Below are 72,089 nucleotides of genomic sequence, written 5' to 3' on the forward strand. Positions count from 1 at the left end.
TGGTCTTCCAAATGCACCTACACCAACTTGAATTCTCCTTCAATGCTTGATTGCTTGTTTACTTGGAATTGAATTGATTTTATAATTAAGAGATCACTTGAATTGTAGGTAGACCCCTTCAAATGACAAGGTAGGCTTCCTTTTATACCTAATATATGTCTTGAAAGTATTTTATCCTGATGACATTAAATTAAAGTACTTTTTCTTGTATCTGGTATTGGTGGAGCAGAGGTTGCATTGTATCGACCTATGATACATATTTTCGTAGATACAACACAAGTTAAATGTATCGTAGGTCAATGCAAAGCAACCTTTGCTCTAGAGATCACTAGAAAATAGAGAAAGAACTTTAATTTAATGCCATTAGGATAAAAGGCTTTCAAGATAGATTAAATTTGAGTTTGATTGTCATCATTTACTTTGCCAAATTCTTCACACGTAACTCCCGAATCAATTTCCTACTCACAATAATTTTATTAAGTATCAAATATAAGGAAACAAAAGGCTTCAAATAGAAAACTTGTACATGTAACTAAATCAATTGACTATTCAGAAGAACAAAATTAAGAAACGGTTTGATCATCTGAGAGATGTTGTAGACTTGCAACTCACCAGCTACTTAGTTTTTACGGGTAAGAATTTTTTTTGTTTTGGTTATGGTTGTGGTGTTTGTAGGGAGACATTTACAAATTTATATCTATTTTCACTATTTAATGGTTTATGGGTTTGTAATGGTAATTTAATGTTCTTTCATATTTTTGTATATATTCTTTATAATAGCCTATTATATTGGTTTGTTTTATTATGGATAATGGTGTGGGTCAGACGGCTTTGCCATCGGTACATGAAAGCATTGAATGAGTTCTACTTTTAAAAATTACATGAAACATTTTTAATTTATTTGATTTAGTGTTATTTGCAAAAATATTTATCAATGATGTTTCCTTTCTCCAAGAATTGTCTAGGATCTTTTTGTCAGATAATATGTAACATCGAATTACTAAATCTTTTCTTTACACATGCTTATTTTATTTAATTATTATCTGAGCGTGAATTAAAATTTATATCTATATGGAAGCAGAACATACAAGCTGAAGAGTCATGTGCAAGCAAATTTTGTAAAAGAAAGCAAGCAAGCATTATCTTAAATGACATGGAAACAAGCTCATTAACTGCCTAGAAGAGAAAAATCGGAGAAAAGAAGAGGAAAGTGTTAAAGGGTGATAAATAGATAGAGAGTATGCAATACAAACAAACAATGTCTGGAGTGTGTGATGTGACATCTCTAATTTATGTCCAGAGGGACTAACTAGTTTTGGAGTTCTTGTGAAACCTATTGGACCATGCTTGGAGGAAATCAATGTGTTCATGCAAGGAGCACCTTTTTTCTATTATGAGAATGATGCTTTTGCACCGAAGGATATTTGGAAGGTAATATCCAAAAATTTCTATAGTGTGGAACTAGAGTTGGCAGACTCGAAGTAATTTTCAGCTTTTAGAAGACCAAGAGGTTATGTACACAATCTCCCAATAGAAGGGTGATTTCAACCATTACCTATCCCCCCCATGACTATTCAGGAAGCACTTCGTCAAACAAAGGACTATTGGCCTCCATGGGATCAAAGGAAAAAATTGAAGCATAGAATCTAGACGATGTGGTGGTGTCCTTCGTGAAGAACTCTGCACTATAATTGAAAATTCATGAGGGAAACTGCAAGATAGTGAAGATAAATACATTCTTGAAAAGTGGGAAGAATGGATCTTAGTTTGGGTGGGTCCAAGTCAGGTGGCTCCTCTAGAGGTTGATGAGATAGAAATCATATTAGGATTTGAAAAAGATCACACTCATGGAACTTCGTGTGTGACTAATCGATTGCGTTGTTTGGGTAATGCATTCCAAATAGATACAGTTGCATACCATTTATCTATCTTGATTAAAGACTTTTATCCTATTGGCATTAAATTAAACTTCTTTCTCTTCTATCTGGTTAGTCCCTCCGGATATAAATTAGAGACATCACATCACACATTCCAGACATTGTTTGTTTGTATTGCATACTCTCTATATATTTATCACCCTTTAACACTTTCCTCTGCTTTTCTCCAATTGTTCTCTTCTAGGTAGCTGATGAGCTTGTTTCCATGTCATTCAAGAAAATGACTGCTTGCTTTCTTTTACAAAATTTGCTTGTATATGACTCTTCAGCTTGTATGTTCTATTTCCATACAGATATAAATTTTAATTCATGCTTAGATAATAATTAAATAAAATTAGCATTTGTAAAGAAAATATTTAGTCATTCGATGTTACATATTATCTGACGGAAAGATCCTAGACAATTCTTGGAGAAAGGAAACATCATTGATAATATTTTTTTGCAAATAACACTTAATCAAATAAATAATAAATGTTTTATGCAATTTTTAAAAGTAGAACTCGTTCAACCCTTTCATACACTAATGGCAAAGTCGTTTGACCCACATCATCTCTCGCCATCGGAATTTTGACGACAACTAATGAAACATTCGACAAGGATGTTGTATATTCGACATCACTTCCATGTCGGATAGTTGTCGAGGAGCAAACATAGCATCCATCAAAATTTTGACGGAAATCCATCAAAATTTGTGGCTAGGGGAGAAAATATAGCCGCCGTCGAAGGAGTTCATAACATCATCAAATGACCAATGCAAATGGCACTGTTGGGAAGCTCGAGATGAGTTTTTGATGGTAAAGTTGGTCGGAAGTCTGACATTGTATCGTCACAAATCCGACAATTAGCTGTCAAAAATTAGGCCCAAATGTACTAGTTGTTAGGTCTCGGAGACAACTGAGAGTGGGGGGGGGGGGGTGAATTAGTTGTCTAATAAATTTAAACCAAAAAACAAGTTAACCAACTTAATGCTTAATATCGGTAAACCAGTTAAGTATGCCGGTAGATAGTTATAACAATTAATTGCTATACTGGTGTACTTAACTGGTTTACCGGTATTAAGCATTAAGTTGGTTAAATTGTTTTTGGTTTAAATTTATTAGACAACTGATTCACCCCCCCCCCTCTTAGTTGTCTCCAGGACCTAACAGTTGGTATCAGAGCTTTTCTTAACCTGCAAACCATATCATTGTCATCTGTCAAAGAAAATCCATCAAGTTGTTCAATGTATACTTCCTCTTCAAGATCTCCATTCAAAAATGCACATTTAATATCCATTTGATAAACTTTGTAGTTCGTGTGTGCTGCAAAAGCCAAGAATAATCTAACTACCTCAATTCTAGCTACCGGTGCAAAGGTTTCATTGTAATCAACTCCTTCTTTCTGAGAATATCCCTTACACACTAGTATTGCTTTATTTCTGACAACCTTATCATCTTCATTAATTTTGTTTCTAAATACCCATTTGGTTCCAATTACATTTTTATCTTTAGGCCAGGGAACTAATGTCCAAGTGTTGTTTTTCTCAATTTGTTCTAATTCTTCTTCCATAGCTTTAATCCAAAATTTATCTTCACATGCCTTATTAATAGATGATGGTTCAATTTGAGAAATAAGACATACCTCTTCATTTGCTAATCTTCCTCTTGTCATAACTCCTTTAAACTTGTTTCCAATTATCTGATCTTCAGAATGATTCAGTCTTACATACTGGGGTGTCTTAGTTTTCTATTGTTCTTCAATTACTGTGGAATCCTCAGATGGTATCGAGGTAACTGGGTCTTCATTCTGTACTGGTGGATTTAGAGTAGGTTCATTTGTCAAAATTTTTGTTGCCAATTCAGAGTCTATATACCTTGAAGTTCCTCTAAATTGTTCATTAATCTTTACATTTGTACTCTCAACAATTTTCTGCAATCTCTTGTTAAAACATCTATATGCTTTGCTCTTATATGAATAACCAAGAAATATTCCTTCATCACTTCTAGGATCAAATTTGCCAATATACTCATCTCTTCTGATATAACATTTACTTCCAAATATTCTAAAATACTTAAGAGTAGGAGTATTACCAAACCATAGTTCGTTAGGGGTCTTACCAGTTTCACCTTTGATGTGAACTTTGTTGAATGTATAGACTGCTGTACTAACTGCTTCTCTCCAATATACATGTGGTAAATTTGCTTATGATAAGATACTTCTTGTTGCATCCAAGATAGTTATGTTTTTCCTTTCAACAACTTTGTTCTGTTGCGGTGTCTGAGGTGTTGATAGTTGTCTTCTGATTCCATTCACTTCACAGAATGTATTAAATTCCTTAGATGTAAATTCACCTCCTTGATCTGCTCTTAAACATTTGATTTTCTTACCGGTTTTATTTTCTACCATTTCTTTGAATAGTTTGAACTTTCCAAGTGTTTCTGATTTTTCACTGAGAAAAGTAACCCAACACATTCTAGAATAGTCATCCATGATTAGTATAAAATATCTATCACCTTGCAAGCTTTTAGTTCTAGCTAGACCACATAAATCAGTGTGAATCAAATCAAGAGCATTATTTGATTTTTCTGGAATACTTTTGAAACTAGCTCTGTATAGACTAAAACAAGCTCCAAGAGCTTGGTATGCAAGATTGGATAAGTATCTTTTAAAGATTGGTTTTACTAAAGGAAATGCATACAACAATTTATATTATAAAGTAACTAATGATGACATCTTGATTATAGAAGTATTTGTTGATGATATAATCTTTGGAGGAGAAGATTGATTATGTAAGGAATTTTCTATTAAAATGCAGCAAGAATTTGAAATGTCTATGATTGGAGAAATAAAATTCTTTTTACGATTGCATATTTCACAGACGGATAAAGGTATATTCTTAAGTCAGTCCAAATACTTAAAAGAGTTACTAAAGAAATTTGGGATGGACAACTCTAAACCGGTAAGCACACCTATGACAACAAATGACAAATTATCACAAAGGGATGAATCTACACCTGTTAATCCAACTAGATACAAATATATGATAGGAGGTTTACTGTATTTGACACAAACCAAACCTAATATTATGATGTAGTATGTATTGTTTCAAGATTTCAAAGTAATCCTAGAGAAAATCATGAATAAACAGTAAAAAAGATTTTCTGGTACTTACAAGGCACTATAAATCTTGGATTATGGTATCCTAGAGATGAAAACTTTGAATTATGTGCATTCACAGATGCAAATTGGGCAGGAGATGTGGATGATAGAAAAAGCACCACCGATGGAGCATTCTTTCTTGGAAACAGATTAGTTTCTTGGTTGAGTAAGAAACAAAGTCGTACATCTTTATCAACAGGAGAATCAGAATATGTTGTAGTAGCAACTTACTATACACAGGTACTATGGCTTAAGCAAATGTTGAAAGACATAAAGGTAAAATGCAAGGAACCTATTACTATATATTGTGATAACATTGCAGCAATTGATATATCTAAGAATATAGTATTACATTCTAAAACCAAACATGTTTCTATCAAACTGAATTTTCTAAGGGAAAAAGTTGAAACAAAGGAGATAAAACTGGTTTATGTGAATACTAAAAAGCAGATTGTGGATATTTTCACTAAACTTTTGCCTAAGGAGACTTTTGAATATCTTAGAGATTAGCTTGGAGTCATACCACCATTGGTAGAGACTTAGATAGTTGATGATTGTAATCAACCGGCAGAATTAACAGAGAAATCTTTTATTCCAGTCTTTGATGAGGAAGCTACTTCTCAAGGGGAGTAGTCAGTATATTGAATTGATTGGTATTTTGTATATGAACTTGGTTTTATTGTAACTTTGGCATTTGATGTCAAAGGGGGAGAGATATCTATGGAAAAACACATTATCTTTTGGGGAGAGATTGGTATGGAAAACCTTTGGAAAACACATGTTGCTCCCAGGGGGAGAAATTGTTGTTTGGGAGAGATTATTACTTTCTGGTTATAATCTTTTTGGAGATTGTTGGTTTTTGGTACTTGGCATTTTTGTTTTGGCACTTTGATGGTTTTTCCATCTCGTGTTGCCATCAATGCCAAAGGGCGAGATTGTTGGTATTTTGGTATGGTTTTGTCATTGATGTCAACACCTACTAAAACACTAGCACTTTGGAGATCCAGCAGCATTCACCGGCAAATAAGTAACTATTGCACAGTTATTGGTATCTGATACACCAACAAGATATAATGATCACCGACACTTGGAATGGCATGGAAAACACTTGGTAATATTGAAGACATCGTCTAGACATCTTGTCCTAAGTTTTGTTCATTGGTATATTCATAGTTGCATATTTGTTGTTACCGGCAAATAGGTCTAGGGTTACATCGACAGGTTTATCTTTTCCAAATCAACATTGCATGCTATGGAGATGATTAATTATTATTGTAAATGCATTAAGCCGACATGTTCAATCAAATATTATATTGTTTGTAAAAAAATTTTATTGTAATATCTTGTAGAGCCAACCTACTAAAATTGATCTTAGGTTATGGTATAAATGTAAGATCTTATTTGTAAGATCAAATGTGGGATGCAAAAAAGGATTGTGTGAAGGTATATGCGAGATTAAGTAGAGCTATACACGAAGACATCATTTGAAGGTGAAGCTAGGTTTTTGTGAAAGCATATCAGCATTACGCCGGTACTGAATCCAGCATATGAAGATGGTATTTTGTGTAGTATATTCTTATTGGATTTAACCATCCAACTGTAGTCAGTGTGACTCCCATTTTGTGATTAAGCAGTGAGCTCTAGGCTATTGGCCTTTCTGCATGTGCAAACCTCATTTATGTACACTTACTATCTATAGTAGTATCATCTGATTGTGGGTAAGGTTTCCCACCATGGTTTTTCCCCTTACAGGGTTTCCACGTACAAATATTGGTGTTATGTGTTGTGGATGACTTTGTATTTATGTTTCATGCACTAATCGTTATCGGTATAGCAATTAACTATTATAACTATCTACCAGCATACTTAACTGGTTTACCAGTATTAAGAATTAAGTTGGTTAAATTGTTTTTGGTTTAAATTTACTAGACAACTGATTCACCCCCCCGCTCTTAGTTGTCTTCGAGACCTAACACTAGTGAACATTCAATTCCACACAAACATTTCTATCAACATTGCTATCACAACCTCCCTTGAGGTGATTTATATTTTAGTCTTTCATTTACATATACTTGCAAGTACTTTCTTTATTACTTGGTTAATTCCAAAACTGGGATTTGATCTGAAGACAAAATCTGAATCCCAACCCATTTTCCTCTCTTTTATGTGGGTAGGTTGATGGTGCACAACTATACTTTTGGATTCAGGTTCTATTTGCAGAGGCAGAAAAACCCTTTTCATTTCGCAGATTTTTCGGAGGACCATGCACATTCCCGCCATGGTTCAAACAACTTTTCCTCAAATTCGCAGGGCGGCTTCGTCTCAACATATTAGTGCTAGATCTAGGTGCACAGATTCATCCCATACTCTAATATCAAGTTATAATCAATTCTTTGTCACTTTTACACTATATAATTCAATCAATTCATTTTCATTTCAAACAGGAAGAGGGGATTAGCTTATCATTCCCATTTCACTTAGAATTCTATCTTCTTCTTTGGAGATTAAATCTAGTGAATTTTTCTCTCCTCTTCCAATGTAATAGGTGAAAAGTGTTTGAAGGAAAATTTGTAGTGAAATTCTCATCTCTCATTTGAGGGAAAGGGTAGTTTTCCTCTTGATCTCTCATTCACGCATTTTTCACCCACCATTAGATTTTGGTGACATTATAGTGAGATGTACATCATAATAAAAAAATGGATAGCCCCCAAATCAAGACAATATTTAATCATCATAAATATGATTTTTAATCTCAATGGAGATGATATCCTTATATACTGACCACTTAATACTTCTTTTCTTTACTCCAATATTGGCCAAGGTATCAGCCACTTTGTTTGCTTCTCGAAACACATGAGAAATGATGAAGTTATGAAATGTCTTAGAATAAGTATAGAGGTAGGGGGATATATATTAAACTATTTACACATATACCCATTCACATTTGATATTTCTATATATTTAATATTTATATATTCACTGTGTACTATTTTTATATATTTAATATTTACATGCATTTGATATAAAATATTAAAGTTCAGTAAATATTTTTTATTAAGGCAAAAATAGGTTCTGAAGGGACCCAAAACCCTTTACAACTAGATTTTAAATGGATCTAGAACCCTCAACCAGGATTGTTGTCCTAACAAAATGAATATGAAAGCACTAGACATCCATGGGTTAATGTGGCACCCATAAAAAAAAAATGGGTTTTAAAAATAGGCTCCCACAACCTAAAACAAAAGATGCAAAATAACAACCAAAAGCCAGCCTAAAACCAACCCCCAACCAAGAACCATCAAGATTTACATTTAGAGATACTCTTGTGGGAGTGAAGAGTCATATCAAAAGAAGGCTTAGAGGACTTAACTTTCTTACCCTTAATAGGAATCCAACCCTCTTCCACTTGTGTTTCCTTATCATGCCAAGATAGCAAAAGACCACCATTATCCTAAGAATGAATGCCTGTAGAAAGAGTCTCCATTATCTTAGATATATCATCCATTTTCCTCCCTACAAGCATGGGAATGTCAAAAAAGCCACCTAATTTGATAGTCGAGATGCTATCACCTAAAATTGTAGCCTAATGCCCATTCTCTCTCTCTTTAGGGGTTTCAACATGATAATCTTGCACAACTTCAGCAACCCCACCAATTGTAACCTCTAGAGAGGATGCCCCAAGACCCTATGAGTCCATCACAACCACCTGAGAAAAGCTCTTGTGTTACTCAGATTTCTTCTCAACCATATAATGATATTGAGAAGCACCTTTCCACCACATAGCCGACATCGCCTTCTTCTCAAATCCACATTGCACAGTCACATGACCTATTTTAAAACATATTCTACACTATAAGGGAATCCCTTCATATTCCAAATATTTAACCTAAGAACCCTTAGAATATCTGAGTAAAATCTCAACAGGCAACCCTTTTGAAACATCCATTTTAGCTAAAATGGTGGAAAAAGTAGAGTGAAAAATATCAGATGATTCATTATCCACCATTAAAAAATCTCCAAGGGATTCACCCACTTCCTCTAAAAAGGGATCAACCCTTAAATGAAAAGGGATATTAGGAAGCCGAACCCAAATCAGAATCTTATTAAATATTTAAAAAGAAGGGTTGAAATCGGAGCACCAAGCCTTAATCATAAAAAAAAAATGTCCTCCTAGGTAAATTAATGATCACATAAGATTTTATTTCTATCTTGAGCATTATCAAACTTTACAATAAAGAACCCCTTAGCCATGGGGAAATATTAAATTTACTAGTAATAAGAGGCTCCCAATGTTCAAAGATCTAGGCATGCAGTCGAGGGAGGCTGGGCCAAAAACCCCTTAACCAACATATCACACCTTATGTGGACAAAACATAAACATTGTGATCTACTTCCTCTTTTGTATCTGCTTTGAATTAATAGAAATGGCATTTGCAATAGGAATAAAACCACCACCAAACAAACGTATCTATTTCCATAACCTCAGAGCCTCACCATTTTACCTCTACTCATCAGACACAGCCATACTAGTGGCAACATTCAACAACTTTCTAGAAAGCTACAGTCACTACAAACCACCAACAACAGAGGCACAAGGGAAGGATGTAACATTATTCACAGTAGATATCTCCACATTGCCCACAATGGAGGAGGCAGCATTGTCACCAAGGTCCACAAAATGAACGATGGATGCCAAGGGTTTTTCTCATGAAGCACCGTTGATAGTTTTTGAAATCACCCCATGGGCGGGAGGAACCATCCCAAACATAATCGTTGGATGAAGAATTTATGTTCATAGCTTATATTTACTTTTCTTTTTCTTAATTTAATATTGAATTTATCTTATATACGTTAATTTATTAGATATTTATATTATTATAACTAATATTAATTATAGATTATTTATTTATTGTCTTTAATTATATCTACATGTTTATAGAATTTGATAACTCAATGATGAACCACTAGTACCAAACCGGTACTGAGAGGGGGGGGTGAATCAGTACAAACACAAATACAGTCCAAAACCAGTTTGACAACAAATACTCCAAATGACTGATAAACAGGGATACCAGTAAAACGGAGTGCAACTGGTAACATCCAGTATAGCTCAATTAGTCATGAATTGGTCACTCAATAAGCTTTTCTCTTAGCTCAATACCACATTATCATTATATTCTCATGCATAAACTAGTAAACTTAACCATCAAATCTTCACAACAGTGAGTTCAATATGTTTTATAGACAAGCATAAAACATAGAACCTTCATGTGCTTAACAGATAAAACAGAGCATCACAAGACAAAAGCATTACACATGACACACATATTTTTCACATGGAAACCCAACTGGGAAAAACCATGGTGGGGATGAATACCCACAAGCTGTTTTTTGAACTTTTTAGAAGTCCACTCTATTAGGAGCCTTGTCTGGTTAAAGACATTACAATAGGTTTTGGTAGGAACCGATCCTATTAAGGATCACCCAGTTAAGGGTTAAACCTGGTAGGGTCACCTTGTTAGAGGATTTTAAGAACTCAATAGCTAGAAGGATCTCCTAAGCTTCTCTAGCTTCTTAGAACTCATTAGCCTCAAATTACTGAGTTAAGGGATTTGAAACAAGCTGGTTAAGACCACCTGATTTAAGGGATTTTGATTCAAGCCAGTTAAGGCTACCTTGTTAGGGGATTTTACAACTGTTGAAGTGGTTAGGGATCAACAGGTATTACAGTGATTTGTTAACAACACTCAATGCTAATGCAGATCTGTTTAGGCTCCTCTTTACCTTCTGCACATTCACTTTGCAGGTATCTCTCCTCTCCTTTGGTCTGGCAAGAATCACGTATCACTTTCCTTGGATACACACTCACAACTTTTGCCAACAACCTCAGATAGAAACCCAACATCGACCTTATAGGAAACATACAGGTCGGTAGCAAAAACCCTAAACCCTAAACCTGTTAGGTTGAGCAATTCAAACAATTCGATCCTAACCGTTGAATCATACTACATTAAATGCACCAGTCTTGAATCGATCTCAAGACATTCTCCATCCTCCATTATCCACTATTTTCACAGTGGCTGATAACACATCATGCGTTATCACCATTTGACATACTTCACACATTCCTAAGGTAGATAGGAATAATCATCTTCATGCAAGATCCTTCATGCACATAGAGCTTATGTGGCAACACGATCTATCCTCCATTATACTACTAACTCATCATACAAAGATCACCGATTGAGTCACACAGACTTGAGGTACTCCAACAGGAAGCCTCGAAGTGGAAGTGCCTACCAACCGGTAGTCATACAATGCTTCCATGTGCTGGTTCCCATAACTACATGTCGGTTCACTTTGAACAAATATGCTGCTTCACTTTGGCATATAAACCAATTCACACATATGCTAGTTCCTCTCTCTTCACTTATCACATGTGTCGGTTCACACTATGTCTCATATTGACATCAATGACAATATACAATATCATTATGTCTTCATGTCCGTGCACATAAGGCTCATGTCGGTTCACATAATGCCAACAATCTCCTCCTTTGGCATTGATGGCAATATACAAAAGATATCTTCTCTGCTTCACATCTTGTCCCCATTTGCTACAGATATCTTTTCACTTCACTCCTTCTCCCCCTTTGACAACAATGCCAAAGTGGAGGTACAATCATCACTATTTCATCATGCTGCTCTCCTTGAGGAGTAGCATCCATAAACACACCAATCAACCAAAGATTTGTCTTTTTAGTACCTGACTGATGTGGAATAATCACTTTAAGTTCAACTTCGGAAGGGGAAATACCCCTAATTCACCTCTCAAATGCACAAATGTTGTCTTTGGGAGAGGCTTGGTGAATATGTTTGCTAACTGCTCCTTACTGGACACATGCTCCAGTGCAATCTCTTTATTCTAAACCTTTTCCCTCAAGAAATGATACTTAAGCTCAAAATGCTTGGTTCTAGAATGTAAAACCAGATTCTTTGATATATTGATAGAACTTGTGTTATCACAGAATATACTTACCAGTTCAGATACAGGGATCTTGAAGCCTTCCAGTACATGCTTCATCCAGATTGTCTGAGTGCAGTTCATGAAAGCTGCAACATACTCCGCTTCCACTATAGACTGAGAGATGCAACTCTACTTTTTACTCATCCATGAGACCAGTTTACCACTGAGAAAGAATGCACCACCGGTTGTGCTCTTCCAGTCATCCACATTATCGGCCCAATCAACATTTGTGAATACTTTTAGATTGAATTTATTGTTGTATGGGTACCACAATCCATAGTCAATTGTTCCCTTCAGATACCTAAGAATCCGCTTGACTGCACTCAAGTGAGATTCTCTTGGACTCTTCTAGAACCTTGCAGTAAGGCCAACTACATGTGCAATATCCGGTCTGCTATGCACTACATAATGCAACTTACCAATCAGTGATCGGTATTTCTTCTCATCAACTAGTGCGCAATCATCCACCTTTGTCAATTTGCAACTGGTCACCATTGGTGTACCAACCAGTTTGCTATCTTCCATGCCAAAAGTCTTCAACACTTCTTTGACATATTTGGACTGAGTGATGAAGATTCCATCTTTCATCTGCTAGATCTGCAGTCCAATGAAGAACTTAATCTTCCCTATGAGTGACATCTCAAACTCTTTCTTCATCTCATCAGCAAACTCATGACTCATCTGGTCATCTCCACCAAAGATGATGTCATCAAGAAAAACTTCACAGATCAGAATCTGATCTCCTTCAGACTTCAAGTAGATATTGCTATCTTCACTTGTTCTCTCAAATCCAATCTTCACAAGATGGGAATGTAGGTGCTCATACCATGCCCTAGGTGCTTGCTTTAGACCATATAATGCTTTATGTAGCCTACATACCATGTCACTGTCTTCAGATAGGGAAAACCCATCTGGTTGCTCAATATACACCTCCTCTTCAAGTACACCATTTAGGAATGCAGATTTTACATCCATTTGATATACCTTGAACCTCTTAAAAGCTGCATATACAAGAAGCATACAAACTCCTTCCAATCTAGCTATAGGAGCAAAGGTTTCCCCATAGTCTTCACCTTCTTCTTGAGCATATCCTTTGCATACCAGTCTAGCTTTATTCCTAATCACTGTGCCATCCTCATTCAACTTATTTCTGAACACCCATTTGGTGCCAATGACATTTTTATGCTCTGATCTAGGTACCAAGGACCATATACCATTTTTCTCTATCTGATCAAGTTCTTCTTCCATTGCCTTGATCCAGTCTTCATCTTTATGAGCCTCTCTGAATGACTTAGGCTCAAATTCAGAGATCATACATGAGTTTTCTCTGATCTTTCTTCTAGTAAGGATTCCTGCATCCTTATCACCTATGATCTGTTTTGGATCATGATTCAACTTGACATACCGAGGAATGGTCTTAACTGGTTCTTCTTTCTTTTCTTCTTCATCCTCATCTTCATCAGTATTAGCATTCATCGGTTTAGGAACACTGTTACTGGTACTAGGTTGACTAACAACCAGTTCCCAGAAGGTTGCAACCAGTTCATTTACAACTTGCTCATTGCCGGTTTCCTCAGTCTTCTTAGAGGATTCATTAACTCTTACATTGATGCTTTCCATAATTCTCTGAGTCCTATTGTTGTAGCACTTGAAAGCTTTACTCTTGGTGGAATATCCTAGAAATATTCCTTCATCACATTTAGCTTCAAATTTGCCCTGATGTTCACTCCTCTTGATGTAACATTTACTACCAAATACCTTCAAGTAGTTAACCACAGGTGTCTTACCAGTCCAATATTCATAAGGAGTTTTGTCCTTACCCTTTTTGATAAGTACCCGGTTCATAGTGTAGACTGCAGTGCTCACCGCTTCTCTCCAAAAGGTGTGAGCAACCTTTCCTTAGATCAACATGGTTCTAGCTACTTCAACCATAGTCCGATTATTCCTCTCTACTAAACCATTCTACTGTGGAGTTTGGGGGGTAGACAGCTATCTCTTGATGCCATATTCTTCATAATACTTGTTGAATTCACTAGAAGTGAATTCCCCTCCTTGATCAGTTCTGAGACATTTGATCCTTTTACCGCTTTCCTTCTCCACTAATGCTCTGAAAGCTTTGAATTTCCCAAAAACTTCAGACTCTTCTTTCAAGAATGTGACCCACATCATTCTTGAGCAGTCATCAGTGAGAATCATGAAGTACCTATCACCCTGCACACTTCTAGTTTTCATAGGACCACATAAATCAGTATGCACAAGATCAAGCAAGTTGTCAGCAGTAAAAGATTTACCTTTAAAGGTTGAGGAAGATATTTTCCCCAATTGACATTCTCTACACAAGGTATTATCCAGTTTGCTCAGCACCAACAACCCTCTAATTGCCTTGATCTTACTAGCCTTCACAATGCTATTAAAGTTCACATGGAAGAACCTCCTATGCCATATCCAACTATCATCAAGCTTAGCCATAAGACATGTACTTATATTTGCATTCAGATGAAATAGGTTACCTTTAGTCTACATGCCGATGGCTACCAATTTACCATCTTTACCTTTGATTCTGCAAACTCCATTCTTGAATTGCAGAGTGAGACCACTGTCATTTAGCTGGGCAACACTTAGAAGGTTGTGTCTGGACCATCAACCTAGTACACATTGTCAACACTACTCTTTCCATTCAAAGAGATGGACCCTCTGCCTTTGACCATGCATGGTGCATCATTGCAAAAGTGAACCATACCACCATCATACTCCTCTAAGGATAGAAACTTACTCCAGTCACTAGTCATATGGTGAGAACAACCACTGTCAATGATCCACTCATTGGAATCATCAAACCAGGAGACAAGAGCCTTCTTGCCTACCACATCTTCCTTTACAACAACAAACACAATGTCTTCATTCTCTTCATCTTCTGATTCCTCATCTGTGACACCTTCATCAACTGCCACGAAACAATTTCTCTGATTTTCTCCTTTAAATTTCTTGAACCTTTCTAGTTTATTCTTTTTGTCACTATTAGGACAGTTCATAGCAATATGTCCTATCCAGTTACAGGGGAAACATTTCAAAGGAAGCTTGCCTTTGTATTTACCAATCCCTTTTGGAAATCTCCTAGCAAGAAGAGCTTCAAATTCCATCAAAAACTCTTCATCCTTCATTTCTCTGTTCTGATTAGGTTCCCCACTAGTACTAGCCTCTTTTCCTTTTTTGTATGGTATAGTAGAAGCTTTAAAAGTTGATTCTGTCTTTTGAATACTACCATCAAAACTATTTAGCTCATAGGCTATCAACTTGGCAATGATGGAGTCCAAGGACACCTTAGACTTGTCTATTGGTCTCAACTCCTGAATAGCAGCAACCCTTATTGCATAGACCGGCAACAGGGATCTCAAGACTTTACTTACCATAGTGGAATCTTCTATTTTGCCACCTGCACTCTTTATTTCTCCAACAACTATTTTGATTCTTGTTCCATACTGTTGAATGGTCTCTCCTTCAATCATCTGCATGTCTTCAAACTTTCCTCTCAAGCTCTCTTCCTTAGCCTATTTTACATGCTCATCACCACCATAGATATTTTCAAGAGCATCCCATACCTCTTTGGGATTTGTCTTGTCCTGAACATCAATAAACTCAATGTCAGATAGACTACTGATGAGGGCTTCCATGACTTGCCCATTTTCTTGTATCTCTCTCTTTTGGTCATCGATGAGAGTACCGGTAGGAACAACATATACATTTTCAACATAACTCCAGTGTTGAACACCCATGCTTTTGATGAATATCTTCATCCTGTCTTTCCATATACCAAAGTTTTCCCTGTTGAACTTTGGACCTTCCCTCTTCATAGTTTTGCTAGGATCTTTTCCTCAAGCAGTTAAGCTTACAACATAGAGGACCTGGAGTGCTCTGACACCAATTGATAACTCAATAATGAACCACTAGTACCAAACTAGTACTGAGAGGGGGGGGTGAATTAGTACAAACACAAATATAGTCCAAAACTGGTTTGACAGCAAATACTCCAAATGACTGATAAACACGGATACTGGTAAAATAGAGTGCAACCGGTAACATCCAGTATAGCTCAATCAGTCATGAACTAGTTACTCAATAAGCTTTTCTCTTAGCTCAATGCCACATTATCTTTATATTCTCATGTAAAAACTAGTAAACTTAACCATCAAATCTTCACAATAGTGAGTTCAATATGTTTTATAGATAGGCATAAAACATAGAACCTTCATGTGCTTAACAAATAAAACAGAGCATCACAAGACAAAAGCATTACACATGACACACATATTTTTCACATGGAAACCCAACTGGGAAAAACCACGGTGGGGATGAATACCCACAAGCTTCTTTTTGAACTCTTTAGAAGTCCACTCTATTAGAAGCCTTGTATGGTTAAGGACATTACAATAGGTTCTGGTAGGAACCGATCCTGTTAAGGATCACTCGGTTAAGGGATACCCAGTTAAGGGTTAAACCCGGTAGGGTCACCTTGTTAGAGGATTTTAAGAACTCAATAGCTGAAAGGATCTCCTAAGATTCTCTAGCTTCTTAGAAATCATTAGCCTCGAATTACCCGGTTTAGGGATTTGAAACAAGCCGGTTAAGACCACCCAATTTAAGGGATTTTGAGTCAAGCCAGTTAAGGCTACCCTGTTAGGGGATTTTACAACTGTTGAAGTGGTTAGGGATCAACAGGTATTACAATGATTTGTTAACAACACTCAATGCTAATGCAGATTTGTTTAGGCTCCTCTTTACCTTCTGCACATTCACTTTGCAGGTATCTCTCCTCTCCTTTGGTCTGGCAAGAATCACGTATAACTTTCCTTGGATACACACTCACAACTATTGCCAACAACCTCAGACAGAAACCCAACATCGACCTTATAGGAAACATACAGGTTAGTAGCAAAAACCCTAAACCCTAAACCTATTAGGTTGTGCAATTCAAACGGTTTGATCCTAACCATTGAATCATACTGCATTAAATGCATCAGTCTTGAATCGATCTCAAGACATTCTCCATCTTCCATTATCCACTATTTTCATGATGGCTGATAACCCATCACGTGTTATCATTGTTTGACAGACTTCGCACATTCCTGAGGTAGATAGGAATAGTCATCTTCATGCAAGATCCTTCACGCACACAGAGCTTATGTGGCAACATGATCTATCCTCCATTATACTACTAACTCATCACACAAAGATCACTAATTGAGTCACACAGACTTGAGGTACTCCAACCGGAAACTCTGAAGTGGAAGCTGCCTACCAACCGATAGTCATACAGTGCTTCCATGTGCCGGTTCCCATAACTACATGTCGGTTCACTTTGAACAAATATGCCGCTTCACTTTGGCATATAAACTGGTTCACACATATGTCGGTTCCTCTCTCTTCACTTATCACATGTGCCGGTTCACACTATGTCTCATATTGACATCAATGACAACATACAATATCATTATGTCTTCATGCCGGTTCACATAATGCCAACAGAATTATTATTTTAGACATCAAACCAAACAACATTAGAAGGGGATGAGGGAAAAGTCCAAGTTCTCATCGTGATTTTTAACATAATACAAGACCTACAATGATATTATTATTTTAATTCATAGCTACAAGGATTAGAGGCCCTCCAAGGAACAACAAGATTTTTTGTAGCATTATGCCCTAATTTCTAGATTCACAAAGGTATGGCCAAAATTAAGTGATATGCATTCGTGTATTGCTGAACAATGGAAAGAATACATGAACAATGAAATTTTTATTTATCCATGGTCCTAAGGATTCTTTATTCTGGATTTTGGCTCTCAGAAGGATAGAAAGTTGATATTAGAGAAAGGTTATTAGATATTCCAAGACGTATTTCTGTGTATGAAACCATGGTTCCCTATCTTTGATCCATGCACAAAACTATTTACCACAACTTATCTTTGGGTGCGATTACCATATATTTTACTTCAATTTTGGGAATTTGACTACCTTCAAGCCATCAAGAATAGCCTAGGGAAATATCATTGCACCTCCAAGGAAATTATTGATTTCTATAATACTACCAATACTCAGATTTGTGTTGAAATGGAGTTATCCAAAGGGCTTCCTAATGAAATACTATTGAAGATGGGTTGTAGAGGTTTTCTACAACTATTTGACTATGAGAAAATTACCTTTAGATGAAGACAATGTTTGTCAATGGACCACCTCATATCCCAAAGTGAAAAACATTTTTTAATAGGGAATTCAATAACTCCTAGTAAATCTTCTTGGTGGGTTGGGACCGAGCCCTAGCATTAAGTCATTCATTCTACCTCTGAAGACTTGAATCAAGCTTAATCTCTCGCTTCAAGTATTCAAAGGTTGTTCCTTCCTCCCCATCTAGGGATCGACCCCTTTCTCCTTCTATTATCCACCATGATAAGAGGCCCATTATGGAATCTTAGATTTTACAAAAGATACCCTCATTTATAGATTCCACCTTGGCTTGCTTTCCATAACCGCTACATTATTTTGTAGGGATAGGTAACCAAGTTGGTGCATAAATTGAGAGTGGTGATCCAGAAGATTATGGATGGATATAAATAAAGAGGAGGAAGAAACTTCTTTAGCATCAAATGAATTTTGGTTCATCTAAGAAAAGTTCTATGGCAAAAAAATTAATTACTTTTCACAAGATAGTTGTTCTGCAAGCTTTGTGCCTCTACTTTTGTGCATGCAATTATGCTTGCATTTATATTATCATAGATAATGTTACTATAACTAGATATAGTAGCCTTTTTGTTTTGAGAAATATGGCATTTTTATAATGGTTCCTAGTTAGGAACCACCTTATTGCACCCCTATTTTGGGAAGTTGTATTTTTTGTTCAAATTAATATAGATTTTTTTTGTAATCATGGCTACAATTTATTAATAAAAAAACAAACCAAAAATCATAATATCAAGGAGCAAAAATAATCAAATATCATTACTCAAAAATGGGGAGTACAAATTAATTCACAAGCAATAATTAAATATTTTTCACAAATACTCACTAAATGCTCATTATAAATTATAGTGGCCAAATTATTTTGAAGGAAACTTTAGGTCAAATTCAAATACACAAAGATCTATGAGTTGTAGAACTGGTAGAGACAAAAAATTATATTATTATTTAATCATTTTCAATAAAAATATAAAATCCATCACAGGCGTAGTGTATGGAATTATTTTATAAAATTAAATTTTGTCTAGGTCAAATGAAATGAAATTGTAAGAGGATGTCCTTTTAGGTAAGAGGTAATCAAAATTGCTACTATATCAACTCCGTGTAGCATGGCCAATACATATACATACCACATGTAACGTTTAACTCAGTATATTTCTGTATGCAAGTTTTTTAGTTTAGGTGTTGGTTCTATGTTCACCCTGCTCAGTTTTTGACGTGTTTGGTAAAGGGTTCTTTTTAGCTGATTGCACATCCTTCATACTTCAGCCTTGGTGTCTCTTTGTGATTATGTATCGATACATACCTATCCTACTTTTATTAATCAAATGGTGAACACATGTTTCTGTATATGATACAAATTGTTTTAGTTTCTTCTTTTGTGGGTATGCGAAATTGACTAGCTCAATAGGAGCTCTCCTATTAGTAGTCATCATTCTACATTTATCCTCTGACTACCTAGATCTATTTGCAAGGGCAAGGAAGAAAGATAATTTAGAGTTAGCGATGACGTGAAGCCTAGAAAAGCAAGGAAAGCTGTAGATCTTGACCTTCATGGGTGATAATGACAAGGATGAGCACAGGCTTAATCCTACAACTTTCTATGCCATATATATGTTGTATTTTCTTTATAAAGTGATTGAAAAAATGGAATCCACATGGAAGCAACATGGAATCTATATGTTATATTTTCCTTATAAAGTGCATGAAATAAAGGAAGGCTATTATGTTAAATTTTGCAATATGAGATACAAATTATGTAAATAAATAGATGTATTATAATTGCACTATCAAGATTATGGAATGTACTAGAAATACCACTACTTGGGTTGTAAATTCTCTCATTTCTTATGGTGGGTATCTACACCTCATACATTCCAAAACCAAACCACGTTAGAATAAATGTATTAAGACCAGGTTATAGGAAAATATAAGGACCTAGATAACCATTTGGGAACCTTACTACAGTATCTAATATGGTATTTTTTATTTCAAAGATATATAAGTAAAGGTAAAGACACATTTGTGTGCCTTGAGTTCAATGAAACAAGCATACTCCTCTAGTATCACTAAGGAAAACACAACTTACGACTCGTATGACATTGTAAGAAGGCCAATTTTAGAGACATTGTAGAAATAGCAGCAAGATAGTGTTACCCCTTTTCACTCGCATTTCACAAACTCTATAGTTCTTCGATCGCAGGCCAAAATAAGTTCCTAAGAGAGTATATGTACAAAAGTATCACAAAGCCCAAAACAGGCACTCCATTAACATTTCCTAAATCAAGATTCAAAATGAACATAAAGACAAACTAACAATAATGACAACAAGAATTCACTTTATTTATTTATTTTGAAATAGAAATAGATTTAATCATATAATTTGTATTATATCCTATTCCTTTATTTTTTTAAGAATATTTCTTTTATTTTGATAAAAGTAATAAATAAAGAGATGAAATAAATTAATAAAATATATTGTCCAGATTAAAACTAATGGTTGTGCAAGAGTTATTTAATTATTTATTTATTTCTAGTTACACAATCAAAACTATGGGTCATTATGCTCTGCTTAGCTCCATATATTTGTGAATAAATTTGCACCTCACACATTTTGAAATGTGACCTCCATTGTACCCCTATTTAAGGAAGTTGTATTTTTTTGTTCAAATTAATAAACATTTTTGTTGTAGATGAGGCTGCAATTTATTGATCAAAAAACAAACAAAAAATGAAAATCTCAAGGAGGAAAAAAAATTGAATATCAATACTCAAAAATAGGGGAGTACAGATTAATTCAGAAGCAAGAATTAAATATTTTCACAAGTACTCATTAAATGATCATTACAAATTATAGTGATTAGATTATTTTCAAGGAAAATTTAGGTCAAATTCAAATACACAAAGATCTCTTAGTTGTAGAACTGGTAGAGACAAAAGCTTATATTATTCTTTAATCATTTTCAATAAAAATATAAAATCCATCCCAAGTGTAGTGTATGGAATTATTTATAAAAAAAAAAAATAGGTTAGGTCAAATGAAATGAAACTGTAAGAGGATGTCCTTTTAGGTAAGAGGTAATCAAAATTGCTACTATATCAACCACGTCTAACATGGTCAACACATATACATACCACATATAACGTTTAACTTGGTTTTTTTTCTGTATACAATTTTTTTTAGTTTAGGTGTTGGTTCTATGTTCACCTTGCTAGGTTTTTGACGTGTTTGGTGTAGGGTTCTTTTTAGCTAGTTGTGAATCCTTCATCCTATGTGTTTCTTTGTGATTATGTATCGATGCAAGCCTATCCTACATTTGTTAATCAAAATATTGTGAACACATGTTTCTGTATATGATAGAAATTGTTTTAGTGGGCATGTGAGATTGACCAGCTTGACAAGAGTTCTCCTATTACTAGTCATCTTTCTACATTTATCCTCCGTCAGCCTTCATTTGTTTGCAAGAGAAGGGAAGAAATATAATTTAGAGTTAGCGATGATGTGAAGCCTAGAGAAGCAGGGAAAGGTGTACATCTTGACCTTTGTGGGTGATAATGATGAGGATGAGCACAAGCTTAATCCTACAACTTTCGATGCCATCTGTATGTTGTATTTAGTTTATAAAGTGCATGAAAAAATGGAATCTACATGGAAGCAAAATGGAATCTATATATTATATTTTCTTTATAAACTGCATGAAACTTGCGGAAGGCTATTATGTTAAATTCTGCAATATGAGATGCAAATTATGTAAATGAATAGATGTACTATAGTTGCACTATTAAGATTATGGAATGTAATAGAAAGACCACTACCTGGGTTGTAACTTCTCTCATTTCTTATCGTGGGTAGCTACACCTCAAGCCTTCTAAAACCAAACCACATTACAATAAATGTATTAACACCAAGTTATAGGAAAATATAGGGACCTAGATAACCATTTGGTAACCATACTACAGTATCCATTTGTGTATTTTTCATTGCAAAGATAAATAAGTAAAGATAAAGACACATTTATGTGCCTTGAGTTCAACGAAACAAGAATACTCCACTACTATCACTACGGAAAACACAACTTACGACTCGTATGACATTGTAGAAATAGGAACAAGATAGCACTACCCCTGTTAACTCGCATTTCACAAACTCTATTATCTATAGTTCTTCCATCACGGGCCAAAATAACTTCCTAAGAGAGTATATGTACAGAAGTATAACAAAGCCCAAAACAGGCACTCCATTAACATTTCCTAAATGAAGATTCAAGATCAACATAAAGACAAACTAGGTCAAAGTTGCATGGACAAGGTTATAGATACAGATACGAATAGGACCATTTTTGAAGACCACTAAAAGTGATACAGCTGTTTATGACATTCATTAAAAACACATACACATATATTTAACAAAATTTTATAAGTTATTAGAGGAGATTGTAATTACTTTAAAACAAATTTAGACACATAATTGCCAGATAAATAATTATAAGTTGATTTAACACTACAATATACCCAAAAACTACAAAGCGTGAGCTTTAATTAAATTAACAATAATGTCATTTAAATCCAAATTAAAATAAAACAAAATAAAACTTTAAATAGAAATTAAAAAGGAAAATATCTAAATATATTTTTAGAAAAAATTAAATATAAAGAACTAAATAAACAATATTGATCTAAACTTAAAAAATAAAAACTCATTTCCACATTTAATTTTTTAATATTAATTAAAAATTAAAATTCATAATAAAATAAGTAAATATAAATAAATATTTTTTAATATACGCGTATTGGATACGCCGATGCATGCTCCTAAGGAGGGACATTGGTGTATCCAGCTACTCTGGTCTAGGTAGGTTTATCTCATGCGTCTGAATCCAAACTTTGAATGGAAGAGCTAGTTTCTAGAAATACAGTCATATGGAATCAACCATTGACATAGAAATGCAACCTTGACAAAGTTTGGTAATGTCGTCAGCAAAAGTGCATTAGCCATCAGACTGATGCAAAGGAATAAGATACCTTGTAAAACTGAAATTGCAGAGATGAAGCAGCATATATGATTCAATGGTTTACCCAACTACATGTTTTGCAATACCAACTATTCATGCATCGCTCATCTGCGTTCATCCTGTGACTGCCTTGATTTGTTTGCAAAACCAAGGAAGAAAGCCAGTATGGTCAAATTCAACTATTCATCTGCAAAGATCTCGGACAATGCCATATCAGCCACGTGGAAATTGTTATCAAGAAGATGAAAGGTGAAAGGTGTACAAGATGAACTTGATTTGTTTTCGAGACCAACGATACGTCATAAGCCCAGACAAAAAATGATAGATTGTTTGAAAAAATCTAGTTAGTCATGATTCCTTACTCACGATCTTCTTAAACGTCGTTGGTTTTATGTTCAAATTTAATTTTAGTAGTGTTACTCGTAAAGAATAAGTCGATACTGTTCAAAAATTTGAACAACATAAAAGTAACATAATGCTATTCAATATGTGTAATAGGCAATTTCGTGTCTAACCATTTTATAATTCTGCTAGCCATTTCTTCAAAGATAAAGAGGATCTTATTGCTGATGTTACTAGGTTGAACATGGAGGGGAAGAAGTTTTTTAAAGATAGAAAGTCGGCTGATGAAGAGGTCCATAATTTCATCAAGGGTAAAGAGTGCAAAATTTGATAGATTTGACTGAAGCCTAGTTGACGAGTCGGAGTTAGCAAGTATACAGGAGCACTCTCCCCTATTTAATTGTCTATCACTCATCTGATTCATCACTAAACTGCCTCGATTTGTTTTGAAAGAGCAAGGAAAGGAAAGGTAGCGAGGATGTGCAGCCTAGAGAAGCGAGGAAATGTGTACATCTTGACCTTCGTTGGTGACGGCGAGCACAGGTTTAATCCCACAACATTCGATGCCATCTCTGACGCTCTCAAAGAGGTGGAAGAATCGGCAGACGCAGCAGCCCTGGTAACCACCAACGCAGGCAAATACTTCTCCTGCGGCCTCGACATGAAATGGGTTGGCGAGAGCCCCCACGACCGTTTTGACATAGGCATGGAGAAATTAGAGAATATGTTCGCAGCCTTCATGAAGCTCAGCATCCCCACCGTGGCAGCCATCTGCGGGCACGCGGAGGCGAGCGCCTTCACGCTTGCTCTGGCTCACGATTACCGCTTCATGAGTACGCAGGGGTCCTCCCACCTCTACATGTGCGAGCTCGATCATGGCTTCAACATCCCCAAGAGTATGCTAACCTTGATTCGTAGCAAGCTGCACCCTGCAGCCCTGCGCGATGTGGTGCTAGGCGGCACCAAGCTCAACGCCCAGATGGCCTTTCAGAAAGGGATTGTGGACGCCGCTTTCGACGACTCGGTGGGGACTTTGCAGGCGGCGGTTAAGGAGGCAGAGAAACTGGCGGTCAGGGGATGGAACAGGGAGATCTACCGTAGCTTCAGGTTGGCTGCCTTTCCTGACGTTGTGGAGGAGCTCGATATTCATGTTCCCTATCGCATGCTCGCTTCCTATAACTTCTGATGCCCACCTTCAATCTTGCCCAGATTTCTATAAGCGAACAATAAGCATTTGGATAATCAATATTGTATAAGCTCTAAATAAGGGCGAAATAATAATAGCTCTATTACTATTTATCTAGTTTGGTGTTGTTCATGAGAGAAAAGTGGTTTGATTTTCTATAGTAATTTTACTTTCAATTTTTTAATATGATATAACAGCTCTATTATAAAATCACTCAACCGATTGGTCATGCTCTTAATATAAGATTTGTCAAAGAAGGCAAGCATATGAGATACGTATTTGCAATTTATTTCATCCAGGTCACAATATCAGAAGATTTATCATAGTTGTTATTATATTTGCATATTAATAACAACTATTTTCTGTATTCAAAATATTTGGTGTTGTTCTTATATTTTATTGGTAGTGATTATTTTTTAACTTAAAATTTCTTTACAGTGCATTTAGAAAAAAGTTTCAATTTTGTTTTCCTGCTATTGTGTTGTGCAGTTTTGTAGTGGGCAATTGCCTATTTTATTTTATATTTGCAAATTTTGTTATAGGTTAAGTATTAATTTTTTTGAAGGAGAAATTAAAAGAGAGAGCTTGCAATCATGTTTTGAAACTATTTTTTTATGAATAGTGGTCAATTCCATTAATATTAGACAAAAGTGCATTATTCACAAAAAAATAGTAGAGGGATACAAGATCTCACCATAGTAGTCAAACGAGCAAAGCCTAGAGAATAAAAAACATATAAGAACCCCCTAGGAACAAAAACATGGGCAGATCCGAGAGAGTAGAAAGAAAGAAGGAAAAGTTGTTAAGTGACTATTGTATTATCCTCCTTGTCCTTGTCCTCATCCTAGCAAGAGGGAAAGATAGCCAGAGCCAATCATGGGAGCCATTTGGATGAGCTAGGCCATCCACTATCACCACCAAAATTTGGACATCCACTGTCACCATTAGTGATTGGACCCACAACCTCGCACCCCATCTAGGGGTGAAAATCCCACACAACGAAGAGGTGGAGAATTGCCTATTAAAATAATTGCCACCACTAGACTATTTAGATGGAGCTTGAGACTGTAGGGTTTGAGAGCGGTGAGTCAAAGAGGTACATATACGTTGATGGTGGCGAGGGCATAGATCGATCATGGGAGGCAAAATTATTTGAAACAACTATAGCAACTATATAAGGAGCATTTACCCAATGCTCCCGAAGCTCCCAAATGTGGCCCACGGTGCAACCTTGTTGGCTTCCACTTGAATCTAAAGCATCACATTATCGCATATACATGCTTTAGTAAAAAGTGACACATGAATATTAATGGTGTTGTGAGAAAAAAAATAACATTTCTATCTTTTCATATTGTAAGGAGGATTTCCACCCTTAAATCATGCCAAATCTACATAAATTTTAAGGGAATGCAAAGCAAATCCCCAAAAAGGGCTATATGCCAAGAAAAAGGCACTGACCAAAACCATCAACACAAATCATGAATCCAACTCTACAAGTTTTGAGCTCAACAACAAAACCTAAAGAGGTGATTGAAAAAATCTAGTTGCCCACAAAAAGGGCACCAAGGATCGGAATGCCCACATTCCTTAGACGAGAGGCCAAAGGTCAACCTGGGGAAAGAATGCACCACACAAGTTAGTCATGATTATTTTCAAAATTTAGTTCTTTTTTACAGTGCATTTAGACAACAATTTCATTTTTTGTGTGCTACTATTGTCTTGCACAATTTCTTAGTGGGGAGATGTTACATGTAGACACAATTGTATATTTTATTTTATGCTTGTAAATTTTAGTATAGGTTAAAGTTTTAAAAAAATTTAGAAGAAATAGATAAAATGAGGTTGGGGTAATTTCTTCGATTTATTTTACAAAATAAAAATTATTTAATTTTTAATTCGAAGTCAAAAGAAGAAATTATGCATTAAATATTCACATATGTTCCTTATAATAATGAGTTAAAAATTGATTTAAAATATGTTCACCCTATTAACGAAATTAAAATTATTGGAATATCTTCTAGATGTTCTTTATATTGTAATGTTGAAGATTCAATTGACTTTAATGTCTCGGTTAGATGTTGCTAATATTAGATTTGTAATGCCCCTGCTATTAGGCCGAGAGGACTTAATCAAATAATCCAATAAAAATGCGAACAATATTTTTTTGAAAAGACAAATTACACATATATGCATTGAGATAGATAGAACATGGAAAGAACATATGCACAATTAACAACTAACAATAGTCCTCAAGGCCCCACAACGAAATTACTCAAGGAATAACATTTACGAAAAATACAAAATCATAAGGTTCATCATTAAATATTAAAAAAAAACCTTCATTTACAATGATCATGATACATACTAAATTGACATGAGAATATACATATGATCATCAATTTATATTTCAATGTGTCCACAAGGATATGATCTCCAAGAGTACAATAAAGGAGTAAATACATAAATCTGCATCGACATGAAAGTCTTCAATGTTTTCACAAGCCACCATGAACATGATGCAGATCCAGAAAAACCCAATGGGTGCAAATAGCACTCCACCCAACCATGTGGTACTATTAGGTCCACCCCCCATGCAAGGAGATATCTATCAGATCCACAAGAAGGATGCAAGCACACAAGGTACCAACAAGAATCATGAGAGATGCACATGGCTATTGTTGGAATACATAGAATGCAAGAACACTGAGAAGGAGGGGTGAATCATTGTCCTGCCGGTAATATAAGATTTTACCTTATTAGAACATACACATATAAAATGGTAAATGAAGAAACATATAACATGAAGTAGATAAACTAGCCACATGAATGAACACCATAGAAAACTGAATTTTATACATGGAAAAACTCAAAGAGGAAAAACCACGGTGGGATTTGTGACCCACAATATCAATTCACTGGCCATATGAAAGATATTACATAGTACGGGGGCTTGCACATGCAGGAAGGCACACTTCCTAGAGTGCACTTCTCAACACAAAAGAGTTTCACTGACTACAATCTTCTGATGAGATAAAAGAATAATGGTGAACTAAAAAATGCATCTCCAATGCCACAAAGAGTGTTGGTTATAGCTCTATTCAGTACCGCTTCATAAACCCTAAACTCTTTTACCAGTGTGTCCTTTCCTCCAAAAATGCTTTATAAACCATCTACTGATCATTGCATGATATTACTTTAACCCAAGAACCCTTAGAATATTTGAGTAAAATCTCAAAAGGCAGGCCTTTTGAAACATCCATTTCAGTCAAAATGTTGGCAAAGGTAGAGTGCAAAATATCAGAAGTTTATTAAATATTTCAAAAGAAGGGTTGAAATCAGAGTGCCAAGCCTTAATCATCAACACAAATTCGTCCTCCTAGCTAAAATAATGATCACATAATATTTTCTTTCTATCTCGAGCATTATCAAACTTTGCAATAAAGATCCCCTTAGCCATGGGAAAATATTAACTTTACCAGTAATAAGAGGCTCCCAATGTTTAAAGATCTAGGCATGCGGTTGAGGGAGGCTGGGCCAAAAACCCGTTAACCATTATATCACACCTTATGTAGACAAAAGATAAACATTGTGATCTACTTCCTCTTTCGTATCTGCTTCAGATTAATAGAAATGGCATTTGCAATACGAATAAAACCACCACCATACAAACGTATCCCTTTCCATATTCTCGGAGACTCGCCATTCCGTGTCTACTCATCAGACACAACCATACTAGCAGTGACATTCAACAACTTTCAAGAAATTTGCAGTCGCTACAAACCACCAGCAACAGAGGCACAAGGGCAGGATGAAACATTATTCGCAGCAGAGATATCCACTTCTCCTAGAGGGGAGGAGGCATGAAAGCTTCCCACACCAATGGAATTGTCACCAAGGTTTACAAAATGAATGACGGATACCGAGGGTTTTGCTTTTGAAGCACCATCGACAGTTTTTGAAATCGGCCCATGGGCCGAAGTAGCCATCACAAACATATTCATTGCATGAAGAAGTTTATGTTCATAAGTTATATTTACTTTTATTTTTCTTAATTTAATATTGAATTTATCTTATATACGTTAATAGATTAGATATTTTTATATTATTATAACTAATATTAATTATAGATTATTTATTTATTGTCTTGAATTATATCTACATGTTTATAGAATTATTATTTTAGACATCAAACCAAACAACATTATAAGCGGATGAGGGAAAAGTCCAAGTTCTCATCATGATTTTTAACATAATACAAGACCTGCCATGATATTATTATTTTAATTCATATCTGCAAGGATTAGAGCCCCTCTAAGGAACGACAAGAATTTTTGTAGCATTATGCCCTAATTTGTAGATTCACAAAGGTATGTCCAAAATTAAGTGATATGTATTCATGTATTGCTGAACAGTGGAAAGAATACATGGACAGTGAAATTTTGATTTATCCATGTTCCTAAGAATTCTTTATTTTGGAATTTGACTCTGAGAAGGATTGAAAGTTGATATTAGAAAAAGGTTATTAGATATTCCAAGACGTATTTCTGTGTATGAAACCATGGTTCCCAGTCTTTCATCCATGCACAAAAATATTTACCACAACTTATCTTTGGGTGCGATTACCATATATTTTACTTGAATTTTGGGAATTTGACTATCTTCAAGCCATCAAGAATAGCCTAGGGAAATATCATTGCACCTCCAAGGAAACTATTGATTTCTATTACACTACCAATGCTCAGATTTGTGTTGAAATGGAGTTATCCAAAGGGCTTCCTAATGAAATAGTATTGAAGATGGGTTGTAGAGGGTTTTTACAACTGTTTGACTGTGAGAAAATTACCTTTAGATGAAGACGATGTTTCTCAATGGACCATCTCATATCCCAAAGTGAAAAGCATTTTTTAATAGGGAATTCAATAACTCCTGGTAAATCTTCTTGGTGGGTTGGGACCGAGCTCTAGCATTATGCCATTCGTTCTACCTCTGAAGACTTGAATCAAGCTTAATCAACCCCTTTCTCCATCTATTATCTGCCATGATAAGAGGCCCATTATGGAATCTTAGATTTTACAAAAGACGCCCTCATTTATAGATTCCACCTTGGCTTGCTTTCCATAACCGCTACATTATTTTGTAGGGATAGGTAACCAAGTTGGTGCATAAATTGAGAGTGGTGATGCAAAAGATTATGGATGGATATAAATAAAGACGAGGAAGAAACTTCTTCAGCATCAAATGAATTTTGGTTCATCTAAGAAAAGTTCTATGGCAAAAAAATTAATTACTTTTCACAAGATAGTTGTTCTGCAAGCTTTGTGCCTCTACTTTTGTGCATGCAATTATGCTTGCCTTTATATTATCATAGATAATGTTACTATAACTGGGTAGAGTAGCCTTTTTGTTTTGAGAAATATGGCATTTTTATAATGCTTCCTAGTTAGGAACCACCTTATTGCACCCCTAGTTTGGGAAGTTGTATTTTTTGTTCAAATTAATATAGATTTTTGTTGTAATCATGGCTGCAATTTATTGATAAAAAAACAAAAACAAAATCATAATATCAAGGAGGAAAAATAATCGAATATCATTACTCAAAAATGGGGAGTACAAATTAATTCACAAGTACTCACTATATGCTCATTATAAATTATAGTGGCCAGATTATTTTGAAGGAAAATTTAGGTCAAATTCGAATACACAAAGATCTATGAGTTGTAGAACTGGTAGAGACAAAAACTTATATTATTATTTAATCATTTTCAATAAAAATATAAAATCCATCACAAGCGTAGTGTATGGAATTATATTATAAAATTAAATTTTGTTTAGGTCAAATGAAATGAAATTGTAAGAGGATGTCCTTTTAGGTAAGAGGTAATCAAAATTGCTACTATATCAACTCCGTGTAGCATGGCCAATACATATACATACCACATGTAACGTTTAACTCAGTTTATTTCTATATGCAAGTTTTTTAGTTTAGGTGTTGGTTCTATATTCACCCTGCTCAGTTTTTGATGTGTTTTGTAAAGGGTTCTTTTTAGCTGATTGCACATCCTTCATACTTCAGCCATGGTGTCTCTTTGTGATTATGTATCGATACATGCCTATCCTACTTTTATTAATCAAAATATGGTGAACACATGTTTCTGTATATGATACAAATTGTTTTAGTTTCTTCTTTTGTGGGTATGTGAAATTGACCAGCTCAATAGGAGCTCTCCTGTTAGTAGTCATCATTCTACATTTATCCTCCGACTACCTAGATCTATTTGCAAGGGCAAGGAAGAAAGATAATTTAGAGTTAGCGATGACGTGAAGCCTAGAAAAGCAAGGAAAGGTGTAGATCTTGACCTTCGTGGGTGATAATGACGAGGATGAGCACAGGCTTAATCCTACAACTTTCTACGCCATATATATGTTGTATTTGCTTTATAAAGTGCATGAAAAAATGGAATCTACATGGAAGCAAAATGGATCTATATGTTATATTTTCTTTATAAAGTGCATGAAATAATGGAAGGCTATTATGTTAAATTCTGCAATATGAGATACAAATTATGTAAATAAATAGATGCACTATAATTTCACTATTAAGATTATGGAATGTACTAGAAATACCACTACTTGGGTTGTAAATTCTCTCATTTCTTATGGTGGGTAGCTACAGCTCATACATTCCAAAACAAAACCACATTAGAATAAATGTATTAGGACCAGGTTATAGGAAAATATAAGGACCTAGATAACCATTTGGGAACCATACTACAGTATCCATTTTGGTAGTTTTCATTTCAAAGATATATACGTAAAGGTAAAGACACATTTGTGTGCCTTGCGTTCAACGAAACAAGCATACTCTGCTCATATCACTAAGGCACACAGAACTTATGGCTCGTATGGCGTTGTAAGAAGGCCAATTTTAGAGACATTGTAGAAATAGCAGCAAGGTAGTGTTGCCCCTTTCAACTCACATTTCACAAACTCTATAGTTCTTCGATTGCAAGCCAAAATAAGTTCCTAAGAGAGTATATGTACAAAAGTATCACAAAGCCCAAAATAGGCACTCCATTAACATTTCCTAAATCAAGATTCAAGATGAACATAAAGACAAACTAACAATAATGACAACAAGAATTCACTTTATCTATTTATTTTGAAATAGAAAGAGATCTAATCATATAATTTGTATTATATCTTATTCCTTTAATTTTTTTAGAATATTTATTTTATTTTAATAAAAGTAATAAATAAAGAGATGAAATGAATTAATAAAATATATTGTTCGGATTAAAACTAAAGGTTGTACAAGAGTTATTTAATCATTTATTTATTTCTAGTTAGACAATCGAAACTATGGGTCATTATGCTCTGCTTAGCTCCAAATATTTGTGAAATAAATTTGCACCTCACACATTTTGAAATGTGACCTCCATTGTACCCCTATTTCAAGAAGTTGTATTTTTTTGTTCAAATTAATAAACATTTTTGTTGTTGATGAGGCTGCAATTTATTGATCAAAAAACAAACAAAAAAATGATAATCTCAAGGAGGAAAAATAACTGAATATCAATACTCAAAAATGGGGGAGTACAGATTAATTCAGAAGCAAGAATTAAATATTTTCACAACTACTCATTAAATGATCATTATAAATTATAGTGGCCAGATTATTTTGAAGGAAAATTTAGGTCAAATTCAAATACACAAAGATCTCTTAGTTGTAGAACTGTTAGAGACAAAAACTTATATTATTCTTTAATCATTTTCAATAAAAATATAAAATCCATCACAAGCAGAGTGTATGGAATTATTTTAAAAAAAAAAAAATTGGTTAGGTCAAATGAAATGAAACTGTAAGAGGATATCCTTTTAGGTAAGAGGTAATCGAAATTGCTACTATATCAACCACGTGTAACATGGTCAACACATATACATACCACATATAACGTTTAACTTGGTTTTTTTTAATGTATTTAGTTTAAGTGTTGGTTCTATGTTCACCTTGCTAGGTTTTTGACGTGTTTGGTGTAGGGTTCTTTTTAGCTAGTTGTGAATCCTTCATCCTGTGTGTTTCTTTGTGATTATGTATCGATGCAAGCCTATCCTACATTTGTTAATCAAAATATTGTGAACACATGTTTCTGTATATGATAGAAATTGTTTTAGTGGGCATGTGAGATTGACCAGCTTGACAAGAGTTCTCCTATTACTAGTCATCTTTCTACATTTATCCTCCGTCAGCCTTCATTTGTTTGCAAGAGAAGGGAAGAAATATAATTTAGAGTTAGCGATGATGTGAAGCCTAGAGAAGCAGGGAAAGGTGTACATCTTGACCTTTGTGGGTGATAATGATGAGGATGAGCACAAGCTTAATCCTACAACTTTCGATGCCATCTGTATGTTGTATTTAGTTTATAAAGTGCATGAAAAAATGGAATCTACATGGAAGCAAAATGGAATCTATATATTATATTTTCTTTATAAACTGCATGAAACTTGCGGAAGGCTATTATGTTAAATTCTGCAATATGAGATGCAAATTATGTAAATGAATAGATGTGCTATAGTTGCACTATTAAGATTATGGAATGTAATAGAAAGACCACTACCTGGGTTGTAACTTCTCTCATTTCTTATCGTGGGTAGCTACACCTCAAGCCTTCTAAAACCAAACCACATTACAATAAATGTATTAACACCAAGTTATAGGAAAATATAGGGACCTAGATAACCATTTGGTAACCATACTACAGTATCCATTTGTGTATTTTTCATTGCAAAGATAAATAAGTAAAGATAAAGACACATTTATGTGCCTTGAGTTCAACGAAACAAGAATACTCCACTACTATCACTACGGAAAACACAACTTACGACTCGTATGACATTGTAGAAATAGGAACAAGATAGCACTGCCCCTGTTAACTCGCATTTCACAAACTCTATTATCTATAGTTCTTCCATCACGGGCCAAAATAACTTCCTAAGAGAGTATATGTACAGAAGTATAACAAAGCCCAAAACAGGCACTCCATTAACATTTCCTAAATGAAGATTCAAGATCAACATAAAGACAAACTAGGTCAAAGTTGCACGGACAAGGTTATAGATACAGATACGAATAGGACCATTTTTGAAGACCACTAATAGTGATACAGCTGGATATGACATTCATTAAAAACACATACACATATATTTACCAAAATTTTATAAGTTATTAGAGGAGATTGTAATTACTTTAAAAACAATTTAGACACATAATTGCCAGATAAATAATTATAAGTTGATTTAACACTACAATATACCCAAAAACTACAAAGCGTGAGCTTTAATTAAATTAACAATAATGTCATTTAAATCCAAATTAAAATAAAACAAAATAAAACTTTAAATAGAAATTAAAAAGGAAAATATCTAAATATATTTTCAGAAAAAATTAAATATAAAGAACTAAATAAACAATATTGATCTAAACTTAAAAAATAAAAACTCATTTCCACATTTAATTTTTTAATATTAATTAAAAATTAAAATTCATAATAAAATAAGTAAATATAAATAAATATTTTTTAATATACGCGTATTGGATACGCCGATGCATGCTCCTAAGGAGGGACATTGGTGTATCCAGCTACTCTGGTCTAGGTAGGTTTATCTCATGCGTCTGAATCCAAACTTTGAATGGAAGAGCTAGTTTCTAGAAATACAGTCATATGGAATCAACCATTGACATAGAAATGCAACCTTGACAAAGTTTGGTAATGTCGTCAGCAAAAGTGCATTAGCCATCAGACTGATGCAAAGGAATAAGATACCTTGTAAAACTGAAATTGCAGAGATGAAGCAGCATATATGATTCAATGGTTTACCCAACTACATGTTTTGCAATACCAACTATTCATGCATCGCTCATCTGCGTTCATCCTGTGACTGCCTTGATTTGTTTGCAAAACCAAGGAAGAAAGCCAGTATGGTCAAATTCAACTATTCATCTGCAAAGATCTCGGACAATGCCATATCAGCCACGTGGAAATTGTTATCAAGAAGATGAAAGGTGAAAGGTGTACAAGATGAACTTGATTTGTTTTCGAGACCAACGATACGTCATAAGCCCAGACAAAAAATGATAGATTGTTTGAAAAAATCTAGTTAGTCATGATTCCTTACTCACGATCTTCTTAAACGTCGTTGGTTTTATGTTCAAATTTAATTTTAGTAGTGTTACTCGTAAAGAATAAGTCGATACTGTTCAAAAATTTGAACAACATAAAAGTAACATAATGCTATTCAATATGTGTAATAGGCAATTTCGTGTCTAACCATTTTATAATTCTGCTAGCCATTTCTTCAAAGATAAAGAGGATCTTATTGCTGATGTTACTAGGTTGAACATGGAGGGGAAGAAGTTTTTTAAAGATAGAAAGTCGGCTGATGAAGAGGTCCATAATTTCATCAAGGGTAAAGAGTGCAAAATTTGATAGATTTGACTGAAGCCTAGTTGACGACTCGGAGTTAGCAAGTATACAGGAGCACTCTCCCCTATTTAATTGTCTATCACTCATCTGATTCATCACTAAACTGCCTCGATTTGTTTTGAAAGAGCAAGGAAAGGAAAGGTAGCGAGGATGTGCAGCCTAGAGAAGCGAGGAAATGTGTACATCTTGACCTTCGTTGGTGACGGCGAGCACAGGTTTAATCCCACAACATTCGATGCCATCTCTGACGCTCTCAAAGAGGTGGAAGAATCGGCAGACGCAGCAGCCCTGGTAACCACCAACGCAGGCAAATACTTCTCCTGCGGCCTCGACATGAAATGGGTTGGCGAGAGCCCCCACGACCGTTTTGACATAGGCATGGAGAAATTAGAGAATATGTTCGCAGCCTTCATGAAGCTCAGCATCCCCACCGTGGCAGCCATCTGCGGGCACGCGGAGGCGAGCGCCTTCACGCTTGCTCTGGCTCACGATTACCGCTTCATGAGTACGCAGGGGTCCTCCCACCTCTACATGTGCGAGCTCGATCATGGCTTCAACATCCCCAAGAGTATGCTAACCTTGATTCGTAGCAAGCTGCACCCTGCAGCCCTGCGCGATGTGGTGCTAGGCGGCACCAAGCTCAACGCCCAGATGGCCTTTCAGAAAGGGATTGTGGACGCCGCTTTCGACGACTCGGTGGGGACTTTGCAGGCGGCGGTTAAGGAGGCAGAGAAACTGGCGGTCAGGGGATGGAACAGGGAGATCTACCGTAGCTTCAGGTTGGCTGCCTTTCCTGACGTTGTGGAGGAGCTCGATATTCATGTTCCCTATCGCATGCTCGCTTCCTATAACTTCTGATGCCCACCTTCAATCTTGCCCAGATTTCTATAAGCGAACAATAAGCATTTGGATAATCAATATTGTATAAGCTCTAAATAAGGGCGAAATAATAATAGCTCTATTACTATTTATCTAGTTTGGTGTTGTTCATGAGAGAAAAGTGGTTTGATTTTCTATAGTAATTTTACTTTCAATTTTTTAATATGATATAACAGCTCTATTATAAAATCACTCAACCGATTGGTCATGCTCTTAATATAAGATTTGTCAAAGAAGGCAAGCATATGAGATACGTATTTGCAATTTATTTCATCCAGGTCACAATATCAGAAGATTTATCATAGTTGTTATTATATTTGCATATTAATAACAACTATTTTCTGTATTCAAAATATTTGGTGTTGTTTTTATATTTTATTGGTAGTGATTATTTTTTAACTTAAAATTTCTTTACAGTGCATTTAGAAAAAAGTTTCAATTTTGTTTTCCTGCTATTGTGCTGTGCAGTTTTGTAGTGGGCAATTGCCTATTTTATTTTATATTTGCAAATTTTGTTATAGGTTAAGTATTAATTTTTTTGAAGGAGAAATTAAAAGAGAGAGCTTGCAATCATGTTTTGAAACTATTTTTTTATGAATAGTGGTCAATTCCATTAATATTAGACAAAAGTGCATTATTCACAAAAAAATAGTAGAGGGATACAAGATCTCACCATAGTAGTCAAACGAGCAAAGCCTAGAGAATAAAAAACATATAAGAACCCCCTAGGAACAAAAACATGGGCAGATCCGAGAGAGTAGAAAGAAAGAAGGAAAAGTTGTTAAGTGACTATTGTATTATCCTCCTTGTCCTTGTCCTCATCCTAGCAAGAGGGAAAGATAGCCAGAGCCAATCATGGGAGCCATTTGGATGAGCTAGGCCATCCACTATCACCACCAAAATTTGGACATCCACTGTCACCATTAGTGATTGGACCCACAACCTCGCACCCCATCTAGGGGTGAAAATCCCACACAACGAAGAGGTGGAGAATTGCCTATTAAAATAATTGCCACCACTAGACTATTTAGATGGAGCTTGAGACTGTAGGGTTTGAGAGCGGTGAGTCAAAGAGGTACATATACGTTGATGGTGGCGAGGGCATAGATCGATCATGGGAGGCAAAATTATTTGAAACAACTATAGCAACTATATAAGGAGCATTTACCCAATGCTCCCGAAGCTCCCAAATGTGGCCCACGGTGCAACCTTGTTGGCTTCCACTTGAATCTAAAGCATCACATTATCGCATATACATGCTTTAGTAAAAAGTGACACATGAATATTAATGGTGTTGTGAGAAAAAAAATAACATTTCTATCTTTTCATATTGTAAGGAGGATTTCCACCCTTAAATCATGCCAAATCTACATAAATTTTAAGGGAATGCAAAGCAAATCCCCAAAAAGGGCTATATGCCAAGAAAAAGGCACTGACCAAAACCATCAACACAAATCATGAATCCAACTCTACAAGTTTTGAGCTCAACAACAAAACCTAAAGAGGTGAATGAAAAAATCTAGTTGCCCACAAAAAGGGCACCAAGGATCGGAATGCCAACATTCCTTAGACGAGAGGCCAAAGGTCAACCTGGGGAAAGAATGCACCACACAAGTTAGTCATGATTATTTTCAAAATTTAGTTCTTTTTTACAGTGCATTTAGACAACAATTTCATTTTTTGTGTGCTACTATTGTCTTGCACAATTTCTTAGTGGGGAGATGTTACACGTAGACACAATTGTATATTTTATTTTATGCTTGTAAATTTTAGTATAGGTTAAAGTTTTAAAAAAATTTAGAAGAAATAGATAAAATGAGGTTGGGGTAATTTCTTAGATTTATTTTACAAAATAAAAATTATTTAATTTTTAATTCGAAGTCAAAAGAAGAAATTATGCATTAAATATTCACATATGTTCCTTATAATAATGAGTTAAAAATTGATTTAAAATATGTTCACCCTATTAACGAAATTAAAATTATTGGAATATCTTCTAGATGTTCTTTATATTGTAATGTTGAAGATTCAATTGACTTTAATGTCTCGGTTAGATGTTGCTAATATTAGATTTGTAATGCCCCTGCTATTAGGCCGAGAGGACTTAATCAAATAATCCAATAAAAATGCGAACAATATTTTTTTGAAAAGACAAATTACACATATATGCATTGAGATACATAGAACATGGAAAGAACATATGCACAATTAACAACTAACAATAGTCCTCAAGGCCCCACAACGAAATTACTCAAGGAATAACATTTACGAAAAATACAAAATCATAAGGTTCATCATTAAATATTAAAAAAAAACCTTCATTTACAATGATCATGATACATACTAAATTGACATGAGAATATACATATGATCATCAATTTATATTTCAATGTGTCCACAAGGATATGATCTCCAAGAGTACAATAAAGGAGTAAATACATAAATCTGCATCGACATGAAAGTCTTCAATGTTTTCACAAGCCACCATGAACATGATGCAGATCCAGAAAAACCCAATGGGTGCAAATAGCACTCCACCCAACCATGTGGTACTATTAGGTCCACCCCCCATGCAAGGAGATATCTATCAGATCCACAAGAAGGATGCAAGCACACAAGGTACCAACAAGAATCATGAGAGATGCACATGGCTATTGTTGGAATACATAGAATGCAAGAACACTGAGAAGGAGGGGTGAATCATTGTCCTGCCGGTAATATAAGATTTTACCTTATTAGAACATACACATATAAAATGGTAAATGAAGAAACATATAACATGAAGTAGATAAACTAGCCACATGAATGAACACCATAGAAAACTGAATTTTATACATGGAAAAACTCAAAGAGGAAAAACCACGGTGGGATTTGTGACCCACAATATCAATTCACTGGCCATATGAAAGATATTACATAGTACGGGGGCTTGCACATGCAGGAAGGCACACTTCCTAGAGTGCACTTCTCAACACAAAAGAGTTTCACTGACTACAATCTTCTGATGAGATAAAAGAATAATGGTGAACTAAAAAATGCATCTCCAATGCCAAAAAGAGTGTTGGTTATAGCTCTATTCAGTACCGCTTCATAAACCCTAAACTCTTTTACCAGTGTGTCCTTTCCTCCAAAAATGCTTTATAAACCATCTACTGATCATTGCATGATATTACTTTAACCCAAGAACCCTTAGAATATTTGAGTAAAATCTCAAAAGGCAGGCCTTTTGAAACATCCATTTCAGTCAAAATGTTGGCAAAGGTAGAGTGCAAAATATCAGAAGTTTATTAAATATTTCAAAAGAAGGGTTGAAATCAGAGTGCCAAGCCTTAATCATCAACACAAATTCGTCCTCCTAGCTAAAATAATGATCACATAATATTTTCTTTCTATCTCGAGCATTATAAAACTTTGCAATAAAGATCCCCTTAGCCATGGGAAAATATTAACTTTACCAGTAATAAGAGGCTCCCAATGTTTAAAGATCTAGGCATGCGGTTGAGGGAGGCTGGGCCAAAAACCCGTTAACCATTATATCACACCTTATGTAGACAAAAGATAAACATTGTGATCTACTTCCTCTTTCGTATCTGCTTCAGATTAATAGAAATGGCATTTGCAATACGAATAAAACCACCACCATACAAACGTATCCCTTTCCATATTCTCGGAGACTCGCCATTCCGTGTCTACTCATCAGACACAACCATACTAGCAGTGACATTCAACAACTTTCAAGAAATTTGCAGTCGCTACAAACCACCAGCAACAGAGGCACAAGGGCAGGATGAAACATTATTCGCAGCAGAGATATCCACTTCTCCTAGAGGGGAGGAGGCATGAAAGCTTCCCACACCAATGGAATTGTCACCAAGGTTTACAAAATGAATGACGGATACTGAGGGTTTTGCTTTTGAAGCACCATCGACAGTTTTTGAAATCGGCCCATGGGTCGAAGGAGCCATCACAAACATATTCATTGCATGAAGAAGTTTATGTTCATAAGTTATATTTACTTTTATTTTTCTTAATTGAATATTGAATTTATCTTATATACGTTAATAGATTAGATATTTTTATATTATTATAACTAATATTAATTATAGATTATTTATTTATTGTCTTTAATTATATCTACATGTTTATAGAATTATTATTTTAGACATCAAACCAAACAACATTATAAGAGGATGAGGGAAAAGTCCAAGTTCTCATCATGATTTTTAACATAATACAAGACCTGCAATGATATTATTATTTTAATTCATATCTGCAAGGATTAGAGCCCCTCTAAGGAACGACAAGAATTTTTGTAGCATTATGCCCTAATTTGTAGATTCACAAAGGTATGTCCAAAATTAAGTGATATGTATTCATGTATTGCTGAACAGTGGAAAGAATACATGGACAGTGAAATTTTGATTTATCCATGTTCCTAAGAATTCTTTATTTTGGAATTTGACTCTGAGAAGGATTGAAAGTTGATATTAGAAAAAGGTTATTAGATATTCCAAGACGTATTTCTGTGTATGAAACCATGGTTCCCAGTCTTTCATCCATGCACAAAAATATTTACCACAACTTATCTTTGGGTGCGATTACCATATATTTTACTTGAATTTTGGGAATTTGACTATCTTCAAGCCATCAAGAATAGCCTAGGGAAATATCATTGCACCTCCAAGGAAACTATTGATTTCTATTACACTACCAATGCTCAGATTTGTGTTGAAATGGAGTTATCCAAAGGGCTTCCTAATGAAATAGTATTGAAGATGGGTTGTAGAGGGTTTTTACAACTGTTTGACTGTGAGAAAATTACCTTTAGATGAAGACGATGTTTCTCAATGGACCATCTCATATCCCAAAGTGAAAAGCATTTTTTAATAGGGAATTCAATAACTCCTGGTAAATCTTCTTGGTGGGTTGGGACCGAGCTCTAGCATTATGCCATTCGTTCTACCTCTGAAGACTTGAATCAAGCTTAATCAACCCCTTTCTCCATCTATTATCTGCCATGATAAGAGGCCCATTATGGAATCTTAGATTTTACAAAAGACGCCCTCATTTATAGATTCCACCTTGGCTTGCTTTCCATAACCGCTGCATTATTTTGTAGGGATAGGTAACCAAGTTGGTGCATAAATTGAGAGTGGTGATGCAAAAGATTATGGATGGATATAAATAAAGACGAGGAAGAAACTTCTTCAGCATCAAATGAATTTTGGTTCATCTAAGAAAAGTTCTATGGCAAAAGAATTAATTACTTTTCACAAGATAGTTGTTCTGCAAGCTTTGTGCCTCTACTTTTGTGCATGCAATTATGCTTGCCTTTATATTATCATAGATAATGTTACTATAATTGGGTAGAGTAGCCTTTTTGTTTTGAGAAATATGGCATTTTTATAATGCTTCCTAGTTAGGAACCACCTTATTGCACCCCTAGTTTGGGAAGTTGTATTTTTTGTTCAAATTAATATAGATTTTTGTTGTAATCATGGCTGCAATTTATTGATAAAAAAACAAAAACAAAATCATAATATCAAGGAGGAAAAATAATCGAATATCATTACTCAAAAATGGGGAGTACAAATTAATTCACAAGCAATAATTAAATATTTTTCACAAGTACTCACTATATGCTCATTATAAATTATAGTGGCCAGATTATTTTGAAGGAAAATTTAGGTCAAATTCGAATACACAAAGATCTATGAGTTGTAGAACTGGTAGAGACAAAAACTTATATTATTATTTAATCATTTTCAATAAAAATATAAAATCCATCACAAGCGTAGTGTATGGAATTATATTATAAAATTAAATTTTGTTTAGGTCAAATGAAATGAAATTGTAAGAGGATGTCCTTTTAGGTAAGAGGTAATCAAAATTGCTACTATATCAACTCTGTGTAGCATGGCCAATACATATACATACCACATGTAACGTTTAACTCAGTTTATTTCTATATGCAAGTTTTTTAGTTTAGGTGTTGGTTCTATGTTCACCCTGCTCGGTTTTTGATGTGTTTTGTAAAGGGTTCTTTTTAGCTGATTGCACATCCTTCATACTTCAGCCATGGTGTCTCTTTGTGATTATGTATCGATACATGCCTATCCTACTTTTATTAATCAAAATATGGTGAACACATGTTTCTGTATATGATACAAATTGTTTTAGTTTCTTCTTTTGTGGGTATGTGAAATTGACCAGCTCAATAGGAGCTCTCCTGTTAGTAGTCATCATTCTACATTTATCCTCCGACTACCTAGATCTATTTGCAAGGGCAAGGAAGAAAGATAATTTAGAGTTAGCGATGACGTGAAGCCTAGAAAAGCAAGGAAAGGTGTAGATCTTGACCTTCGTGGGTGATAATGACGAGGATGAGCACAGGCTTAATCCTACAACTTTCTACGCCATATATATGTTGTATTTGCTTTATAAAGTGCATGAAAAAATGGAATCTACATGGAAGCAAAATGGATCTATATGTTATATTTTCTTTATAAAGTGCATGAAATAATGGAAGGCTATTATGTTAAATTCTGCAATATGAGATACAAATTATGTAAATAAATAGATGCACTATAATTTCACTATTAAGATTATGGAATGTACTAGAAATACCACTACTTGGGTTGTAAATTCTCTCATTTCTTATGGTGGGTAGCTACAGCTCATACATTCCAAAACAAAACCACATTAGAATAAATGTATTAGGACCAGGTTATAGGAAAATATAAGGACCTAGATAACCATTTGGGAACCATACTACAGTATCCATTTTGGTAGTTTTCATTTCAAAGATATATAAGTAAAGGTAAAGACACATTTGTGTGCCTTGCGTTCAACGAAACAAGCATACTCTGCTCATATCACTAAGGCACACAGAACTTATGGCTCGTATGGCGTTGTAAGAAGGCCAATTTTAGAGACATTGTAGAAATAGCAGCAAGGTAGTGTTGCCCCTTTCAACTCACATTTCACAAACTCTATAGTTCTTCGATTGCAAGCCAAAATAAGTTCCTAAGAGAGTATATGTACAAAAGTATCACAAAGCCCAAAATAGGCACTCCATTAACATTTCCTAAATCAAGATTCAAGATGAACATAAAGACAAACTAACAATAATGACAACAAGAATTCACTTTATCTATTTATTTTGAAATAGAAAGAGATCTAATCATATAATTTGTATTATATCTTATTCCTTTAATTTTTTTAGAATATTTATTTTATTTTAATAAAAGTAATAAATAAAGAGATGAAATGAATTAATAAAATATATTGTTCGGATTAAAACTAAAGGTTGTACAAGAGTTATTTAATCATTTATTTATTTCTAGTTAGACAATCGAAACTATGGGTCATTATGCTCTGCTTAGCTCCAAATATTTGTGAAATAAATTTGCACCTCACACATTTTGAAATGTGACCTCCATTGTACCCCTATTTCAAGAAGTTGTATTTTTTTGTTCAAATTAATAAACATTTTTGTTGTTGATGAGGCTGCAATTTATTGATCAAAAAACAAACAAAAAAATGATAATCTCAAGGAGGAAAAATAACTGAATATCAATACTCAAAAATGGGGGAGTACAGATTAATTCAGAAGCAAGAATTAAATATTTTCACAACTACTCATTAAATGATCATTATAAATTATAGTGGCCAGATTATTTTGAAGGAAAATTTAGGTCAAATTCAAATACACAAAGATCTCTTAGTTGCAGAACTGTTAGAGACAAAAACTTATATTATTCTTTAATCATTTTCAATAAAAATATAAAATCCATCACAAGCAGAGTGTATGGAATTATTTTAAAAAAAAAAAAATTGGTTAGGTCAAATGAAATGAAACTGTAAGAGGATATCCTTTTAGGTAAGAGGTAATCGAAATTGCTACTATATCAACCACGTGTAACATGGTCAACACATATACATACCACATATAACGTTTAACTTGGTTTTTTTTAATGTATTTAGTTTAAGTGTTGGTTCTATGTTCACCTTGCTAGGTTTTTGACGTGTTTGGTGTAGGGTTCTTTTTAGCTAGTTGTGAATCCTTCATCCTGTGTGTTTCTTTGTGATTATGTATCGATGCAAGCCTATCCTACATTTGTTAATCAAAATATTGTGAACACATGTTTCTGTATATGATAGAAATTGTTTTAGTGGGCATGTGAGATTGACCAGCTTGACAAGAGTTCTCCTATTACTAGTCATCTTTCTACATTTATCCTCCGTCAGCCTTCATTTGTTTGCAAGAGAAGGGAAGAAATATAATTTAGAGTTAGCGATGATGTGAAGCCTAGAGAAGCAGGGAAAGGTGTACATCTTGACCTTTGTGGGTGATAATGATGAGGATGAGCACAAGCTTAATCCTACAACTTTCGATGCCATCTGTATGTTGTATTTAGTTTATAAAGTGCATGAAAAAATGGAATCTACATGGAAGCAAAATGGAATCTATATATTATATTTTCTTTATAAACTGCATGAAACTTGCGGAAGGCTATTATGTTAAATTCTGCAATATGAGATGCAAATTATGTAAATGAATAGATGTGCTATAGTTGCACTATTAAGATTATGGAATGTAATAGAAAGACCACTACCTGGGTTGTAACTTCTCTCATTTCTTATCGTGGGTAGCTACACCTCAAGCCTTCTAAAACCAAACCACATTACAATAAATGTATTAACACCAAGTTATAGGAAAATATAGGGACCTAGATAACCATTTGGTAACCATACTACAGTATCCATTTGTGTATTTTTCATTGCAAAGATAAATAAGTAAAGATAAAGACACATTTATGTGCCTTGAGTTCAACGAAACAAGAATACTCCACTACTATCACTACGGAAAACACAACTTACGACTCGTATGACATTGTAGAAATAGGAACAAGATAGCACTGCCCCTGTTAACTCGCATTTCACAAACTCTATTATCTATAGTTCTTCCATCACGGGCCAAAATAACTTCCTAAGAGAGTATATGTACAGAAGTATAACAAAGCCCAAAACAGGCACTCCATTAACATTTCCTAAATGAAGATTCAAGATCAACATAAAGACAAACTAGGTCAAAGTTGCACGGACAAGGTTATAGATACAGATACGAATAGGACCATTTTTGAAGACCACTAATAGTGATACAGCTGGATATGACATTCATTAAAAACACATACACATATATTTACCAAAATTTTATAAGTTATTAGAGGAGATTGTAATTACTTTAAAAACAATTTAGACACATAATTGCCAGATAAATAATTATAAGTTGATTTAACACTACAATATACCCAAAAACTACAAAGCGTGAGCTTTAATTAAATTAACAATAATGTCATTTAAATCCAAATTAAAATAAAACAAAATAAAACTTTAAATAGAAATTAAAAAGGAAAATATCTAAATATATTTTCAGAAAAAATTAAATATAAAGAACTAAATAAACAATATTGATCTAAACTTAAAAAATAAAAACTCATTTCCACATTTAATTTTTTAATATTAATTAAAAATTAAAATTCATAATAAAATAAGTAAATATAAATAAATATTTTTTAATATACGCGTATTGGATACGCCGATGCATGCTCCTAAGGAGGGACATTGGTGTATCCAGCTACTCTGGTCTAGGTAGGTTTATCTCATGCGTCTGAATCCAAACTTTGAATGGAAGAGCTAGTTTCTAGAAATACAGTCATATGGAATCAACCATTGACATAGAAATGCAACCTTGACAAAGTTTGGTAATGTCGTCAGCAAAAGTGCATTAGCCATCAGACTGATGCAAAGGAATAAGATACCTTGTAAAACTGAAATTGCAGAGATGAAGCAGCATATATGATTCAATGGTTTACCCAACTACATGTTTTGCAATACCAACTATTCATGCATCGCTCATCTGCGTTCATCCTGTGACTGCCTTGATTTGTTTGCAAAACCAAGGAAGAAAGCCAGTATGGTCAAATTCAACTATTCATCTGCAAAGATCTCGGACAATGCCATATCAGCCACGTGGAAATTGTTATCAAGAAGATGAAAGGTGAAAGGTGTACAAGATGAACTTGATTTGTTTTCGAGACCAACGATACGTCATAAGCCCAGACAAAAAATGATAGATTGTTTGAAAAAATCTAGTTAGTCATGATTCCTTACTCACGATCTTCTTAAACGTCGTTGGTTTTATGTTCAAATTTAATTTTAGTAGTGTTACTCGTAAAGAATAAGTCGATACTGTTCAAAAATTTGAACAACATAAAAGTAACATAATGCTATTCAATATGTGTAATAGGCAATTTCGTGTCTAACCATTTTATAATTCTGCTAGCCATTTCTTCAAAGATAAAGAGGATCTTATTGCTGATGTTACTAGGTTGAACATGGAGGGGAAGAAGTTTTTTAAAGATAGAAAGTCGGCTGATGAAGAGGTCCATAATTTCATCAAGGGTAAAGAGTGCAAAATTTGATAGATTTGACTGAAGCCTAGTTGACGACTCGGAGTTAGCAAGTATACAGGAGCACTCTCCCCTATTTAATTGTCTATCACTCATCTGATTCATCACTAAACTGCCTCGATTTGTTTTGAAAGAGCAAGGAAAGGAAAGGTAGCGAGGATGTGCAGCCTAGAGAAGCGAGGAAATGTGTACATCTTGACCTTCGTTGGTGACGGCGAGCACAGGTTTAATCCCACAACATTCGATGCCATCTCTGACGCTCTCAAAGAGGTGGAAGAATCGGCAGACGCAGCAGCCCTGGTAACCACCAACGCAGGCAAATACTTCTCCTGCGGCCTCGACATGAAATGGGTTGGCGAGAGCCCCCACGACCGTTTTGACATAGGCATGGAGAAATTAGAGAATATGTTCGCAGCCTTCATGAAGCTCAGCATCCCCACCGTGGCAGCCATCTGCGGGCACGCGGAGGCGAGCGCCTTCACGCTTGCTCTGGCTCACGATTACCGCTTCATGAGTACGCAGGGGTCCTCCCACCTCTACATGTGCGAGCTCGATCATGGCTTCAACATCCCCAAGAGTATGCTAACCTTGATTCGTAGCAAGCTGCACCCTGCAGCCCTGCGCGATGTGGTGCTAGGCGGCACCAAGCTCAACGCCCAGATGGCCTTTCAGAAAGGGATTGTGGACGCCGCTTTCGACGACTCGGTGGGGACTTTGCAGGCGGCGGTTAAGGAGGCAGAGAAACTGGCGGTCAGGGGATGGAACAGGGAGATCTACCGTAGCTTCAGGTTGGCTGCCTTTCCTGACGTTGTGGAGGAGCTCGATATTCATGTTCCCTATCGCATGCTCGCTTCCTATAACTTCTGATGCCCACCTTCAATCTTGCCCAGATTTCTATAAGCGAACAATAAGCATTTGGATAATCAATATTGTATAAGCTCTAAATAAGGGCGAAATAATAATAGCTCTATTACTATTTATCTAGTTTGGTGTTGTTCATGAGAGAAAAGTGGTTTGATTTTCTATAGTAATTTTACTTTCAATTTTTTAATATGATATAACAGCTCTATTATAAAATCACTCAACCGATTGGTCATGCTCTTAATATAAGATTTGTCAAAGAAGGCAAGCATATGAGATACGTATTTGCAATTTATTTCATCCAGGTCACAATATCAGAAGATTTATCATAGTTGTTATTATATTTGCATATTAATAACAACTATTTTCTGTATTCAAAATATTTGGTGTTGTTCTTATATTTTATTGGTAGTGATTATTTTTTAACTTAAAATTTCTTTACAGTGCATTTAGAAAAAAGTTTCAATTTTGTTTTCCTGCTATTGTGCTGTGCAGTTTTGTAGTGGGCAATTGCCTATTTTATTTTATATTTGCAAATTTTGTTATAGGTTAAGTATTAATTTTTTTGAAGGAGAAATTAAAAGAGAGAGCTTGCAATCATGTTTTGAAACTATTTTTTTATGAATAGTGGTCAATTCCATTAATATTAGACAAAAGTGCATTATTCACAAAAAAATAGTAGAGGGATACAAGATCTCACCATAGTAGTCAAACGAGCAAAGCCTAGAGAATAAAAAACATATAAGAACCCCCTAGGAACAAAAACATGGGCAGATCCGAGAGAGTAGAAAGAAAGAAGGAAAAGTTGTTAAGTGACTATTGTATTATCCTCCTTGTCCTTGTCCTCATCCTAGCAAGAGGGAAAGATAGCCAGAGCCAATCATGGGAGCCATTTGGATGAGCTAGGCCATCCACTATCACCACCAAAATTTGGACATCCACTGTCACCATTAGTGATTGGACCCACAACCTCGCACCCCATCTAGGGGTGAAAATCCCACACAACGAAGAGGTGGAGAATTGCCTATTAAAATAATTGCCACCACTAGACTATTTAGATGGAGCTTGAGACTGTAGGGTTTGAGAGCGGTGAGTCAAAGAGGTACATATACGTTGATGGTGGCGAGGGCATAGATCGATCATGGGAGGCAAAATTATTTGAAACAACTATAGCAACTATATAAGGAGCATTTACCCAATGCTCCCGAAGCTCCCAAATGTGGCCCACGGTGCAACCTTGTTGGCTTCCACTTGAATCTAAAGCATCACATTATCGCATATACATGCTTTAGTAAAAAGTGACACATGAATATTAATGGTGTTGTGAGAAAAAAAATAACATTTCTATCTTTTCATATTGTAAGGAGGATTTCCACCCTTAAATCATGCCAAATCTACATAAATTTTAAGGGAATGCAAAGCAAATCCCCAAAAAGGGCTATATGCCAAGAAAAAGGCACTGACCAAAACCATCAACACAAATCATGAATCCAACTCTACAAGTTTTGAGCTCAACAACAAAACCTAAAGAGGTGATTGAAAAAATCTAGTTGCCCACAAAAAGGGCACCAAGGATCGGAATGCCCACATTCCTTAGACGAGAGGCCAAAGGTCAACCTGGGGAAAGAATGCACCACACAAGTTAGTCATGATTATTTTCAAAATTTAGTTCTTTTTTACAGTGCATTTAGACAACAATTTCATTTTTTGTGTGCTACTATTGTCTTGCACAATTTCTTAGTGGGGAGATGTTACATGTAGACACAATTGTATATTTTATTTTATGCTTGTAAATTTTAGTATAGGTTAAAGTTTTAAAAAAATTTAGAAGAAATAGATAAAATGAGGTTGGGGTAATTTCTTAGATTTATTTTACAAAATAAAAATTATTTAATTTTTAATTCGAAGTCAAAAGAAGAAATTATGCATTAAATATTCACATATGTTCCTTATAATAATGAGTTAAAAATTGATTTAAAATATGTTCACCCTATTAACGAAATTAAAATTATTGGAATATCTTCTAGATGTTCTTTATATTGTAATGTTGAAGATTCAATTGACTTTAATGTCTCGGTTAGATGTTGCTAATATTAGATTTGTAATGCCCCTGCTATTAGGCCGAGAGGACTTAATCAAATAATCCAATAAAAATGCGAACAATATTTTTTTGAAAAGACAAATTACACATATATGCATTGAGATAGATAGAACATGGAAAGAACATATGCACAATTAACAACTAACAATAGTCCTCAAGGCCCCACAACGAAATTACTCAAGGAATAACATTTACGAAAAATACAAAATCATAAGGTTCATCATTAAATATTAAAAAAAAACCTTCATTTACAATGATCATGATACATACTAAATTGACATGAGAATATACATATGATCATCAATTTATATTTCAATGTGTCCACAAGGATATGATCTCCAAGAGTACAATAAAGGAGTAAATACATAAATCTGCATCGACATGAAAGTCTTCAATGTTTTCACAAGCCACCATGAACATGATGCAGATCCAGAAAAACCCAATGGGTGCAAATAGCACTCCACCCAACCATGTGGTACTATTAGGTCCACCCCCCATGCAAGGAGATATCTATCAGATCCACAAGAAGGATGCAAGCACACAAGGTACCAACAAGAATCATGAGAGATGCACATGGCTATTGTTGGAATACATAGAATGCAAGAACACTGAGAAGGAGGGGTGAATCATTGTCCTGCCGGTAATATAAGATTTTACCTTATTAGAACATACACATATAAAATGGTAAATGAAGAAACATATAACATGAAGTAGATAAACTAGCCACATGAATGAACACCATAGAAAACTGAATTTTATACATGGAAAAACTCAAAGAGGAAAAACCACGGTGGGATTTGTGACCCACAATATCAATTCACTGGCCATATGAAAGATATTACATAGTACGGGGGCTTGCACATGCAGGAAGGCACACTTCCTAGAGTGCACTTCTCAACACAAAAGAGTTTCACTGACTACAATCTTCTGATGAGATAAAAGAATAATGGTGAACTAAAAAATGCATCTCCAATGCCAAAAAGAGTGTTGGTTATAGCTCTATTCAGTACCGCTTCATAAACCCTAAACTCTTTTACCAGTGTGTCCTTTCCTCCAAAAATGCTTTATAAACCATCTACTGATCATTGCATGATATTACTTTAACCCAAGAACCCTTAGAATATTTGAGTAAAATCTCAAAAGGCAGGCCTTTTGAAACATCCATTTCAGTCAAAATGTTGGCAAAGGTAGAGTGCAAAATATCAGAAGTTTATTAAATATTTCAAAAGAAGGGTTGAAATCAGAGTGCCAAGCCTTAATCATCAACACAAATTCGTCCTCCTAGCTAAAATAATGATCACATAATATTTTCTTTCTATCTCGAGCATTATCAAACTTTGCAATAAAGATCCCCTTAGCCATGGGAAAATATTAACTTTACCAGTAATAAGAGGCTCCCAATGTTTAAAGATCTAGGCATGCGGTTGAGGGAGGCTGGGCCAAAAACCCGTTAACCATTATATCACACCTTATGTAGACAAAAGATAAACATTGTGATCTACTTCCTCTTTCGTATCTGCTTCAGATTAATAGAAATGGCATTTGCAATACGAATAAAACCACCACCATACAAACGTATCCCTTTCCATATTCTCGGAGACTCGCCATTCCGTGTCTACTCATCAGACACAACCATACTAGCAGTGACATTCAACAACTTTCAAGAAATTTGCAGTCGCTACAAACCACCAGCAACAGAGGCACAAGGGCAGGATGAAACATTATTCGCAGCAGAGATATCCACTTCTCCTAGAGGGGAGGAGGCATGAAAGCTTCCCACACCAATGGAATTGTCACCAAGGTTTACAAAATGAATGACGGATACCGAGGGTTTTGCTTTTGAAGCACCATCGACAGTTTTTGAAATCGGCCCATGGGCCGAAGTAGCCATCACAAACATATTCATTGCATGAAGAAGTTTATGTTCATAAGTTATATTTACTTTTATTTTTCTTAATTTAATATTGAATTTATCTTATATACGTTAATAGATTAGATATTTTTATATTATTATAACTAATATTAATTATAGATTATTTATTTATTGTCTTGAATTATATCTACATGTTTATAGAATTATTATTTTAGACATCAAACCAAACAACATTATAAGCGGATGAGGGAAAAGTCCAAGTTCTCATCATGATTTTTAACATAATACAAGACCTGCCATGATATTATTATTTTAATTCATATCTGCAAGGATTAGAGCCCCTCTAAGGAACGACAAGAATTTTTGTAGCATTATGCCCTAATTTGTAGATTCACAAAGGTATGTCCAAAATTAAGTGATATGTATTCATGTATTGCTGAACAGTGGAAAGAATACATGGACAGTGAAATTTTGATTTATCCATGTTCCTAAGAATTCTTTATTTTGGAATTTGACTCTGAGAAGGATTGAAAGTTGATATTAGAAAAAGGTTATTAGATATTCCAAGACGTATTTCTGTGTATGAAACCATGGTTCCCAGTCTTTCATCCATGCACAAAAATATTTACCACAACTTATCTTTGGGTGCGATTACCATATATTTTACTTGAATTTTGGGAATTTGACTATCTTCAAGCCATCAAGAATAGCCTAGGGAAATATCATTGCACCTCCAAGGAAACTATTGATTTCTATTACACTACCAATGCTCAGATTTGTGTTGAAATGGAGTTATCCAAAGGGCTTCCTAATGAAATAGTATTGAAGATGGGTTGTAGAGGGTTTTTACAACTGTTTGACTGTGAGAAAATTACCTTTAGATGAAGACGATGTTTCTCAATGGACCATCTCATATCCCAAAGTGAAAAGCATTTTTTAATAGGGAATTCAATAACTCCTGGTAAATCTTCTTGGTGGGTTGGGACCGAGCTCTAGCATTATGCCATTCGTTCTACCTCTGAAGACTTGAATCAAGCTTAATCAACCCCTTTCTCCATCTATTATCTGCCATGATAAGAGGCCCATTATGGAATCTTAGATTTTACAAAAGATGCCCTCATTTATAGATTCCACCTTGGCTTGCTTTCCATAACCGCTACATTATTTTGTAGGGATAGGTAACCAAGTTGGTGCATAAATTGAGAGTGGTGATGCAAAAGATTATGGATGGATATAAATAAAGACGAGGAAGAAACTTCTTCAGCATCAAATGAATTTTGGTTCATCTAAGAAAAGTTCTATGGCAAAAAAATTAATTACTTTTCACAAGATAGTTGTTCTGCAAGCTTTGTGCCTCTACTTTTGTGCATGCAATTATGCTTGCCTTTATATTATCATAGATAATGTTACTATAACTGGGTAGAGTAGCCTTTTTGTTTTGAGAAATATGGCATTTTTATAATGCTTCCTAGTTAGGAACCACCTTATTGCACCCCTAGTTTGGGAAGTTGTATTTTTTGTTCAAATTAATATAGATTTTTGTTGTAATCATGGCTGCAATTTATTGATAAAAAAACAAAAACAAAATCATAATATCAAGGAGGAAAAATAATCGAATATCATTACTCAAAAATGGGGAGTACAAATTAATTCACAAGTACTCACTATATGCTCATTATAAATTATAGTGGCCAGATTATTTTGAAGGAAAATTTAGGTCAAATTCGAATACACAAAGATCTATGAGTTGTAGAACTGGTAGAGACAAAAACTTATATTATTATTTAATCATTTTCAATAAAAATATAAAATCCATCACAAGCGTAGTGTATGGAATTATATTATAAAATTAAATTTTGTTTAGGTCAAATGAAATGAAATTGTAAGAGGATGTCCTTTTAGGTAAGAGGTAATCAAAATTGCTACTATATCAACTCCGTGTAGCATGGCCAATACATATACATACCACATGTAACGTTTAACTCAGTTTATTTCTATATGCAAGTTTTTTAGTTTAGGTGTTGGTTCTATGCTCACCCTGCTCAGTTTTTGATGTGTTTTGTAAAGGGTTCTTTTTAGCTGATTGCACATCCTTCATACTTCAGCCATGGTGTCTCTTTGTGATTATGTATCGATACATGCCTATCCTACTTTTATTAATCAAAATATGGTGAACACATGTTTCTGTATATGATACAAATTGTTTTAGTTTCTTCTTTTGTGGGTATGTGAAATTGACCAGCTCAATAGGAGCTCTCCTGTTAGTAGTCATCATTCTACATTTATCCTCCGACTACCTAGATCTATTTGCAAGGGCAAGGAAGAAAGATAATTTAGAGTTAGCGATGACGTGAAGCCTAGAAAAGCAAGGAAAGGTGTAGATCTTGACCTTCGTGGGTGATAATGACGAGGATGAGCACAGGCTTAATCCTACAACTTTCTACGCCATATATATGTTGTATTTGCTTTATAAAGTGCATGAAAAAATGGAATCTACATGGAAGCAAAATGGATCTATATGTTATATTTTCTTTATAAAGTGCATGAAATAATGGAAGGCTATTATGTTAAATTCTGCAATATGAGATACAAATTATGTAAATAAATAGATGCACTATAATTTCACTATTAAGATTATGGAATGTACTAGAAATACCACTACTTGGGTTGTAAATTCTCTCATTTCTTATGGTGGGTAGCTACAGCTCATACATTCCAAAACAAAACCACATTAGAATAAATGTATTAGGACCAGGTTATAGGAAAATATAAGGACCTAGATAACCATTTGGGAACCATACTACAGTATCCATTTTGGTAGTTTTCATTTCAAAGATATATAAGTAAAGGTAAAGACACATTTGTGTGCCTTGCGTTCAACGAAACAAGCATACTCTGCTCATATCACTAAGGCACACAGAACTTATGGCTCGTATGGCGTTGTAAGAAGGCCAATTTTAGAGACATTGTAGAAATAGCAGCAAGGTAGTGTTGCCCCTTTCAACTCACATTTCACAAACTCTATAGTTCTTCGATTGCAAGCCAAAATAAGTTCCTAAGAGAGTATATGTACAAAAGTATCACAAAGCCCAAAATAGGCACTCCATTAACATTTCCTAAATCAAGATTCAAGATGAACATAAAGACAAACTAACAATAATGACAACAAGAATTCACTTTATCTATTTATTTTGAAATAGAAAGAGATCTAATCATATAATTTGTATTATATCTTATTCCTTTAATTTTTTTAGAATATTTATTTTATTTTAATAAAAGTAATAAATAAAGAGATGAAATGAATTAATAAAATATATTGTTCGGATTAAAACTAAAGGTTGTACAAGAGTTATTTAATCATTTATTTATTTCTAGTTAGACAATCGAAACTATGGGTCATTATGCTCTGCTTAGCTCCAAATATTTGTGAAATAAATTTGCACCTCACACATTTTGAAATGTGACCTCCATTGTACCCCTATTTCAAGAAGTTGTATTTTTTTGTTCAAATTAATAAACATTTTTGTTGTTGATGAGGCTGCAATTTATTGATCAAAAAACAAACAAAAAAATGATAATCTCAAGGAGGAAAAATAACTGAATATCAATACTCAAAAATGGGGGAGTACAGATTAATTCAGAAGCAAGAATTAAATATTTTCACAACTACTCATTAAATGATCATTATAAATTATAGTGGCCAGATTATTTTGAAGGAAAATTTAGGTCAAATTCAAATACACAAAGATCTCTTAGTTGCAGAACTGTTAGAGACAAAAACTTATATTATTCTTTAATCATTTTCAATAAAAATATAAAATCCATCACAAGCAGAGTGTATGGAATTATTTTTAAAAAAAAAAAATTGGTTAGGTCAAATGAAATGAAACTGTAAGAGGATATCCTTTTAGGTAAGAGGTAATCGAAATTGCTACTATATCAACCACGTGTAACATGGTCAACACATATACATACCACATATAACGTTTAACTTGGTTTTTTTTAATGTATTTAGTTTAAGTGTTGGTTCTATTTTCACCTTGCTAGGTTTTTGACGTGTTTGGTGTAGGGTTCTTTTTAGCTAGTTGTGAATCCTTCATCCTGTGTGTTTCTTTGTGATTATGTATCGATGCAAGCCTATCCTACATTTGTTAATCAAAATATTGTGAACACATGTTTCTGTATATGATAGAAATTGTTTTAGTGGGCATGTGAGATTGACCAGCTTGACAAGAGTTCTCCTATTACTAGTCATCTTTCTACATTTATCCTCCGTCAGCCTTCATTTGTTTGCAAGAGAAGGGAAGAAATATAATTTAGAGTTAGCAATGATGTGAAGCCTAGAGAAGCAGGGAAAGGTGTACATCTTGACCTTTGTGGGTGATAATGATGAGGATGAGCACAAGCTTAATCCTACAACTTTCGATGCCATCTGTATGTTGTATTTAGTTTATAAAGTGCATGAAAAAATGGAATCTACATGGAAGCAAAATGGAATCTATATATTATATTTTCTTTATAAACTGCATGAAACTTGCGGAAGGCTATTATGTTAAATTCTGCAATATGAGATGCAAATTATGTAAATGAATAGATGTGCTATAGTTGCACTATTAAGATTATGGAATGTAATAGAAAGACCACTACCTGGGTTGTAACTTCTCTCATTTCTTATCGTGGGTAGCTACACCTCAAGCCTTCTAAAACCAAACCACATTACAATAAATGTATTAACACCAAGTTATAGGAAAATATAGGGACCTAGATAACCATTTGGTAACCATACTACAGTATCCATTTGTGTATTTTTCATTGCAAAGATAAATAAGTAAAGATAAAGACACATTTATGTGCCTTGAGTTCAACGAAACAAGAATACTCCACTACTATCACTACGGAAAACACAACTTACGACTCGTATGACATTGTAGAAATAGGAACAAGATAGCACTGCCCCTGTTAACTCGCATTTCACAAACTCTATTATCTATAGTTCTTCCATCACGGGCCAAAATAACTTCCTAAGAGAGTATATGTACAGAAGTATAACAAAGCCCAAAACAGGCACTCCATTAACATTTCCTAAATGAAGATTCAAGATCAACATAAAGACAAACTAGGTCAAAGTTGCACGGACAAGGTTATAGATACAGATACGAATAGGACCATTTTTGAAGACCACTAATAGTGATACAGCTGGATATGACATTCATTAAAAACACATACACATATATTTACCAAAATTTTATAAGTTATTAGAGGAGATTGTAATTACTTTAAAAACAATTTAGACACATAATTGCCAGATAAATAATTATAAGTTGATTTAACACTACAATATACCCAAAAACTACAAAGCGTGAGCTTTAATTAAATTAACAATAATGTCATTTAAATCCAAATTAAAATAAAACAAAATAAAACTTTAAATAGAAATTAAAAAGGAAAATATCTAAATATATTTTCAGAAAAAATTAAATATAAAGAACTAAATAAACAATATTGATCTAAACTTAAAAAATAAAAACTCATTTCCACATTTAATTTTTTAATATTAATTAAAAATTAAAATTCATAATAAAATAAGTAAATATAAATAAATATTTTTTAATATACGCGTATTGGATACGCCGATGCATGCTCCTAAGGAGGGACATTGGTGTATCCAGCTACTCTGGTCTAGGTAGGTTTATCTCATGCGTCTGAATCCAAACTTTGAATGGAAGAGCTAGTTTCTAGAAATACAGTCATATGGAATCAACCATTGACATAGAAATGCAACCTTGACAAAGTTTGGTAATGTCGTCAGCAAAAGTGCATTAGCCATCAGACTGATGCAAAGGAATAAGATACCTTGTAAAACTGAAATTGCAGAGATGAAGCAGCATATATGATTCAATGGTTTACCCAACTACATGTTTTGCAATACCAACTATTCATGCATCGCTCATCTGCGTTCATCCTGTGACTGCCTTGATTTGTTTGCAAAACCAAGGAAGAAAGCCAGTATGGTCAAATTCAACTATTCATCTGCAAAGATCTCGGACAATGCCATATCAGCCACGTGGAAATTGTTATCAAGAAGATGAAAGGTGAAAGGTGTACAAGATGAACTTGATTTGTTTTCGAGACCAACGATACGTCATAAGCCCAGACAAAAAATGATAGATTGTTTGAAAAAATCTAGTTAGTCATGATTCCTTACTCACGATCTTCTTAAACGTCGTTGGTTTTATGTTCAAATTTAATTTTAGTAGTGTTACTCGTAAAGAATAAGTCGATACTGTTCAAAAATTTGAACAACATAAAAGTAACATAATGCTATTCAATATGTGTAATAGGCAATTTCGTGTCTAACCATTTTATAATTCTGCTAGCCATTTCTTCAAAGATAAAGAGGATCTTATTGCTGATGTTACTAGGTTGAACATGGAGGGGAAGAAGTTTTTTAAAGATAGAAAGTCGGCTGATGAAGAGGTCCATAATTTCATCAAGGGTAAAGAGTGCAAAATTTGATAGATTTGACTGAAGCCTAGTTGACGAGTCGGAGTTAGCAAGTATACAGGAGCACTCTCCCCTATTTAATTGTCTATCACTCATCTGATTCATCACTAAACTGCCTCGATTTGTTTTGAAAGAGCAAGGAAAGGAAAGGTAGCGAGGATGTGCAGCCTAGAGAAGCGAGGAAATGTGTACATCTTGACCTTCGTTGGTGACGGCGAGCACAGGTTTAATCCCACAACATTCGATGCCATCTCTGACGCTCTCAAAGAGGTGGAAGAATCGGCAGACGCAGCAGCCCTGGTAACCACCAACGCAGGCAAATACTTCTCCTGCGGCCTCGACATGAAATGGGTTGGCGAGAGCCCCCACGACCGTTTTGACATAGGCATGGAGAAATTAGAGAATATGTTCGCAGCCTTCATGAAGCTCAGCATCCCCACCGTGGCAGCCATCTGCGGGCACGCGGAGGCGAGCGCCTTCACGCTTGCTCTGGCTCACGATTACCGCTTCATGAGTACGCAGGGGTCCTCCCACCTCTACATGTGCGAGCTCGATCATGGCTTCAACATCCCCAAGAGTATGCTAACCTTGATTCGTAGCAAGCTGCACCCTGCAGCCCTGCGCGATGTGGTGCTAGGCGGCACCAAGCTCAACGCCCAGATGGCCTTTCAGAAAGGGATTGTGGACGCCGCTTTCGACGACTCGGTGGGGACTTTGCAGGCGGCGGTTAAGGAGGCAGAGAAACTGGCGGTCAGGGGATGGAACAGGGAGATCTACCGTAGCTTCAGGTTGGCTGCCTTTCCTGACGTTGTGGAGGAGCTCGATATTCATGTTCCCTATCGCATGCTCGCTTCCTATAACTTCTGATGCCCACCTTCAATCTTGCCCAGATTTCTATAAGCGAACAATAAGCATTTGGATAATCAATATTGTATAAGCTCTAAATAAGGGCGAAATAATAATAGCTCTATTACTATTTATCTAGTTTGGTGTTGTTCATGAGAGAAAAGTGGTTTGATTTTCTATAGTAATTTTACTTTCAATTTTTTAATATGATATAACAGCTCTATTATAAAATCACTCAACCGATTGGTCATGCTCTTAATATAAGATTTGTCAAAGAAGGCAAGCATATGAGATACGTATTTGCAATTTATTTCATCCAGGTCACAATATCAGAAGATTTATCATAGTTGTTATTATATTTGCATATTAATAACAACTATTTTCTGTATTCAAAATATTTGGTGTTGTTCTTATATTTTATTGGTAGTGATTATTTTTTAACTTAAAATTTCTTTACAGTGCATTTAGAAAAAAGTTTCAATTTTGTTTTCCTGCTATTGTGCTGTGCAGTTTTGTAGTGGGCAATTGCCTATTTTATTTTATATTTGCAAATTTTGTTATAGGTTAAGTATTAATTTTTTTGAAGGAGAAATTAAAAGAGAGAGCTTGCAATCATGTTTTGAAACTATTTTTTTATGAATAGTGGTCAATTCCATTAATATTAGACAAAAGTGCATTATTCACAAAAAAATAGTAGAGGGATACAAGATCTCACCATAGTAGTCAAACGAGCAAAGCCTAGAGAATAAAAAACATATAAGAACCCCCTAGGAACAAAAACATGGGCAGATCCGAGAGAGTAGAAAGAAAGAAGGAAAAGTTGTTAAGTGACTATTGTATTATCCTCCTTGTCCTTGTCCTCATCCTAGCAAGAGGGAAAGATAGCCAGAGCCAATCATGGGAGCCATTTGGATGAGCTAGGCCATCCACTATCACCACCAAAATTTGGACATCCACTGTCACCATTAGTGATTGGACCCACAACCTCGCACCCCATCTAGGGGTGAAAATCCCACACAACGAAGAGGTGGAGAATTGCCTATTAAAATAATTGCCACCACTAGACTATTTAGATGGAGCTTGAGACTGTAGGGTTTGAGAGCGGTGAGTCAAAGAGGTACATATACGTTGATGGTGGCGAGGGCATAGATCGATCATGGGAGGCAAAATTATTTGAAACAACTATAGCAACTATATAAGGAGCATTTACCCAATGCTCCCGAAGCTCCCAAATGTGGCCCACGGTGCAACCTTGTTGGCTTCCACTTGAATCTAAAGCATCACATTATCGCATATACATGCTTTAGTAAAAAGTGACACATGAATATTAATGGTGTTGTGAGAAAAAAAATAACATTTCTATCTTTTCATATTGTAAGGAGGATTTCCACCCTTAAATCATGCCAAATCTACATAAATTTTAAGGGAATGCAAAGGAAATCCCCAAAAAGGGCTATATGCCAAGAAAAAGGCACTGACCAAAACCATCAACACAAATCATGAATCCAACTCTACAAGTTTTGAGCTCAACAACAAAACCTAAAGAGGTGATTGAAAAAATCTAGTTGCCCACAAAAAGGGCACCAAGGATCGGAATGCCCACATTCCTTAGACGAGAGGCCAAAGGTCAACCTGGGGAAAGAATGCACCACACAAGTTAGTCATGATTATTTTCAAAATTTAGTTCTTTTTTACAGTGCATTTAGACAACAATTTCATTTTTTGTGTGCTACTATTGTCTTGCACAATTTCTTAGTGGGGAGATGTTACATGTAGACACAATTGTATATTTTATTTTATGCTTGTAAATTTTAGTATAGGTTAAAGTTTTAAAAAAATTTAGAAGAAATAGATAAAATGAGGTTGGGGTAATTTCTTAGATTTATTTTACAAAATAAAAATTATTTAATTTTTAATTCGAAGTCAAAAGAAGAAATTATGCATTAAATATTCACATATGTTCCTTATAATAATGAGTTAAAAATTGATTTAAAATATGTTCACCCTATTAACGAAATTAAAATTATTGGAATATCTTCTAGATGTTCTTTATATTGTAATGTTGAAGATTCAATTGACTTTAATGTCTCGGTTAGATGTTGCTAATATTAGATTTGTAATGCCCCTGCTATTAGGCCGAGAGGACTTAATCAAATAATCCAATAAAAATGCGAACAATATTTTTTTGAAAAGACAAATTACACATATATGCATTGAGATAGATAGAACATGGAAAGAACATATGCACAATTAACAACGAACAATAGTCCTCAAGGCCCCACAACGAAATTACTCAAGGAATAACATTTACGAAAAATACAAAATCATAAGGTTCATCATTAAATATTAAAAAAAAACCTTCATTTACAATGATCATGATACATACTAAATTGACATGAGAATATACATATGATCATCAATTTATATTTCAATGTGTCCACAAGGATATGATCTCCAAGAGTACAATAAAGGAGTAAATACATAAATCTGCATCGACATGAAAGTCTTCAATGTTTTCACAAGCCACCATGAACATGATGCAGATCCAGAAAAACCCAATGGGTGCAAATAGCACTCCACCCAACCATGTGGTACTATTAGGTCCACCCCCCATGCAAGGAGATATCTATCAGATCCACAAGAAGGATGCAAGCACACAAGGTACCAACAAGAATCATGAGAGATGCACATGGCTATTGTTGGAATACATAGAATGCAAGAACACTGAGAAGGAGGGGTGAATCATTGTCCTGCCGGTAATATAAGATTTTACCTTATTAGAACATACACATATAAAATGGTAAATGAAGAAACATATAACATGAAGTAGATAAACTAGCCACATGAATGAACACCATAGAAAACTGAATTTTATACATGGAAAAACTCAAAGAGGAAAAACCACGGTGGGATTTGTGACCCACAATATCAATTCACTGGCCATATGAAAGATATTACATAGTACGGGGGCTTGCACATGCAGGAAGGCACACTTCCTAGAGTGCACTTCTCAACACAAAAGAGTTTCACTGACTACAATCTTCTGATGAGATAAAAGAATAATGGTGAACTAAAAAATGCATCTCCAATGCCAAAAAGAGTGTTGGTTATAGCTCTATTCAGTACCGCTTCATAAACCCTAAACTCTTTTACCAGTGTGTCCTTTCCTCCAAAAATGCTTTATAAACCATCTACTGATCATTGCATGATATTACTTTAACCCAAGAACCCTTAGAATATTTGAGTAAAATCTCAAAAGGCAGGCCTTTTGAAACATCCATTTCAGTCAAAATGTTGGCAAAGGTAGAGTGCAAAATATCAGAAGTTTATTAAATATTTCAAAAGAAGGGTTGAAATCAGAGTGCCAAGCCTTAATCATCAACACAAATTCGTCCTCCTAGCTAAAATAATGATCACATAATATTTTCTTTCTATCTCGAGCATTATCAAACTTTGCAATAAAGATCCCCTTAGCCATGGGAAAATATTAACTTTACCAGTAATAAGAGGCTCCCAATGTTTAAAGATCTAGGCATGCGGTTGAGGGAGGCTGGGCCAAAAACCCGTTAACCATTATATCACACCTTATGTAGACAAAAGATAAACATTGTGATCTACTTCCTCTTTCGTATCTGCTTCAGATTAATAGAAATGGCATTTGCAATACGAATAAAACCACCACCATACAAACGTATCCCTTTCCATATTCTCGGAGACTCGCCATTCCGTGTCTACTCATCAGACACAACCATACTAGCAGTGACATTCAACAACTTTCAAGAAATTTGCAGTCGCTACAAACCACCAGCAACAGAGGCACAAGGGCAGGATGAAACATTATTCGCAGCAGAGATATCCACTTCTCCTAGAGGGGAGGAGGCATGAAAGCTTCCCACACCAATGGAATTGTCACCAAGGTTTACAAAATGAATGACGGATACCGAGGGTTTTGCTTTTGAAGCACCATCGACAGTTTTTGAAATCGGCCCATGGGCCGAAGTAGCCATCACAAACATATTCATTGCATGAAGAAGTTTATGTTCATAAGTTATATTTACTTTTATTTTTCTTAATTTAATATTGAATTTATCTTATATACGTTAATAGATTAGATATTTTTATATTATTATAACTAATATTAATTATAGATTATTTATTTATTGTCTTGAATTATATCTACATGTTTATAGAATTATTATTTTAGACATCAAACCAAACAACATTATAAGCGGATGAGGGAAAAGTCCAAGTTCTCATCATGATTTTTAACATAATACAAGACCTGCCATGATATTATTATTTTAATTCATATCTGCAAGGATTAGAGCCCCTCTAAGGAACGACAAGAATTTTTGTAGCATTATGCCCTAATTTGTAGATTCACAAAGGTATGTCCAAAATTAAGTGATATGTATTCATGTATTGCTGAACAGTGGAAAGAATACATGGACAGTGAAATTTTGATTTATCCATGTTCCTAAGAATTCTTTATTTTGGAATTTGACTCTGAGAAGGATTGAAAGTTGATATTAGAAAAAGGTTATTAGATATTCCAAGACGTATTTCTGTGTATGAAACCATGGTTCCCAGTCTTTCATCCATGCACAAAAATATTTACCACAACTTATCTTTGGGTGCGATTACCATATATTTTACTTGAATTTTGGGAATTTGACTATCTTCAAGCCATCAAGAATAGCCTAGGGAAATATCATTGCACCTCCAAGGAAACTATTGATTTCTATTACACTACCAATGCTCAGATTTGTGTTGAAATGGAGTTATCCAAAGGGCTTCCTAATGAAATAGTATTGAAGATGGGTTGTAGAGGGTTTTTACAACTGTTTGACTGTGAGAAAATTACCTTTAGATGAAGACGATGTTTCTCAATGGACCATCTCATATCCCAAAGTGAAAAGCATTTTTTAATAGGGAATTCAATAACTCCTGGTAAATCTTCTTGGTGGGTTGGGACCGAGCTCTAGCATTATGCCATTCGTTCTACCTCTGAAGACTTGAATCAAGCTTAATCAACCCCTTTCTCCATCTATTATCTGCCATGATAAGAGGCCCATTATGGAATCTTAGATTTTACAAAAGACGCCCTCATTTATAGATTCCACCTTGGCTTGCTTTCCATAACCGCTACATTATTTTGTAGGGATAGGTAACCAAGTTGGTGCATAAATTGAGAGTGGTGATGCAAAAGATTATGGATGGATATAAATAAAGACGAGGAAGAAACTTCTTCAGCATCAAATGAATTTTGGTTCATCTAAGAAAAGTTCTATGGCAAAAAAATTAATTACTTTTCACAAGATAGTTGTTCTGCAAGCTTTGTGCCTCTACTTTTGTGCATGCAATTATGCTTGCCTTTATATTATCATAGATAATGTTACTATAACTGGGTAGAGTAGCCTTTTTGTTTTGAGAAATATGGCATTTTTATAATGCTTCCTAGTTAGGAACCACCTTATTGCACCCCTAGTTTGGGAAGTTGTATTTTTTGTTCAAATTAATATAGATTTTTGTTGTAATCATGGCTGCAATTTATTGATAAAAAAACAAAAACAAAATCATAATATCAAGGAGGAAAAATAATCGAATATCATTACTCAAAAATGGGGAGTACAAATTAATTCACAAGTACTCACTATATGCTCATTATAAATTATAGTGGCCAGATTATTTTGAAGGAAAATTTAGGTCAAATTCGAATACACAAAGATCTATGAGTTGTAGAACTGGTAGAGACAAAAACTTATATTATTATTTAATCATTTTCAATAAAAATATAAAATCCATCACAAGCGTAGTGTATGGAATTATATTATAAAATTAAATTTTGTTTAGGTCAAATGAAATGAAATTGTAAGAGGATGTCCTTTTAGGTAAGAGGTAATCAAAATTGCTACTATATCAACTCCGTGTAGCATGGCCAATACATATACATACCACATGTAACGTTTAACTCAGTTTATTTCTATATGCAAGTTTTTTAGTTTAGGTGTTGGTTCTATGTTCACCCTGCTCAGTTTTTGATGTGTTTTGTAAAGGGTTCTTTTTAGCTGATTGCACATCCTTCATACTTCAGCCATGGTGTCTCTTTGTGATTATGTATCGATACATGCCTATCCTACTTTTATTAATCAAAATATGGTGAACACATGTTTCTGTATATGATACAAATTGTTTTAGTTTCTTCTTTTGTGGGTATGTGAAATTGACCAACTCAATAGGAGCTCTCCTGTTAGTAGTCATCATTCTACATTTATCCTCCGACTACCTAGATCTATTTGCAAGGGCAAGGAAGAAAGATAATTTAGAGTTAGCGATGACGTGAAGCCTAGAAAAGCAAGGAAAGGTGTAGATCTTGACCTTCGTGGGTGATAATGACGAGGATGAGCACAGGCTTAATCCTACAACTTTCTACGCCATATATATGTTGTATTTGCTTTATAAAGTGCATGAAAAAATGGAATCTACATGGAAGCAAAATGGATCTATATGTTATATTTTCTTTATAAAGTGCATGAAATAATGGAAGGCTATTATGTTAAATTCTGCAATATGAGATACAAATTATGTAAATAAATAGATGCACTATAATTTCACTATTAAGATTATGGAATGTACTAGAAATACCACTACTTGGGTTGTAAATTCTCTCATTTCTTATGGTGGGTAGCTACAGCTCATACATTCCAAAACAAAACCACATTAGAATAAATGTATTAGGACCAGGTTATAGGAAAATATAAGGACCTAGATAACCATTTGGGAACCATACTACAGTATCCATTTTGGTAGTTTTCATTTCAAAGATATATAAGTAAAGGTAAAGACACATTTGTGTGCCTTGCGTTCAACGAAACAAGCATACTCTGCTCATATCACTAAGGCACACAGAACTTATGGCTCGTATGGCGTTGTAAGAAGGCCAATTTTAGAGACATTGTAGAAATAGCAGCAAGGTAGTGTTGCCCCTTTCAACTCACATTTCACAAACTCTATAGTTCTTCGATTGCAAGCCAAAATAAGTTCCTAAGAGAGTATATGTACAAAAGTATCACAAAGCCCAAAATAGGCACTCCATTAACATTTCCTAAATCAAGATTCAAGATGAACATAAAGACAAACTAACAATAATGACAACAAGAATTCACTTTATCTATTTATTTTGAAATAGAAAGAGATCTAATCATATAATTTGTATTATATCTTATTCCTTTAATTTTTTTAGAATATTTATTTTATTTTAATAAAAGTAATAAATAAAGAGATGAAATGAATTAATAAAATATATTGTTCGGATTAAAACTAAAGGTTGTACAAGAGTTATTTAATCATTTATTTATTTCTAGTTAGACAATCGAAACTATGGGTCATTATGCTCTGCTTAGCTCCAAATATTTGTGAAATAAATTTGCACCTCACACATTTTGAAATGTGACCTCCATTGTACCCCTATTTCAAGAAGTTGTATTTTTTTGTTCAAATTAATAAACATTTTTGTTGTTGATGAGGCTGCAATTTATTGATCAAAAAACAAACAAAAAAATGATAATCTCAAGGAGGAAAAATAACTGAATATCAATACTCAAAAATGGGGGAGTACAGATTAATTCAGAAGCAAGAATTAAATATTTTCACAACTACTCATTAAATGATCATTATAAATTATAGTGGCCAGATTATTTTGAAGGAAAATTTAGGTCAAATTCAAATACACAAAGATCTCTTAGTTGCAGAACTGTTAGAGACAAAAACTTATATTATTCTTTAATCATTTTCAATAAAAATATAAAATCCATCACAAGCAGAGTGTATGGAATTATTTTTAAAAAAAAAAAATTGGTTAGGTCAAATGAAATGAAACTGTAAGAGGATATCCTTTTAGGTAAGAGGTAATCGAAATTGCTACTATATCAACCACGTGTAACATGGTCAACACATATACATACCACATATAACGTTTAACTTGGTTTTTTTTAATGTATTTAGTTTAAGTGTTGGTTCTATTTTCACCTTGCTAGGTTTTTGACGTGTTTGGTGTAGGGTTCTTTTTAGCTAGTTGTGAATCCTTCATCCTGTGTGTTTCTTTGTGATTATGTATCGATGCAAGCCTATCCTACATTTGTTAATCAAAATATTGTGAACACATGTTTCTGTATATGATAGAAATTGTTTTAGTGGGCATGTGAGATTGACCAGCTTGACAAGAGTTCTCCTATTACTAGTCATCTTTCTACATTTATCCTCCGTCAGCCTTCATTTGTTTGCAAGAGAAGGGAAGAAATATAATTTAGAGTTAGCGATGATGTGAAGCCTAGAGAAGCAGGGAAAGGTGTACATCTTGACCTTTGTGGGTGATAATGATGAGGATGAGCACAAGCTTAATCCTACAACTTTCGATGCCATCTGTATGTTGTATTTAGTTTATAAAGTGCATGAAAAAATGGAATCTACATGGAAGCAAAATGGAATCTATATATTATATTTTCTTTATAAACTGCATGAAACTTGCGGAAGGCTATTATGTTAAATTCTGCAATATGAGATGCAAATTATGTAAATGAATAGATGTGCTATAGTTGCACTATTAAGATTATGGAATGTAATAGAAAGACCACTACCTGGGTTGTAACTTCTCTCATTTCTTATCGTGGGTAGCTACACCTCAAGCCTTCTAAAACCAAACCACATTACAATAAATGTATTAACACCAAGTTATAGGAAAATATAGGGACCTAGATAACCATTTGGTAACCATACTACAGTATCCATTTGTGTATTTTTCATTGCAAAGATAAATAAGTAAAGATAAAGACACATTTATGTGCCTTGAGTTCAACGAAACAAGAATACTCCACTACTATCACTACGGAAAACACAACTTACGACTCGTATGACATTGTAGAAATAGGAACAAGATAGCACTGCCCCTGTTAACTCGCATTTCACAAACTCTATTATCTATAGTTCTTCCATCACGGGCCAAAATAACTTCCTAAGAGAGTATATGTACAGAAGTATAACAAAGCCCAAAACAGGCACTCCATTAACATTTCCTAAATGAAGATTCAAGATCAACATAAAGACAAACTAGGTCAAAGTTGCACGGACAAGGTTATAGATACAGATACGAATAGGACCATTTTTGAAGACCACTAATAGTGATACAGCTGGATATGACATTCATTAAAAACACATACACATATATTTACCAAAATTTTATAAGTTATTAGAGGAGATTGTAATTACTTTAAAAACAATTTAGACACATAATTGCCAGATAAATAATTATAAGTTGATTTAACACTACAATATACCCAAAAACTACAAAGCGTGAGCTTTAATTAAATTAACAATAATGTCATTTAAATCCAAATTAAAATAAAACAAAATAAAACTTTAAATAGAAATTAAAAAGGAAAATATCTAAATATATTTTCAGAAAAAATTAAATATAAAGAACTAAATAAACAATATTGATCTAAACTTAAAAAATAAAAACTCATTTCCACATTTAATTTTTTAATATTAATTAAAAATTAAAATTCATAATAAAATAAGTAAATATAAATAAATATTTTTTAATATACGCGTATTGGATACGCCGATGCATGCTCCTAAGGAGGGACATTGGTGTATCCAGCTACTCTGGTCTAGGTAGGTTTATCTCATGCGTCTGAATCCAAACTTTGAATGGAAGAGCTAGTTTCTAGAAATACAGTCATATGGAATCAACCATTGACATAGAAATGCAACCTTGACAAAGTTTGGTAATGTCGTCAGCAAAAGTGCATTAGCCATCAGACTGATGCAAAGGAATAAGATACCTTGTAAAACTGAAATTGCAGAGATGAAGCAGCATATATGATTCAATGGTTTACCCAACTACATGTTTTGCAATACCAACTATTCATGCATCGCTCATCTGCGTTCATCCTGTGACTGCCTTGATTTGTTTGCAAAACCAAGGAAGAAAGCCAGTATGGTCAAATTCAACTATTCATCTGCAAAGATCTCGGACAATGCCATATCAGCCACGTGGAAATTGTTATCAAGAAGATGAAAGGTGAAAGGTGTACAAGATGAACTTGATTTGTTTTCGAGACCAACGATACGTCATAAGCCCAGACAAAAAATGATAGATTGTTTGAAAAAATCTAGTTAGTCATGATTCCTTACTCACGATCTTCTTAAACGTCGTTGGTTTTATGTTCAAATTTAATTTTAGTAGTGTTACTCGTAAAGAATAAGTCGATACTGTTCAAAAATTTGAACAACATAAAAGTAACATAATGCTATTCAATATGTGTAATAGGCAATTTCGTGTCTAACCATTTTATAATTCTGCTAGCCATTTCTTCAAAGATAAAGAGGATCTTATTGCTGATGTTACTAGGTTGAACATGGAGGGGAAGAAGTTTTTTAAAGATAGAAAGTCGGCTGATGAAGAGGTCCATAATTTCATCAAGGGTAAAGAGTGCAAAATTTGATAGATTTGACTGAAGCCTAGTTGACGAGTCGGAGTTAGCAAGTATACAGGAGCACTCTCCCCTATTTAATTGTCTATCACTCATCTGATTCATCACTAAACTGCCTCGATTTGTTTTGAAAGAGCAAGGAAAGGAAAGGTAGCGAGGATGTGCAGCCTAGAGAAGCGAGGAAATGTGTACATCTTGACCTTCGTTGGTGACGGCGAGCACAGGTTTAATCCCACAACATTCGATGCCATCTCTGACGCTCTCAAAGAGGTGGAAGAATCGGCAGACGCAGCAGCCCTGGTAACCACCAACGCAGGCAAATACTTCTCCTGCGGCCTCGACATGAAATGGGTTGGCGAGAGCCCCCACGACCGTTTTGACATAGGCATGGAGAAATTAGAGAATATGTTCGCAGCCTTCATGAAGCTCAGCATCCCCACCGTGGCAGCCATCTGCGGGCACGCGGAGGCGAGCGCCTTCACGCTTGCTCTGGCTCACGATTACCGCTTCATGAGTACGCAGGGGTCCTCCCACCTCTACATGTGCGAGCTCGATCATGGCTTCAACATCCCCAAGAGTATGCTAACCTTGATTCGTAGCAAGCTGCACCCTGCAGCCCTGCGCGATGTGGTGCTAGGCGGCACCAAGCTCAACGCCCAGATGGCCTTTCAGAAAGGGATTGTGGACGCCGCTTTCGACGACTCGGTGGGGACTTTGCAGGCGGCGGTTAAGGAGGCAGAGAAACTGGCGGTCAGGGGATGGAACAGGGAGATCTACCGTAGCTTCAGGTTGGCTGCCTTTCCTGACGTTGTGGAGGAGCTCGATATTCATGTTCCCTATCGCATGCTCGCTTCCTATAACTTCTGATGCCCACCTTCAATCTTGCCCAGATTTCTATAAGCGAACAATAAGCATTTGGATAATCAATATTGTATAAGCTCTAAATAAGGGCGAAATAATAATAGCTCTATTACTATTTATCTAGTTTGGTGTTGTTCATGAGAGAAAAGTGGTTTGATTTTCTATAGTAATTTTACTTTCAATTTTTTAATATGATATAACAGCTCTATTATAAAATCACTCAACCGATTGGTCATGCTCTTAATATAAGATTTGTCAAAGAAGGCAAGCATATGAGATACGTATTTGCAATTTATTTCATCCAGGTCACAATATCAGAAGATTTATCATAGTTGTTATTATATTTGCATATTAATAACAACTATTTTCTGTATTCAAAATATTTGGTGTTGTTCTTATATTTTATTGGTAGTGATTATTTTTTAACTCAAAATTTCTTTACAGTGCATTTAGAAAAAAGTTTCAATTTTGTTTTCCTGCTATTGTGCTGTGCAGTTTTGTAGTGGGCAATTGCCTATTTTATTTTATATTTGCAAATTTTGTTATAGGTTAAGTATTAATTTTTTTGAAGGAGAAATTAAAAGAGAGAGCTTGCAATCATGTTTTGAAACTATTTTTTTATGAATAGTGGTCAATTCCATTAATATTAGACAAAAGTGCATTATTCACAAAAAAATAGTAGAGGGATACAAGATCTCACCATAGTAGTCAAACGAGCAAAGCCTAGAGAATAAAAAACATATAAGAACCCCCTAGGAACAAAAACATGGGCAGATCCGAGAGAGTAGAAAGAAAGAAGGAAAAGTTGTTAAGTGACTATTGTATTATCCTCCTTGTCCTTGTCCTCATCCTAGCAAGAGGGAAAGATAGCCAGAGCCAATCATGGGAGCCATTTGGATGAGCTAGGCCATCCACTATCACCACCAAAATTTGGACATCCACTGTCACCATTAGTGATTGGACCCACAACCTCGCACCCCATCTAGGGGTGAAAATCCCACACAACGAAGAGGTGGAGAATTGCCTATTAAAATAATTGCCACCACTAGACTATTTAGATGGAGCTTGAGACTGTAGGGTTTGAGAGCGGTGAGTCAAAGAGGTACATATACGTTGATGGTGGCGAGGGCATAGATCGATCATGGGAGGCAAAATTATTTGAAACAACTATAGCAACTATATAAGGAGCATTTACCCAATGCTCCCGAAGCTCCCAAATGTGGCCCACGGTGCAACCTTGTTGGCTTCCACTTGAATCTAAAGCATCACATTATCGCATATACATGCTTTAGTAAAAAGTGACACATGAATATTAATGGTGTTGTGAGAAAAAAAATAACATTTCTATCTTTTCATATTGTAAGGAGGATTTCCACCCTTAAATCATGCCAAATCTACATAAATTTTAAGGGAATGCAAAGCAAATCCCCAAAAAGGGCTATATGCCAAGAAAAAGGCACTGACCAAAACCATCAACACAAATCATGAATCCAACTCTACAAGTTTTGAGCTCAACAACAAAACCTAAAGAGGTGAATGAAAAAATCTAGTTGCCCACAAAAAGGGCACCAAGGATCGGAATGCCAACATTCCTTAGACGAGAGGCCAAAGGTCAACCTGGGGAAAGAATGCACCACACAAGTTAGTCATGATTATTTTCAAAATTTAGTTCTTTTTTACAGTGCATTTAGACAACAATTTCATTTTTTGTGTGCTACTATTGTCTTGCACAATTTCTTAGTGGGGAGATGTTACACGTAGACACAATTGTATATTTTATTTTATGCTTGTAAATTTTAGTATAGGTTAAAGTTTTAAAAAAATTTAGAAGAAATAGATAAA

General features: G+C 34.8%; 5 protein-coding genes across 5 annotated transcripts; all 5 read left to right on the forward strand.

Annotated features, from left to right (window-relative positions):
- The first annotated feature begins 24,165 nt into the window (after positions 1-24,165).
- Positions 24,166-24,873, forward strand: LOC131859268 (enoyl-CoA delta isomerase 2, peroxisomal-like). The gene has a single exon (XM_059212859.1). The coding sequence runs from the start codon at positions 24,166-24,168 to the stop codon at positions 24,871-24,873; it is 708 nt and encodes a 235-aa protein (XP_059068842.1).
- A 10,631-nt stretch (positions 24,874-35,504) lies between these two features.
- On the forward strand, positions 35,505-36,212 carry LOC131046233 (enoyl-CoA delta isomerase 2, peroxisomal-like). Its single transcript, XM_057979917.2, has one exon. The coding sequence runs from the start codon at positions 35,505-35,507 to the stop codon at positions 36,210-36,212; it is 708 nt and encodes a 235-aa protein (XP_057835900.1).
- Positions 36,213-46,867: 10,655 nt separating this feature from the next.
- Positions 46,868-47,575, forward strand: LOC131859269 (enoyl-CoA delta isomerase 2, peroxisomal-like). The gene has a single exon (XM_059212860.1). The coding sequence runs from the start codon at positions 46,868-46,870 to the stop codon at positions 47,573-47,575; it is 708 nt and encodes a 235-aa protein (XP_059068843.1).
- Positions 47,576-58,206: 10,631 nt separating this feature from the next.
- LOC131859270 (enoyl-CoA delta isomerase 2, peroxisomal-like) lies at positions 58,207-58,914 on the forward strand. The gene has a single exon (XM_059212861.1). It carries the CDS (start codon positions 58,207-58,209, stop codon positions 58,912-58,914), a length of 708 nt encoding a protein of 235 aa, XP_059068844.1.
- A 10,631-nt stretch (positions 58,915-69,545) lies between these two features.
- LOC131859271 (enoyl-CoA delta isomerase 2, peroxisomal-like) lies at positions 69,546-70,253 on the forward strand. Its single transcript, XM_059212862.1, has one exon. The coding sequence runs from the start codon at positions 69,546-69,548 to the stop codon at positions 70,251-70,253; it is 708 nt and encodes a 235-aa protein (XP_059068845.1).
- Positions 70,254-72,089: the final 1,836 nt, after the last annotated feature.

This window comes from Cryptomeria japonica, chromosome 10 (genome assembly GCF_030272615.1).
Source record: "Cryptomeria japonica chromosome 10, Sugi_1.0, whole genome shotgun sequence".
In the NCBI taxonomy this organism is placed as follows: Eukaryota; Viridiplantae; Streptophyta; class Pinopsida; order Cupressales; family Cupressaceae; genus Cryptomeria; species Cryptomeria japonica.

Excerpts from the sequence above, each read along its gene's own strand:
- LOC131859268 (XM_059212859.1), top strand. The coding sequence starts at position 24,166 with ATGTGCAGCCTAGAGAAGCGAGGAAATGTGTACATCTTGACCTTCGTT.
- LOC131046233 (XM_057979917.2), top strand. The coding sequence starts at position 35,505 with ATGTGCAGCCTAGAGAAGCGAGGAAATGTGTACATCTTGACCTTCGTT.
- LOC131859269 (XM_059212860.1), top strand. The coding sequence starts at position 46,868 with ATGTGCAGCCTAGAGAAGCGAGGAAATGTGTACATCTTGACCTTCGTT.
- LOC131859270 (XM_059212861.1), top strand. The coding sequence starts at position 58,207 with ATGTGCAGCCTAGAGAAGCGAGGAAATGTGTACATCTTGACCTTCGTT.
- LOC131859271 (XM_059212862.1), top strand. The coding sequence starts at position 69,546 with ATGTGCAGCCTAGAGAAGCGAGGAAATGTGTACATCTTGACCTTCGTT.